The 72,089-nt window shown below is 32.4% G+C and overlaps 6 protein-coding genes and 2 non-coding genes across 9 annotated transcripts; 4 read left to right on the top strand and 4 right to left on the bottom strand.

Moving 5' to 3' along the window:
• The first annotated feature begins 7,916 nt into the window (after positions 1-7,916).
• Positions 7,917-10,796, top strand: LOC106795911 (uncharacterized). Its single transcript, XM_041009063.1, has 2 exons — positions 7,917-10,272; positions 10,516-10,796. Exons 1-2 carry the CDS (start codon positions 7,917-7,919, stop codon positions 10,794-10,796), a joined length of 2,637 nt encoding a protein of 878 aa, XP_040864997.1.
• Positions 10,797-27,537: 16,741 nt separating this feature from the next.
• Positions 27,538-33,731, bottom strand: LOC100795727 (O-fucosyltransferase 7). 2 transcript variants are annotated; one of them, XM_006596289.4, is made up of 13 exons: positions 33,568-33,731; positions 33,259-33,444; positions 32,806-32,880; positions 32,222-32,321; positions 32,071-32,138; positions 31,778-31,866; positions 31,498-31,678; positions 31,262-31,390; positions 31,009-31,142; positions 30,703-30,916; positions 29,724-29,908; positions 29,520-29,615; positions 27,538-28,175 (listed from the first exon to the last, which is right to left on the bottom strand). In XM_006596289.4, exons 2-13 carry the CDS (start codon positions 33,406-33,408, stop codon positions 28,019-28,021), a joined length of 1,578 nt encoding a protein of 525 aa, XP_006596352.1. In that variant the 5' UTR covers positions 33,409-33,444; positions 33,568-33,731; the 3' UTR covers positions 27,538-28,018. The 2 variants fall into 2 exon arrangements, with proteins under 2 accessions (XP_006596352.1, XP_006596351.1); XM_006596288.4 differs by having other exon boundaries at positions 33,536-33,715.
• A 962-nt stretch (positions 33,732-34,693) lies between these two features.
• Positions 34,694-35,090, bottom strand: MIR1517 (microRNA MIR1517). The gene has a single exon (NR_048626.1). It is a non-coding gene; the product is annotated as a microRNA MIR1517 (primary transcript).
• A 2,504-nt stretch (positions 35,091-37,594) lies between these two features.
• LOC100795192 (peroxidase-like protein) lies at positions 37,595-44,478 on the top strand. Its single transcript, NM_001255163.2, has 11 exons — positions 37,595-37,851; positions 38,122-38,226; positions 41,108-41,192; positions 41,291-41,325; positions 41,464-41,529; positions 41,620-41,660; positions 42,459-42,589; positions 42,770-42,876; positions 43,013-43,150; positions 43,882-44,016; positions 44,132-44,478. Exons 1-11 carry the CDS (start codon positions 37,762-37,764, stop codon positions 44,240-44,242), a joined length of 1,044 nt encoding a protein of 347 aa, NP_001242092.2. The 5' UTR covers positions 37,595-37,761; the 3' UTR covers positions 44,243-44,478.
• Positions 44,479-46,233: 1,755 nt separating this feature from the next.
• On the bottom strand, positions 46,234-50,562 carry LOC100794661 (cytochrome c oxidase subunit 6b-1). Its single transcript, XM_003544761.5, has 5 exons — positions 50,219-50,562; positions 48,777-49,043; positions 48,583-48,665; positions 48,404-48,485; positions 46,234-46,423 (listed from the first exon to the last, which is right to left on the bottom strand). Exons 1-5 carry the CDS (start codon positions 50,258-50,260, stop codon positions 46,370-46,372), a joined length of 528 nt encoding a protein of 175 aa, XP_003544809.1. The 5' UTR covers positions 50,261-50,562; the 3' UTR covers positions 46,234-46,369.
• Positions 50,563-54,494: 3,932 nt separating this feature from the next.
• LOC112999442 (small nucleolar RNA Z247) lies at positions 54,495-54,631 on the top strand. The gene has a single exon (XR_003264629.1). It is a non-coding gene; the product is annotated as a small nucleolar RNA Z247 (small nucleolar RNA).
• Positions 54,632-62,356: 7,725 nt separating this feature from the next.
• LOC102660139 (VQ motif-containing protein 9) lies at positions 62,357-62,974 on the top strand. Its single transcript, XM_006596823.4, has one exon. It carries the CDS (start codon positions 62,357-62,359, stop codon positions 62,972-62,974), a length of 618 nt encoding a protein of 205 aa, XP_006596886.2.
• Positions 62,975-69,240: 6,266 nt separating this feature from the next.
• SGF14K (14-3-3 protein SGF14k) lies at positions 69,241-71,702 on the bottom strand. The gene is made up of 4 exons (NM_001354043.1): positions 71,046-71,702; positions 70,208-70,330; positions 69,761-69,877; positions 69,241-69,649 (listed from the first exon to the last, which is right to left on the bottom strand). The coding sequence occupies exons 1-4, from the start codon at positions 71,529-71,531 to the stop codon at positions 69,590-69,592; spliced, it is 786 nt and encodes a 261-aa protein (NP_001340972.1). The 5' UTR covers positions 71,532-71,702; the 3' UTR covers positions 69,241-69,589.
• Between the last annotated feature and the right edge of the window lie 387 nt (positions 71,703-72,089).

Here is a 72,089-nt window from a genome sequence, read left to right as displayed (position 1 = left end):
TAAGATTTGTTAGGCCGAATTGATAATGAACAATATATACATATGGAATTAAAGAAAAAAAAATGTTATTGTATAGTTTGTAATAACTACTGATGCTGACTCTAGAAAACACATATACAGCTAACTTTGCCAATTATTTGTTTATTTTGAAATAGTAGCTCAAGCCTCAAAGCGTATTGGTAAGTCAAGAAGTGAAGAACCCCTGAAGCTATTTTTTTTAAATAAAAATTTCCTTGCTTATTTGTGCTCTAACCAGATCACTGAAAGTAAAAATTATTTTCAGCATTGATTCAGCAAATGATTTGCAGTTAAAAGTTAAACATACATGTTATAGAATAAAAAATAGTTTCACCCTTAATAATAACTATTTAACTAAAAAAAATATGGCGAATCTTAGTAAGTTTCTTTTTGTTGATTATCTAGAAACCACATTCCTAACAACGTAGGGTAGACAACTCTGACTCCACCTTCTCCCGTTGAGAAAGGTTAGCGATGTGAGGCAGTTAGCTTCTTTTATTGAAACAAATATCAAATTTTCAAATAATATAATACTACTTGAAAATTTAATGTGAACAATATAAATACATGTACATTTTTCTTTAACTGGAACTGGTTTCACACAACCCTTGATAAGTCCAGAACTGGTTTCTTATGTATTTTAACAACTCTTATCTGTGTCATGCACTCAGATTTTGACACCCCAAATTCCACCCTTTTTTTCTTACGTAATGTAATTAAAAAAATAATCATACATTTTTTTATGATTAAAAATAATTGTAGGTGAATCATTTTTCATTTTAAATACATCATCAATATTTTTTTGCTATCACATTATAAATTTTATTATATTTATATTTTTTATTTCTTTTTTATTTTCTCTCTAAGTGTAGGATAATATATGGAGTATTTATGAAACATTTTGTTAAAAAAAAAAGTTTTCACTACGAGTTTTTTATTCTTCCGACCCAATTTTTTCAACACTTGCCTTGCCATCTTCATATATATGGACCCCATAACTCCTCTCTCACACACTCTTTAGGCTCCTTTATAGCTGTTTTGTTCCCTCTGCAAGAGAAAAAAGCAAAAAATTAAACATAAAAAATAAAAATATTCCTCTGGTCAGTTTAAAGAAAGAAAAACATCTCTTCTTGGGTCACTCAAATTTTTCTCTCTTCTCTGTGCATCATCACTTTGGAATTGCTTGGTTTCCACTTCTTTTTGTTCCTTCTGCTTCTGCAGGGGATTGACACACACTCACACACATATATATATTCTCTCTTCCTCTATTATATGAAAGCCCAACATCATCCAGTTTTATGCAATTTTTCTGCTTTTGTATCTCTTTGCTCCATTCAAGGTCATGGACATTCTCTTCTGTTTTCACATGCATACACCTGTAATACATGTAATGTAACACACATAAGCATGATGAAATTTGCATGACCAAGTCTAAAGCAAGTTCTAGTCAATGCACTAGTGTTATCAAATTGTCATCCTCATTAGCATCTTCTCTGCCCAAAAGGCCAATTTCTACTTATATTTCAAATTATTTGTACCCCTAAAAGAGAAGGTCTTTAGTTTCTTCTACATTCTTTGTGAAAGGAAAAATCTAATTATGTCATATTTCTCCATTCCTGTTCAGCGAGTCTATGCTAATTGCTAAACATATATATTTCCAATGAGTGTTTTTTTTGTTGTCAAGCCAATAAGTACTTGGTTTGTATTCCATGGACCGTCCTTACCTATGGCCTAAATAAAGCTATTTTTACAAATTGTGTTGCTTTGCTGCTGCTTGAAGATAACCTTGAGGTCTTTCCACCAAGGAGAGTCTAAACTGCAGTTCCTATGAGAAATCAAATCCCTCCAACCACCATATCTACACAATAGAATTGTGGCCCACAACTGATTCTGATTATTTGCCAACTCCCACCCCCATTTAGCAAGCAAAGCCTCGTTGAATTTAATCAAATCTTTGATCCCTAACCCACCTTTACTCTTAGGTAGGCAGACTATGTCCCACCTCACCCAAGGAATCTTAATGGAGTCTTGGAGGCTGCCCCATCAAAAATTCCTTTGTATAGATGTAATCTTTTGCACCACAAGCTTAGGATTCTTGAAGAAGGATAGCAAATAAATGGGTAAGGCTGTTAAGACTGAATTAATGAGGGTTATTCTACCCCCCATTGATAGATTTCTTTGCTTCCATTTTGTAAGTTTAGCCTCGCATTTGCTAATAATGGGCTGCCACACAGACCTATTTTTAGAGCTGACCCCTACAAGAATTCCAAGGTAAGAGAATGGAATATCCATTTGACTACAATTGAGAGAAGATGCTGCCTCCCTACACCAGTCCTCGGATTTGCCCAAACACCCAAATTTTCTCTTATTGTAGTTTATCTTAAGACCAGAGACCAATTCAAAGCTTTTCAGGATACACTTTAGAATTTTCCCCGTATCTTCTCCATATGCAATGGCCACCTTCACGATTTGAAATCAAATAAAGATTGGTTGGTGGTGCTTTCTCTTGTGTCCAGCAAATTCTTTGGAAGAACATGAAAATTTTAGATTTTAAAATATATAATATTTAAGTGATTTTTTTTTGCTTTTTTATATTTACAAAAAAATTATTTATTGATTGAAATTCAAAGTGAGGTCTATTTAATAACCTTCTCATGTGTAGAGATATTCATTTTAGTAGACATGTTTGTCACATGTGTTTCTACTTGATTAATTTATAATATGTAATTTCTATTTTTTAATGTGTTGATTAATAACAATGAAATTTTTTTTTTATAGTTTTTAATTTAATATACTTACAACAAGCAATATTAATATCATTAGAAACCCTCAATGAAAGACTGATTGAATTTTTTCGAAAAATATCATTTTTGTAGATATTTATTACAATTAATATATTTTTTCTATGATCAATTAATGTTGTATGATTATGTTAAGAAAAAAAAATACTTATGTTACAAAATATAACAATTAGTATGTTTTTCTCTCGCAAGTACAAGATACTGCTAATAAACACCTTAAGCAACTCTTGTAACAAAATTACTAATGAAATATGAATTGTCTATTAAAGAATAAAAGATTAATTATTTTATTTTAAATAATATTTAATTTTAATAGTTTTCATATAATTAATTGTTATTTATATTTACATATTATTCAAAATATTATTATAAATTTTAAATATCATAAATTAATTAAATCATACAAGTGAAGGAAATTTACTATTTTGGCTTTTGATTTGTAATAAATATTTCATTTTTCTCTTCGGTCTCTAATGAATTTTTGGTTTACGCTGAGTCGTTACTAAAATAACAAATTTATATTTTATTTTTGATATTTTGTTTTAGTCTCTCATAAATTAGTTAATTTGTATTTACTCCATAATAAAATAATAAATTTTTTTTAGTGTCGACTAATAACAAATAATTTTTTTATTAAGGAGTAAATACAAAATTTACTAATTTATTAGGAATTAAGAATAAGTGTTAAGGTCAAAATAAAATTATTTTTTTTTTCATTAAGAACTCAACGCAAAATACAAATTTATTAAAGAGTAAACACAAAATCAGATATTTATCAGGAATCAAAAATATATTTAAGCCTACTATTTTTACTCACAATCATTTAAAAATAGCTCTCCCACTAGATATATTCCTTACAACATTTTTAATATTATTTAAAATTATTTATTTCCCAATTATTAATAATTTAAATAATTGAAACAAAATATAGAATTTCAATTTGAAAATTTTTAGTTATTGAGGGGCATAAACAACGTAATCCTTAATGATTTTCTTTATTATTGTTATTTATATATAAAAATTTATTTTGGTGAATAGCTCTACTTTAGTATTTTCCTTTTCTTTAAATATTTAACGAGAAATTTATATAAACAGGAAATAATGTAAACAGTGACTATGGTCTATTCTTGTCTGCTTACATGAGTTGAAATCTCACTATATTCTTAGTTGTCATGGACTCATCGCGAAGATGGGATAATGCAGTGTGTTTTAGCATAAATGATAGGAGGTTTGCACTGCAAACTTTTAGTTTCTAGTTAATTATTTTCTTGGTGCAAATTATGTCTTTGTAGCATACTAGTCCACTAGAAATCATTAGAGGACGAGTCTTGAGAAAGCCACATGCTGAGATGGTTACCTTGTATTGAATTTGGAGTTTCTTTCTTACCTTATTCCTCCAACTTGCTGCAGCAATCACTCCTAAGCACTTCTTTTTCTTCATTCCATTCTTTACATTTTCAAGTATGAATCTCTCAGCTTTACATCCAGTGAGGATCACTGCACCATTGCCTACAGAATCAACCAACCAAGTGGAGTCAGTTCCCTTCTTATCTCCTGTTCTGCAACCATAACAGCATGAACCACAATAGTCATCTGCTGAGGAATTTATAGCCACAGACTCTACTTTGAAGCCCATTTTCTCACATCCTTGTATGAGAATTTGGTTCAGAAAGCTTTCATTGTTGCACTTTTCTGTTACACCAATCCTTCTTTGTATGATGCAATCAAATTTTATAATCTCTACAGGCTGATATTACTAATCAAGGAAAAATAGACATTCCTTGGTTTCTAATTTCATTCATTTGTTAGAGTTTTTTCCCAATATCTAAGGGGGTGTTTGTTCCAAGGTTTCTAATTACATTCCTTGGATTCTTATTTTTGGTGGCATTACTATGAGCAAGAACTCCATTCTCTGGTATTTTAGGGAAAAAAAACCATTTGCTTAGTGTACCGTCCAGATATGTCTTGACTAAGCATGATGTGGCCCTTTATGAAGCTCCATCTGTGTTCAGAGCTTCAAGGACTGTGTACCATGGCACTCGGATATAACTCAGTCAATCCTGATGTGCCCCCCTATCAGGCTCCATTGCCTCTGTTGAGTGAACAGCTTGGGCCTTTGCATCATCTGGATATAGAATCCAACATGTTGTACTCAACCTCAACCCATCCCGTTGCACATTCACTTCTCTACCCCTCCAGCCTGATAAATGTTTCTGCCCTATTAAAAAAACAAATTGACCTCTAATTCCATATGAACAATAGGTTGATTTTCAACAATATCCCTAAGTCAATCAAACCAATACCTCCCACCAATTGATATCAGGACTGGTCACAATTTAAGATCCCATTAAATTTTCCATCAATATACCACCAGTTTAACCCCATCACATGGAACCTTCACCCTTTAGACTCAGGCTAGGCTAGTCCAAGCTCCCTTTCTGGGCTAATATGGTCAATGAGAGTTGTATGAATCATTATCAATTCCTGAATACAGATGCAGAGCATTTCACCCCAAAACTGGTATAGTAGGATAGTAGATAGTGGAATAACCACTATTATGAAATTTATACATATAAATTAAGTAATTTATATTACATTATATGCTTAATCATATTAAAAATTTACACAAATAGTTTCTTTTAATTTTTTTTTTTGTCAGCAAACATAGATATGATATATTAATAATGAGTACCAGTGGTACTGAAGTTACAAATTTTAGGGGCCAGCTGGTTCCTATGATTATTAGTAGGAACAAAGCCAGCACCATAGCACCCTGCTACCTAACCCATGCTACAAAAGTCCAGCCCCCACACTCCCAAGCTAAGTACAGAAACGTAGTGTTACATTGGAAGAACATTGATTAAAGTGAAGTGTAAAATCTTTCTCGTTGGACTTGAGCCATGACCAAAGTAAAAGCATAGCATCATCCAAATGCTAGCTGTAATTTGTAGATGCCAAGATATGATGTTGTGATATCAGATTCAATAAAGGAAAGCAAAATCTAAGTACATGTCAAATGAAACAGGGCAAGGGCATAGAGATTCCATCCAAATGCTAGGACACTAATTTCTACAATACAAATCAGATCATATTGGAACATTTCCATTTCAAAATTTACACTAATTTTTTTTTGGAGCCATTTCTTAATTATATATTCCTGTCTTGCAATGATGATTTCAGCTTTATATAGCTAGAAAGAATATGATGTAGTGAAGACCTTCTTCCATGATTTGAGCTTTATATATGACTGTTGGAACTCTATCTTCACTGCTTTCTTTAGTAAATGCCTTGCAATTTAATTCTGTATCATATCAAGTTGATTGCCACAAATTATTTTCTACATATTACACAAATGTTTGTCATAGAAGCGGTTGATTGACCAAAGTGTTATTATTTTTCAGGCTGAATCAGGCACCAAAGAATCACCAAAGAACTCCTTTCATTATTTGCAGGTGTGTTTATTGTTTCTAGTAATAGTTTAAAATATGTTTTTGAAATTCCACAAATCACAAACATGTATGATGCCTGAAAACATGTATTCGTTTAATGCCTTCATATTCATGCCGTGTAATTGTTCTTTTGAGCTGTCTGGTATGATGTTTATTATGTCTTTTTGTGCCAATATCATACAATTACGAGAGTACCATAGGTACTATAGGAACAAGTATAAATTAACCCCAATTGTGGTTGAATTTGAGGATGGTATTGTGGACCAGCTACACCCCATAACTTAAGTACATGTATGCTGCACCTCTTGGAAGAGGTGTCAACATTTACCCTTCCTTTGTTGTTTTTTTGCAAGGCAAAAATCAAATATATTATGTATAAAATTCAGTACTAGGTGTACTGAAATATTCTACAATAAATCTCTTCATCTCCGCCTTTTTATGTCCTTACCCGACCACCCCCAGAACATGTATTGCAAGGTGTTCAAATTTCTCGAGTCCCGTTGCATGCACACCATGTCATTGACCGCTGGAAGATGGCTAATGGAGTTGTCGTTCATGAGACAACCTGGTGTTGACCTCCACATGCAACTGCTACATATGGATGGTGTAGTCCCTGGTGTAGTCCTTCTCTGCACATTTTAACGAAGACCAAGTGTGGAACAAGGTATCATCGATAACCTTTTCAGGATCAAACGGCTGGTTCTTGAAAATCATAGCATTTCTATGATGCCAGACGAAGAAGGATAGAGATAACCACAGAAATTTCCATCTGTTGTTTATACTAGCTTTGTTGTTCCATTGAGTGAATTGCAAAAAGTGGTTCTTTGGGTCTGTGCAAAAAGGACCCACTCTATTAACCCATCTCAAAGGCTCCCACCAAAGTCTCCTTGTCATTGTACAGTTGCAAATAAGATGTATGTGACCAGAATGAATCTCCTCTACAAAGTCAGTTGCCATTTGTATTTCATAGTCAAAAAATTCCCTTCTCCAAGATAACTTCCATTCCCATCTGCCGTCCACAAATTCTCCCATAGAATTAATTAGAGAATTCTGCTGTTTACTTATTACATATAATTGGGGATACTTTCGTTGGATATTACAGTTGTCCTGCAGCCATAAATCGTTCCGCAAACTAATATTGGACCCCGTACCCACCCTCCACTTTAAATTATCATTAAAGCAGTTATTGTGTTGCTGCTGAAAGATACTCTTTAAATCCTGCCACCATTAGGAAGTGAAATTTCTTCTACCACCAGAAATTAGCTACTTTGACATAGATTATTTTTCCCAAATTCACTTGATTTGATTTTATAAATGTTTAAAAAATGATGTTGAATTTCAATTGCACCACTTTCGTCATTAAATTTCGATGTTGTCGTTTGTGCAGTTTTTCTTGATTTTTTCTTATAAGCATTGGTAATAGAGGCCAACAAACTGAAAAATGCCGAATCCCTTGAAACAGCCATGCACCATTTTTCTTGTTAGCATTGCTGGTCCAACTAACTGCAATTGCTAATGTGTTTTCCACTGCAGCGTTTTGTACAAAAGGTGCAGTTCTGGTGTGTTTTCTACTGCAATTGGTGCTCTATGCTTGTGATGCATGTCAAGTAACCCCTAAGCCACTAACGTTTGACATAGAAGGTGTAACATGGATCGAAGTTGGATGAACGCATCACGTATAACTGAAGAGTACGAGAATGGTGTTGAAGAGTTTTTGCTGTTTGCTCAAAGTAAAGCGCAACCTATGTGGGGAAAATTTTTTTGTCCATGTGTGAAGTGTGGAAATGGGAGGCACCAAACAATTGATGACATAAGAACTCATCTTATTTGTGAGGGAATAATTCGTAGCTACACAAAGTGGATATGGCATGGGGAATCCCTCGATACAGCTGACATGTCACAGGCTGACGATGTTACTACAGACAACGGAAATCCTATAGAAGAAATGATTCGCGATCTTGGGCAAGAGGGGTTTGAAGAGGCACATGCAGCGTTGTATGACAACATAGAAGTTGATTCAAAAATGCCTTTGTATTCCGGCTGCATATCTTTCACAAAATTGTCAGCTGTGTTAGCTCTGGTTAACTTGAAGGCTCGATTTGGGTGGAGTGACAAGAGTTTTAGTGAGTTGCTGATGTTGTTGACAAACATCCTTCCTGCTGATAACGTCTTGCCAAAGAATCACTACCAAGCAAAGAAGATTTTATGTCCAGTTGGGATGCAGTACGAAAAAATTCATGCATGTTGTAATGACTGCATTTTGTACAGAGATGATTTTGCTGAACTAGATTACTGCCCTGTGTATGGGGTTTCTCGGTACAGACCGACCAACGGAGATTCTACTGTACTAGTCTCAGACGCCGACCACCGTCCAGCAAAGGTGTGTTGGTATCTCCCAATAATACCAAGGTTTAAGCGGTTGTTTGCTAATGGGGAAGATGCAAAGAACCTTATATGGCATGCAAATACCAGAAAATCAGATGGATTGATGCGACATCCTGCAGATAGCCCGCAATGGAAGGCAATTGATCGTCTGTATCCTGAATTTGGGGCCGAGCCTAGAAATTTAAGGCTTGGTCTTGCAACGGACGGAATGAACCCATTTGGAACCTTAACTACTAACCATAGCTCGTGGCCCGTTTTGCTGTTCATTTATAATCTCCCTCCGTGGTTGTGCATGAAGCGAAAGTATGTTATGCTGAGTATGATGATAGCTGGTCCAAGACAACCAGGTAATGATATTGACGTATATCTAAGACCGTTAATTGACGATTTGCGGAAATTGTGGGATGAAGGGGTTGATGTATGGGACGCAAATTTGCAGCATGCTTTCAAGTTGCGTGCAATGGTTTTTTGTACCATCAATGACTTTCCAGCCTACGGAAATTTAAGTGGATATAGTGTCAAAGGACATCACGCATGTCCTATATGTGAGCAGAATACTAGTTTCCGCCAACTTAAACATGGAAATAAGACTGTGTATACTAGGCATCGAAGATTTCTCAAACAGTATCATCCGTATCGACGCTTGAAGAAGGCATTCGATGGAAGTCAAGAACATGAAACCGTGCCAAATCCATTAACTGGCGATGAAGTATATCAGCGGGTCAAGGATGTCGTAAATATGTTCGGCAAGTCCCAAAAAAAACCATCATCCACTTCAAACATGTGGAAAAAGAAGTCTATTTTCTTTGATCTTCCGTACTGGTCCGATCATCATGTTAGGCATTGTATAGACGTCATGCATGTCGAGAAAAATGTTTGTGATTCTTTAATTGGGACCCTCCTAAACATTAAAGGCAAGACAAAGGATGGTTTCAAGTGTCGTCAAGACTTGGTTGACATGGGTATACGTCAAGTGTTGCATCCTATCTCAAAAGGTAACAGGACATATCTGCCCCCAGCCTGTTACACAATGTCAACAGCTGAAAAGAGAAGTTTTTGTGAATGCTTGCGTAATATCAAAGTCCCACAAGGCTACTCTTCAAACATCAAGAGTCTTGTGTCTGTGAATGAGCTTAAGTTGGTTGGCTTGAAATCACATGATTGTCATGTGTTAATGCAACAACTTTTGCCTGTTGCAATCCGCGGAACATTGCCTGAGAAGGTCCGTGTTGCAATCAGTCGCTTGTGTTTTAATGCTATATGTGCCAAGGTCATTGACCCTAAACAGTTGGATGCTTTGGAAGATGAGGTTGTCGTTGTCCTTTTTCAAATGGAGATGTTTTTCCCTCCTTCATTTTTTGACATTATGGTACACTTAGTTGTTCATCTGGTAAGGGAAATAAGGTGTTGTGGTCCTACGTATTTTAGATGGATGTATCCAGTTGAGCGGTACATGAAGGTCTTAAAGGGTTATACGAAGAATCGACATCGACCAGAGGCCTCAATAGTGGAAAGATACGTTGCTGAAGAATGCATTGAGTTTGCCTCACAGTACATTGACTCATTGAAACCTGTCGGTGTTCCTGCATCCCGGCATGACCAGCCAATAGCCGGCAAGGGTACTCGTGGATACAATGTTGTGACAATGACTAGACATGACGTGTCACAAGCACATTTGTATATATTAAACAACACAACAGAGGTGTTTCCGTACATAGAGGCTCACAAAAAACATGTTAGAGATAGTCACCCCAAAATGAACATGATGAGGGTATTGCAAGAGCACAACAAAACTTTCATAAATTGGTTTAGACAAACAATACTTGCTGATAAAAGTGTTTCCAGATGACTGACATTGTTAGCCATTGGCCCAAATTTGAATATCCCTACATGGAAGGGGTATGACATTAACAATTATTCATTCTACACAAAGTCCCGAGATGATAAAAGTTCGATACAAAACAGTGGGGTCTGTGTTGATGCTGATTCGGAGCACTTTTCCAGTACATCGGATAACAACCCCATTCGAGCATCCATGTCTTACTTTGGTGTCATTCAAGAAATATCCATGTCTTACTTTGGTGTCATTCAAGAAATTTGGGAGGTTGATTATACATCATTTAGAGTGCCTGTTTTTAAGTGAGATCCATTGGGATTTACTTTGGTAGACCTTAGTAAGGTGGCATATATAGACGAACCTTTCATTATGGCAGCACAAGCCAGACAAGTTTTCTATGTACAAGATCCATGTAATTCAAGTTTGTCTGTGGCTCTACAAGGAAGACCAAGTGGAATGAATTACCATAATGATGAGTCAACCCTTGACATTGGTCAAATGTCTGGTTTTTCAAAACAATTGCCTTCAATGAATGAAGCTGATGAAGCGGATGATGGACATGCAAATCGTGTAGATCATGATGAAGGTCTATGGGAAAACATCCCTACAGGCTGAGTGCGAAAGTAATGCTTTGTTTAATGTGTAAATATAATGATTATGTTAGTATTACGCCTTTGCTTTTGTTAATGTCTAAATGTAATCGTTAATATTAATTGTGTATTTTATTTACAGGATCATGGCCACAGATCCGACGTCTCCTCCACAGTCCGACGGTCAATCAGAGGCGACTTCCAAGAGGAGTAGAACAACGACACGGCTGAGAACATTGACATTAAGAACCGTGGATCAGCCCAGACCGGCTGTTTATGTGGATCCCGCTACCGGGAGAGCATCCGGACCGATGCGTGAAAAGTTCCACAGCTACCTAGGCGTAGTGGCGCGAGAAAAGGTTCCCATTATCCACAATAATTGGAAAGACGTACCTGAAACGCTAAAGGAGATTGTGTGGAATGACATTCTAGTAAGTCCTTCATACCAATTACAATATTTGAATTAAGAATCAATTTTTCTGTTAAAAACATAATTGACTATAACAAATAGTTGTCCTTTATAATCTCTACATGTGTTTGATGCCCTTTATTTTAAATGACTTGTCCTTTATTTGAATAGTTAATCACTATCCTAGACTCCTATATTTGTAAAGAACAGCACAAGGGCAGTTTTTATTTTAAACATGAATATTAGTTAGTTAGATGAGGTTGAGAACAAATATTGTCAGATCAAAGTTAGAGACCAGAACAAATCATGTGTATAATAAGTTCACAAATTTAAATTGATAACTTAAACAAATGAAAATTGGCATGGGTTTTGTGTTAGGGAGCAGGGGTAGTATTTTATCCTTAAATACTTAATAGGGTAATGCATATTATTTTTTATGCTAATGTAACCATAAGTTTGATTTTTATGTTATACTATTTTTGTATGGAATAAATTGATTTGTATCACTGTAAACATCCCAAATTTCATGGTCAAAGAAGTTTCTCCTCCATTGCATCCTCCATTCCCATTTATTATCAACAAGAATTCCCATTAGGCTGATAGAAGAATCCTGCTGGTAGCTCACTTGATACAAAGTAGGGTATTTTTCTTGAAGAGTTAAATCAGAATTATACAAACTCAGTTAATACTTAATAGCATTTTTATCACACAGTTTTTTTTTGGAAGGCTGAAAATATATATATTATTAATAAGAGAACAAAACCTGAAAAAGAGATTATCATACAGTTAATACTTAATCTTGTGTAAGTATAATGTTTTTATATTAACAAACTATTTTGTGTTTGAAAAATTTACAATAAAATCAAATGTTTTAAAACACGCTTTAAATAATAATATTTTTAATATGTTTTCAAAAGAAAGTCCAAATTAAGGCTAATAACGTTAAGCACATCTGAGAACAAAACCTGAAGCTATGCAAAGAAAATTACTCTAGTATTCATCCTTATCATATATGAAGGTACTGAAAATGAGTTATTAAATAATTTATTATTATGCATTTTTGTATCAATATTTATTATCATCCTTATCATTATATGAAGCTCGTATTAAAATCTTTGTCTTTCAACTTCCAGATTTTCTTATATATGTTCCCATATCAGTTTGCTGTACTGGGAATAGTGCAAAAATTGTTTTTTTTTGCACAGCAAAAATAATGTAGTATTATATGGTTACAAAGGCATAGAATTGCCAAACCCCACTACAGTAGAACAAAGCACCCAACAGCTAAAAATAAAGAACAGAGAAAACCCCCCTAGGACAGTTCCTCTTGCAAGCTGCTAGACCATTGGTTAAAATGAATATGAAAGTCTTTGTCTATTCCTTTTAACCATGACCAAGTATGGAATAGAGCTTCGTCCATCACTTTTTCAGGATTGAAAGTCTGGTTTTTTAAAACCAAGACATTTCTATGCTTCCAAATAGTCATAGAGAGGGCTATCCAAAACACCTCCCATCTATTGTCTATAAAGCTTTTGCGATTCCAATGAGAGAATTGCATAAAATGATTTTTAGGTTCAATGGGGAAAGGGCCCACTCTATTGACCCATCTCAAAGCCTCCCACCATAAATTCCTAGTGATTCTGCATGAGAACATGATGTGGCCAATATCTTCCTCTTCACTATCACATAACGGGCACCTATACGAAGGCAAAGTGATGTGTCTCTTCCTCAAGTTAGCCTTAGTAGGCAATCTGTTTCTGAAAATTCTCCAACAGAAGGAAATTGCTCTTGGGGGGATTTTCAGATTCCAAATAATCTTAAAAGCTCTGTCGTCATTAACAGATCTGCCATCATTCTTGAGGATATTGTAGGCTGACTTTGTGGAATAGGCTCCACTAGGATCAGCCTTCCAAATAAGGGAGTCCATACTGGTTGGGTAAATCTGGACAGCATCAATCTCATCCATAAAGGCTTCTACCATATCGATTTCATGGTCAAAGAAGTTTCTCCTCCATTGCATCCTCCATTCCCATTTATTATTAACAAGAATTCCCATTAGGCTGATAGAAGAATCCTGCTGGTAGCTCACTTGATACAAACTAGGGTATTTTTCTTGAAGAGTTAAATCATCCTCCCTCCATTTATCCTTCCAGAACCTGATTTTAGCCCCATTACCCAACTTTCAACACAAATTATTGGACAGCCTATTAGTGTGCTGCTGCTGGAAAATAGATTTTAAGTCCTTCCACCAGTTAGAGAAAGCTGTGGAGTTTCTGCCATGAATCAGAGCATTCCAGCCACCATACTTGGACATTACAATTCTGGCCCAAAAGTGATTCTGATTAGTCGCCAATTCCCAGACCCATTTGCCCAGCAAGGCCTCATTAAATTTCTTCAAATCTTTAATACCTGTATTATGGTACTATCATGCAAGTACCCTTTGCTTAATTAGAAATACTGTTGATTGTTAGATAATGCACTATTAAAATCTTACTTTCAAACCTCTTAGCCTCTTTTGTTTCAAAAATTAACTTTGTTTCTGCTCCCACATAATTTAATTTTAAGCTTGGCAAAAGTTACTTGTATCTTGAATTGATTAGTCTGCTTCAAGTAAATTATGCCAATCTGCTTCAGTAATTTAAGGATATGTTTTTGTTATCTGAGTCAAGGAAGCTAAAGTTTGCAAAACAAAAGTTTACTTCAGATCTTCTCTGGCTTCAAATGGTATAAGAGAACTTAGAGAACAAACATGAAATTAATCAAATAACAATTATTGAAAGGGCCTTCCTAAAATATTTCCCAAACAAGACTTCTTTGGCCTCTTCGAAGACATTATTTGGGTCAGCAAAGAAACAAATCCTTGTTTTATTATTTCTACTTTCTATACAATATTTCTAAGGTCATTGATATTGTCTGAGAACACAAACTTCAAATTTTCAGGTGTCTCTACCTGAAATAGAAACATACAACATATTCATGTATACAACTCTAGTGTCTTATCTAAGCTCGAGTCCACACCACATCATGGAGTTGCTTGCTGATTGATTTAACAGTTACTTGGTCATCCTCACCATATAGAATCCAGAAAGATTAGTCAAACCTAACTTCTGGTATATGAAATTTAGTATTGAACAGAATGTTAGAAACTAAAATCTTCATAGGGTGCACAAGTTTATCAGTCTTATTTACAGTTTTCAGCCCTGTATTTACTGTTCCAATAGAACTTAAATCTTGCAGTTGCTGGGGTGGGGTAGGACAATTTTTAGCATGCTAAAAATTCATGTCTAGCAGTTTGTGCTGGGGACATCACAAATTCGTCTGCAGAATCCTTGGAAGCAGCATCTTTGTACGAGCAGGCAGCAGTTATTTCCTTGTTTATTGTGCCATGCACAATGTCAACAACTTTAACATAAAAGAGATGAAGAGGTAAGTTACAATTGCAAGTCTTAAGTTATTTCCTTGTTTAAATCACACCAAGCTTAATATTGTTAGGCTTCTTCCTTGTGTCAACTTGTCAAAAGGTGCCCTCTTAGGAACAAAGAGGATAGGCTTACAAGCATAAGTGTCCCTCACCTGAGAAGTGCTTCACAGGCAAATGCTCTTCCAGTCATTGGTGAGACTCTTGTAGAAAGCATAATACTCCTCCTTTGTGATCTCCTCAGGCTCTGTCATCCAAATGGCCTTATGCTTGTTCACCAACGAGCATTCATGTGACACTTCCTTGCTGAGGAAAAAAAAAATGTGACACTTCCTTAATCTTCTTTAAATTACTTTCTTCCTTCTCCTTCTCTTCGTCAACATCCTCCACCTAAGTACATTAAAAAATTAGATATTGAAGTCAAATTGTAATTCAAAAAATACCAAAAAAAATAAATAAACGTTTTGAAGTACTTCTTTAGATGGTATTCCTTATGGTTCAAGTAGCAATAACGATGACAATTGTATGCATGTTTTGTTTGATATTGATTTCATTTTTTGCATAAAACAAAGAGGGGAACGACCAACAATTTGAAAGTTGTACATTCAAGAACTAAAGAATTCAAAATAGCTAGTAATAAGAGGGATTTGTTTTTGGGATTTTCTGAGCACCAAGAGCGGCTACGCAAGAAGCTTGCACTTGAGGAGGGAAGGATGTTTGCAGATAATGAACAACTTTCTTAACTACTTGTCCTTCAGACTTTCCTGGTTCTTCTTGTTAATATGTACATCACAATAGTATAAGCTATGGCGTAAAAACATGGTCTATATTGACTTCTAAGATTGTTAGGGGTCAAAAAGACCATGTCCATAAGCCATAGCCTTATACTATTTATATTTACATATTACCAAAAGAAACAGTCAAATCTGAACGGCAAATAGTTAAGAAAGTTGTTCATTAGCTGCCAATATGCTTCCCTCCTCAAGTGCAAGCTTCTAGCGTACCCGTTATTGGTGCTCAGAAAATCCCAAAAACAAATCCCTCTTATTAATCTGAATGTACAACCTTCAAATTGTTGCTCGTTCCCGTATTTGTTTTTTGCAAAAAAGAAAATTAATCTGAAACAATTCAGGCTGAATTGTTATCGTTATTATTACTCGAACCATAAGGAATAACAACTAAACAAGTAATTTAAAATGTAACTTTTAAATTATGTGGTATTTTTTTAATTACAATTTTACTTCAATATCTAATTTTGTTAATCTACTTAGGTCGTTTTTTAAATATAAATATGAATTTAAAGGTGATCTACTGATAATATAAAGTACTTGCTAATCACAAATTATGATACGTATCATTTTAAATTTTAACTTAATTTTATAAATATTAATAAATTTATAATAACACAATTTTTAACATGTGCTGCAGTGATTCCTTTGACTTCACTATAATCTCCCTGACATAATTAAGAATTAGAATTAGACCTGGGCTGCAGTGATTCATTTGACTTCACTATAATCTCCCTTCTCAAGCCTTTGATTGTCTATGTTAACTTCTTTGCCTCTGATACTGTATAACTCTTCAACATGCCATTGCAACAATTATTTTACCAGGCACATACATTTTTAATTACAATTCCTTTAATTTGTATAAGGATACAAAAATAAAACACGTGTAGCTGAATGGAAAATAAAAAATGAAGGAAGCATGAGACTGTCAAAATATTATGTTTATACATAATATGTTTATATATGATAGCATGAGACTGTCAAAATAAGTAAAGGAAGCATGTACTTTAATGTATTATTTTTTTAAATCATTAGGCCTTAGTCTTAGCTTGTTTTCATTTGGCTTTATGGCTACTGCATAAGGAATGAGCCACAGTCATATGAGTTCTTTCTCTGATTTGACAGTAGAGGATATGAACATATATATGGGTGCTTTATTGTGATATTATTCAATATATCAGTTTTTTTAATGTTCTGCCACTGCTATATCTAGTAGTATCTATTTTCATATCTAGGATGCCTTGAGGGTGTATTCTGATTTGGGGTTCAGCCGCAACTTGATGGACTTCATGGTTACCACTAAGGAGCCTGAATTTCTTAGAGATGTTGATGGGACGGGACATAGTTCTAATTCAGCTGAACAAGTATCTGGTAGCTCCAACAGGTTTGGGAGTGGAAGATATTCCACATTTTAGGTCAGAGTGAGACTACTTCGAAACAGGATGGGGTTTCTGCTTCGAATTCGAAAAATTTTAATTCTGTTGCTACTGAGCTTATCTAGTTTGAAGTTAATTGCTGAGACATTTGATTGGAGTCATGATGCTTAGGCTTGTGAACTTTCCTTGCTTGCAAAATGTGTAGATTTGTTGTTAGTGCATTATTTGTGGATTTCAGATTCATTTTTAGTAAGTTTTTGGATTGAAGGGCACATTGCTTCTTGGTTGAACAACCTGTTTGTACATAGCTGAAATAAAATTTTCAATACTAGCACTACTGGTCCTTTTTTTTTGCAATTCTATTACCAGCTTTTGGTTTTTTGATGTGTCAATTTCTTGGCTTATTTTACGTAAGATTTTGAATTAATTTAAGACATGTTTCTTCGGAGATAATTAGGCACCAAACGTAAATACCTTTACAGCATACATTCAGACCTTTTTTGTCGCCTTGTGAGAGATAAATACCTCTTCATATTTTTTTAAATTTGTAATAAAAGGTAGGTATTCTTCTATTTTAAACACTTTGACTATATTTTGTTTCTTCTTCTATCACATCATATAGTTTATTATATTTATATTTTTTAACCATGTATCTCAATATTTAATTAGATGTTAGGTGTTAAATAGGTGGTATGATGTCCACAAATTAATTATAATGCATAGTTGGTAATTTGTGATAACAACATCAGCATAAAGGTAATTTGTGATTGAACCATGAAATTCTAGCACCCAAATTTTGGAAAACAGCAAATAGTATCTGCATAGTTGGAAGATGAATTCACTAATCACCTGCACCGACTTTTCTTTTGTTTTACTAGTGAATAATCTGCGTATGCCATAAGTTTTGATTATTACTCTGTTGTTTTTACTACTGTGCAGAAAACATGAGAAATCAATGTTTTAGTAATGATTTCAAATTACTTAAGAATTATCAATGTACATGGATTATCAATAACATCATTAATAAAAACTCAAATTGTGCGAAGGCTGAAGCATGTTCTTAACAAACCATGAAAACAAGTTTTTCTAGGAATTCATACTTTAAGGCAATAACTGTTATTAGAGAGTGTCACAATATTTTTTTTCATTTATTATTTGTTCAATTTGGATACTAAATTTGATGGCTGTGACTGCATGGTAAACTTACATTATATGCTGATTGGATGCTTTTGCTTTACTTGGGGTATTATGGCAGAACATTGTCATTAAATTGTTGATTGCTAGTATTGTATAATAATATACATTTGGCTGCCTTTTTCCACAAATTTTGACACCTGGTTATGTAGGCAAAGTTTGATATCGCAGAAGCTACGAAGGTGAAGACGAAGGTTATGTCAACAGTAGCGACGAGATGGCGGCAATTTAAGTCCACATTGACTAGCAAATTTGTGTTTGCTAAGACTAAAGGTCAACAAACACAGGATGTTGTGACAAAATATGGACTAGATCCTGAAGCGTGGAAACAATTTGAAGAAACCCGCCTGACACCTAACTGGGAGGTTAGTTGAATCTGTTTATGGTAACTTCAAATGAATATTTTTTTGCCAATTTGATTATTTTAATTTCAGAAAAATCTCCGCAATTATGTATGTCACATTACAGGGTATTAGGAAACGAGCACAATCAATTCAAAAACACAACGATTGCCCTCACGTACTTTCACGTGGGGGATATGATTTGCTTGAGAAGAAATTGTTAGACCAGAAATGAAAAAGGATACAAGAGGAAGCATTGTTGAGTGAAAATCCAGCAAGTGTTGATGAACCCCCATCCCCAATAAAAAGGCATGTTAAGTGGAAGGTTGCTCGGACCAGGGCTGTTGGCAATATGACATCTGACTCTGCACAGGAAATTGCAGATAAAATAGTAAGTTCACCAATATGTTGCAATGTTCATATGTTTAAGTATTTTGTAATGAAAATGATTGCACGTTGTGTATTTTTGTGTCACTTGTTTTGTGTAGGACTCCTTAGAAGAGCAGGTAACGCAGGGTTCATTTGTACCCCATGGTCGGCAAGACATACTGAACACTGCCATTGGCCGACCTGACCATGGGGGTCGCGTTCGAGCAGCAGGCTCAGGTGTCACTATTACTCAGTACTACGGAAGGGCATCAAGGACATGCAGCAGCTCGTCCACGTCCATCAGCCAACAACAACTAGATGAAGTTGTTGCAAGGCTTAGGGAAGACATGACTGGCCAGATTAGGGAAGAATTGAGGACTCAAATTAAGGAAGAATTGAGGACTCAGCTAGAAGAGGAAAATAGAAGGAGCTTGGAAATAATGACCAATGCATTGAAAGAGGCTATTAAAAAAGAGTTGTCAAATAAAGGATCCCAAGAGGCACTCCAAATTCAGCCGGACATACAACAACTAGGTGCGCGTGTCAGCACACAGGGAAGTAATGCTGTTACCAATGCGCAGGCTTCACAAGAACATGATGCTGATGCCATACCATTGATGGGACTGTTTGTGCAGCGTAACGATGGTACACAAAGGTTTGTAGAAATATTACCTTACTTACAATTGAATCGGAGTTTTGTTTTTTCTTGCAGCTGTAATTGTTGGGTTTGGTTTGTGTTTTGTTCATGGTTTAGTTTTTGTTTTATATGCATTAAAACAAGCTTTGTTTATGGTTCATTTAAGGTTGGTGGCCATGGGGAAAATAATGGAGGGGGATTCAATCATACACACAGTGGCATATGCAGATGATGTTGTCAGGGTAAGTGTAGAAACAGTTATTGATCCTGAGGCTGAGGTCCCCTATGCCACCTCAGAAATACAATATGTGAAGCAGGCCGTCAATACATTTGTAGCTTGGCCCACACACCTTGTGAAAGCTGTATTAGATGAGGTAACATGTTTGATTTGACATACGTAAAGTAAAACATTCATAGATTACAGTACAAATACTCACCCACTTTCATTAACCATGTAGCATCCACAACGTATTCCACACAACGAGGATGCACATGTGCCGAAGCCGGCTAATGTGAACGCAGATGATCCGTTGCGTGAATTGATGAAGTACAGTTTCGATCTTTACGACAAGCCACTTCAAATCAGCTTTGATGGGAGCTTTCTTGGAATTGTAGATGCATCTACATCGATATTCATCACATATTCAGATGTTACTGAAATAATAGCAGGAGACAAAAGTCTGAACATATCTGTCATACAATTATGGTTAATGTAAGTGAAATCCTTCATATAACTCATTCCTCATTCATTCAATATCATGATCCACTATAATACTTTCAAATCATGTGAATAGGTATATGCATGAGTGGAGTCAGATATTCAGTCAAGGTTTCATGTATGCATTCCTTGAGCCACAGTCGTTGGTTTGTTCAAAGGATAGACGCAGCGAATGCGAACAATATCTTGAAAGATGGCTTAAGGAATCTGACCGAGAGGTGTACATTGGACCTTACTTCCATCAGTAAGTGCTATTTAACAAACATACTTCAAATGATGTTTGGGTGTATACGTATCTAATGTGAATGACATGTAGGGAACATTGGCAACTCGTAATTTTGTGTCCTAGGCAACATGTTGTTGTTTGGTTCTGTTCTTTGCGTAGGAAACCTGATATGCATATCAAAGCTACAATTAATAGGTTATCTCATACCATATAACTTTTTGCAAGCCTTCTTTAATGGTCATTATTGATTGACATTTTGTTGTATATGCGTTGATGTGGTTTTTTAAAAGCAGTGTAATGACAAAATTGAAGAAGACCTTGTCTCCTGAAACTAAGGCAGTTGCACCAAAGTGGATTGAAGTAAAGGTAAGTCAGCTATGTACCATGCGTTAGTGTTGTCTAGTTAAGTCATGAACTTATGTAATGTATACGATGTTCAAATGTTTTCCATATGTAGAGTCACGTTCAAACCGGCTGTTATTAATGTGGATATTACATAATGCATTGGATCTGGAACATCATAGCCAGCGACATAAAGAGTGATTGGTCCATGGTATGCATAAACTCCAGTACAATTGGAACTGAATTTTTATATTTGCAGTACTAACTTACAATTATGAATACTTGCAGTGGTTTGCTAATGACACACCGTTGGACATCGGCATCATCACCACAATTCGAAAGAAATGGGCAACATTTTTTTTAAAGACAGCAATAAGTCAAAACGGCTAATGATGGCGTTGGAGTATTTTTTTTTCCCTGTATTTGAGACAATTGTTATGTTATTTGACACAACGGCTATTTTATTTTCGGTCATGCTACTAATATTCTATTCTTAGTATTACCTACTCAATTTCATATAATTGTAGTAATATATTGTCTTTACCCCCTTCTACTGCATTACATCTGCATTTGATTACCACAGCAACAATTTAGTGCAGCTATAGTACCACCAAGCTTGCCACTGCAGCAGTTAAGTGAACAAATGAAGTGTCCATAGTCATTGGATGGTTGCTTGGTAGAGGTACATGCTAATAACTAATAAGATTTCCTGTGCAGGGTATCATTGTTTTTGCATGACTGATGGCTACCTTGGGGCTGGAGATTTTGGTTGAATCTGCCTCAAGTGTTATTTTGAAGGTAATTGAGATAATCTTTTGTTGTTGTTTGTTTTTTATATACCTAAATTTGGGTTCAAGACTAGTTATTCAACATGTGGATTATCTACCATAAGATTGTTCTAATAAGTGATTTTATCATTTGAGCAGATGATATTATCATTTGACCTTGCTTTTGCTTTGATTCCGCTCCTAAAGTTCAGTAGCAGCAAAGTGACTAGCAGCACAAGCATTGAAGAGGTGTGTTTCCTCCTTGTTTGTGGATTCATGAACTATAAGTTGATGAACTTTGAACCACCTATAACATTCTCACTGTGAGTGTCACCGTCGATATCCCTTTTCTTTTGGTTGATGCATGATTGTGTTATTTATCCTTTAAATGTATTTATATATGTTTGCTGTATATAAATGTAGCTTTGTTTTTGAAATTTGAATGGTATAACCCAAATTTTGTGAGCAGGCAAAATACTTCAACGACGGTCCTTATCAAAACCCGTCTTTATAGCCTTATTTACCAACTCACATGCTCAGGTAATTAGTGCTAAAGCAGTTGGGTGAAATTCTCATATTTTGAATGCTGCATGCAATTAATATCGTCATTTGATGAAATGCAGAATCTTCCTGACTGGTTTAGTGCATGTTTCATTGATTGCATAAGATGTAAAATATTATTAATCAAGAGGAGTCTTGCTTAATTGACTTCAGTGTTGAGCGTGTTGCATTTGTCTTATGTACTAGTTCATTCATTTATTTAATTTTAGTTGACAACTTCTGGAATGGTGATATCAAAATATAACCTATGAAAGAGGATAATCTTCTCAGCTAATTGTTGAGTGGTTTATTTTTTTGTTTTGTCTTTTATGTTGCATTTGATGACTTTGTTTCTTTTCTTGTAGGGAAGTGGAAGATTTTGCACGAAGGTTAAATTCTGCTTGGCCTGAAAGGATGCAAATTTGATCTTTGGCCCAACATAGAAGACTAGTAACAATTTCTATGAATAGCAATGGTTCAACGCAGTTGTATATAGGTATGTTCTATCTATCTTCTCAATATTCGCGGTGAACCCTACTTGCTGCCTTGTTTTCTATCAGAAGCATCATTAAATTTTGTTGACATGCACATGACTGGAATCAACTAGTTATAAGTTACTTCATCACTCTCATGCATTTCATTCATCACATACAACACTTAAATGCTTTAATATGGGCAATTAATATGGGTGCCGGTCTAATTAAGACTGAGGGGTGAGAAAGAGACAATTAATATGGGTGCCGGTCTACTTGCAATTGGTTCTTGTGCAATTGGTCTATGCAGTGATGAACATTACTTAAATGCTTGCAATAGAATCTGGAATGAGCCCTCTTGTCGTTGTTGCTTATCGACAACTCTTTGCTATTGTGTCCATTGCTCCCTTTGCTTATAGGCTCGAGTGGTAATTATATATATATATACCCTATCTGGTTTTGTTTTATTTTCATATATATAAACAATGCATGCATGAAAGGCTTTGATGAACTTTGAACCACCTATAACATTCTCACTGTGAGTGTCACCGTCGATATCCCTTTTCTTTTGGTTGATGCATGATTGTGTTATTTATCCTTTAAATGTATTTATATATGTTTGCTGTATATAAATGTAGCTTTTTTTTTGAAATTTGAATGGTATAACCCAAATTTTGTGAGCAGGCAAAATACTTCAACGACGGTCCTTATCAAAACCCGTCTTTATAGCCTTATTTACCAACAACGACGGGTGCTCGAGCCACCGTCGTTGAAACCTCAAAGAACAATGACGGTGTCCTCACCACCGACGTTGACATACTGCCAAACAACGTCGGTGGTGAGCCCGCCACCGATGTTGACAGGAAACAAAACAAATACGGGTGTTATGCGTACCCGACGTTGATATGGACAACAACAACGACGAGTCTTGCTAACCCGACGTTGAAATGGACCAAAACAACGACGGGTTGTATAAAATGTGCGTCGTTGAATCCTTTTTTATAACGTCTATTCTTTTATAGCCACTGACGTTGTATTCTTGCATTACAAAGACGGGTCCTAGGATGACTGATGTTGTTGTTGTCGACATACAACGACATCTGGAACAAAGACGGTGTGGGGCCCGTCGTAGATACCGGTTTTCAACCGATGTAGAAGCTTCTTTTTGTAGTTGTGAAATCACCACAATTTGTATCACCATTAGCTTGATATTTACGAGTTTAATGACATAGATTAGTTGGTTGTGAACAATTTTACAATGAAGGATAAAAAATCTTTAAGAAGCAAAAAAAAAATTACTAGTTTTATTTAAAAAGTACTTTTTTTAAATAAAATAAACTTAAACAAATAGGCCATATAGAGGGACTAAAAGATTTCTAACCCTAAAAATTATGTGTTATGAATTATTATAAAATTGATATTTTAATATAATTATACTTCAAATATGTATTTACAATTAAATAAAATAAAATTAGACATTATCTATAGCCAACGGATATGAAAGTCTCCAATTGAAATCAAGTGGTTTTAAGCAATAGCATCCTCATGCATAGGGAGGGAACCGCGTCTAAATCCAAATCATATACCAAGAATGGTAATGTTAGCTTCTCATTATTCATATTCTGCATGTAGAATAGATTAAACAGGTTGAAGGAGGAAAATGATGTTTAGTTTTGGGGTAGTTTTGCTTGAGATAATTACAAGTAAAACCTGCTATGACTAAAACTGAAGAGAAAAGTCAGATAATTGAATGGGTTGATTTTGTACTGTTTGAAAGGGAGATCGGTGATGTTGTGGATTCAATATCATAAGAATTTGATATTGATTCTGTAATGAAGGTTGTCGACACTGCAATGGCTTTTGTAGCAACCACTTCGTTTAATAATGCTTGAATTATGCAAATACATGTTTTGTTATGCTTGAATGATGCTACGTCATATTTTTGTAATAGAAATTGTATTAGGTGTTTCACAATTTTTTTTCGAGAAGTTTTATGGCACTGTTATTATAATTTAATGGATGCGTATTCAATTTTGTTTATCACATTTAAATATTTGTTCAGAAACAAATAAGTTCAATGCATACTTTTTAGTTTATTTTGGGAATTCTTTATTGTGTAGCCACTTTCTTCCTCTTCCATGGATTTTCAATATGACACTAATAAAGTGCTCAAGATTGTTGATGGAGAAGTGAAGTTTTGTTAGGTAAACTTCTGGCAGCACGTAGGTAATTTCATTTCGGATGTATAAATTTATAATATAAATGAAAGTAAGTAGCAACTTTGTAAAATTCATTAAAATGAATTCATATCAAGTAATACAGCTATAATTAAGTCATCTATCTTAAATATTTACTTTATCTTATTTGTATACTCACATTATTTGTTTATCTAATATATTACTCAAGGAGAGAAAATTAATCTTTGAAGGTGTGAATAGTATTTTAAATAATATAATATAAATAAATTTTTATTTTAAAATGGTGATTAAAATTATAATGAACACGTGTGTATAAAATAAATTATAAAACTATTTAAATTTAAGTCTTTACTTTTTAAACTTCACAATTATTGTATAAAATGAAAAATTAAAAATCGAAATGAAATTTATTAGAAACATTTTCACTTCCAAAAATGAATTGTTTTTTATTTTGAGATATCCAAAAATGAATTTGAGATATAAAATATTTATATTCCTCCAAAAAATATATAAAATATTTATACACAAAAAGATTTTAAAAATATATAACTTTGTGGCAGTAGTTAAGTTTAATTATGATAGAGAAGATATTGAAATCTCGATATTGTTCCTTTTATAGATATGATGTCAATGTTGCTGGATTTTAAATTTATTCTAAAAAATTTAGATTAATGTATAAATTTTTTGTTTTGTAATCGTTCTAATTGACTATTTATAAATATATTTTTAAACAGACTTTTGAAATTTATTTTTATATTTTTATTGGCTATAATATTCCATATATGTTAAAAATCTTTAAAAGGATAATAATTTATATGTTTTTAATATTTTGAACTTTTAATTATCTTATTTACAAATTTGTGCACCCCACAGGTTTAGATCTAGTTTCAATTAAAGTAATTAAGTGATATTTTGTGACACAAACTCACACCACTTCCTCTCAAAAAAAGGACCCACACCACTTCAAGAATAATGTAATTTATTCTTAATGGACTAATTCATTCAACTAATATATCTAACTAGTATTTTTTTTAGTATTTTAGAACATGTATTGCATGGATCAAATTCAATATTTAAATTTTGTTATTATAATTATTTTTTCAAAATGTGAAAAAATATTCTTCATATAATTAAAATAAATATTTATAAAATGACCTTAAATTGAAAATGAAATGAGTTGCTAGTTGGTGAGTCAACGTGCTAAAAATAAAATTTATATATTTTTTAATTAATTTTATCTGTAACAAATATTAAATAATAAAATATTTTAAAAACTTAAATAAATTACATTATTTTGAATATTAATTTATTTAGATAAAAAAATCCCTAAAAATTTTAACATCCAGTGCATAAAATAAATTAAACAAAATTCATATTTGAGACTTCTAAAATTGTAAATCTTATCACAATATTAAAAATAAATATTAATAATTAAAAAACAAGTTGGTGGATTGATCCTCCCATCAATCCTTTACCCATGTTTTTACCAGGTCAAGCAATATGGGTCTAAAGTGAATTAATGGGTTGAACCTCATTCTGGCTTGCTAAAGAAACGAACAAAACATATGGGGTCGATGAGTCTAATCAACTTTGTCACTCCTATTTATACACTAACTAGCAAGCACGAGAAATTTAGAGTGTTATATATTGTCATCTTTGTTACGTGAAATTTGATTAAGTTATGAAGATAAAATTTCGATATACTTGATTCGAGACGAGTAAAAAAATCCCTTCAAAAGTGATTGGAATATGGGTAAAAATTCGAGAAACGAGGGTATTTGATGAAAGGGAGTGATTTCCATTAAGATTGTTGATTTTTGATTATTTCATCTATGCACTTGAGATTGGAAAGGGCTGGAGAGTAAAATATTTTTTGATAAATTGAATTCAATTCTCTACTTTTATAAATCCATTTACTGCACAATTTTAAACCATAGACTTTTTTCAATCTTCATTTCTTCTCACAACTTTACTTGTCCAATCCCAATTTCTTATTATTATCGAAATTACTTACAAACTAATTACTAAATCGAAAATACTTTTATCAAAAGCCATTATATTATCTTATGAATTAAAACTTATTATAACTAAAATGGATATGTTTATCAAAATTATTATCATAATTTGCATTACATTTTAAACAAATCTTAATTAAGTTAAAAATTATAAACTTATTTGTTTGACTAAAAAGAACTCTCAATAAAAAATAGATTCTATGACTCACTTTTAAACATTTATTTATTAATAGAATCATTCAGTGAAATTATTTTTACTATCATAAAAATATTTTCCCTTTTGAGAAATAGATACAATTTTCACAATTAATAATCAAATAGATGCTTGAAGAGGGGTAATTAAGCAGAACAATCTATGCAAGATTCCTTGTACATACAAAGATACAACTATAATTGCTAAAAAACCTTTTTAGAGTTGATATTGAATTTTCTTTTTTTAAAAAAAAAAAAAAAAAACTGATTCTGAAACCATTTCCTATTCTAGTTTTCCCTTCAGGCTGTCATGACTCCTAGGAAGTCTGGCTCTTCAACAAAATTAAGCCGAATTTTTTAATTTTCTGTTTGCAAATATCTGCATGTTTCCAAACGACAGACGAAGTTCTGCCACACTTTCTCCCTATCCCCAATAAATAAATAAACGTACGCATTTTGGAACAATAAAAGATTTTTGCATTTTGTTGTCTTCAACAAGAACAAACTACAAAATGTGGAACTATATTGCTCAAGAAGAAATACAAATAACAGGTGATTGAGATCCCTGGCCATATCCGAAAACTCTACACTCTACCACTTTATAAATAGCTAAGGCTTGTCCACACAACTAAGGCTCTACACTCCATCCTACCCTACTAGACCCAGGAACTAATCATCCCAATCTCTAATTTTTTTTATATCAAAACCCGAATCTGGGTTTTCTTTTCCTTTCCTTTCATTTCCTTTATTTCCCCACCCCAAACTAAAGGGTACGTGTAACTGCGATACCGGTATATACACTCTGCCACCACAGTACCACCTTCCAGCTGCACATCAGATCTTATGCTCAAACTTTGTGTATATGATTACACATGTGCCATCTTTTCTCCAAGGAGTATTATTTCCAAGGAAAAAGTTCAGTAGTATCTGATCTATCAAACAATCTGAGAGACATTCAGAGGCGGTGGTTCTGTTTCTGTCCGGCATAAACAATCAGGCAAGGGATTAGCATAAAAGGCTTCTTCTGACCGAAACCTGTCCATGTGCTTTGTTCCAGAAATTGGCCCTTTTCTCTTCCTGGGAGAACCAAGTCTGTGCAACACATGTAACAAATGAAAAATCAAATAGAGGTTCCACCTTGTGATCAGTATATTATAAAAACAAGTAATATAGAAACAGATTCTTCAGTAGGTTAAATGAGGAAGATTATACAAAATCTTCATGCCATGTACTTGACAAACATGCTAATTCCCCAGAGAAAAAAACATTATTGCCAACCTGCTGTCAGTGTTTGGCTAATACTTACCTATGAAGCTTGATATCTAGTTTTACTAATGGTCTATGGAGAGGACGTGCCGAGAATAACTAATAATCATGGAAAGTAGATTCATCATTTATGATTATTATATGACACAATAAAAAAGGGGAGTTGTAGAACAATAATTGTCAAAGTGGAAGAACCATAAACACAAATATATAGTATATACTACGAGTGAGCAAAAATCACTGACCTGACTGAAAACCGAGTAACCCAGCTTAAAAACAATGTTTTCGAATGGTCGGGTTTGGGCTTTGGGTTCGATTTAATAAAAAAATTGATTAAATTCAGATAATTCGGACGGATGTGGGTTAGAAAAGAGAAATCCATTAATATCCGCACCCGACCGAAGCATCACGTATAAGGACAATGAGCTTAATTTTTGAACATGCCACCCATGACTTCACTCTGTACTAAGAGGCAATAGCAGGTCCTAGACTTGACAGTTGACAAAGCTTATTTTTTTCCTTTCACGTCACCAAAGACTACCTTCTCCAATTTCGGCTTCCATCTTTTTGTGAGTTCTATCTCTCACTCTCCCATTTTCTAACCCAACGAAGCCTACCTCTGAACCAACATGTTAAGTTCACCACTGTCCACCAACACCAGTCTCAGTCTTCCTTGTCAACACTGTCTTCTCCGACACCAACTGCTACAACACCAACCAGTTCACCGTCAACGTCCTCGTCAGCAACCGCGTGAAGCCGTATGACTGCCTCACCGATGACCCCTCCATCACAGCTGCATTCTTCGTTCCCTTCTATGTCAGCTTCAATATAGCTCGCTACCTCTGCTACTGTAAAACATGGCACCGTTTTCTCCAACTACTCAAGACCTCTAACAACTAACCCGATGCAGGTTCAGATCAATGTTGTAGGCACTGTATCTAAATCTGTCTGAAACCGCCCGGCTCAACTGCCACCGGACAAGTCCGTAACTGACTAACCCGAGGATGCTTCACAGTTGGATACAGTCCTGAAATGGCAATGTTCTGTTTTGGTCGGATTGAGCATTCTTGGCCCGAATCCGACTGATGCTCACCCCTAGTATATACATACATATTTGAACATCCATAAATTTAATTAAAACATGAACTAAAGGCTTTTCCAATCACATACCGTCTTCTGTGGAGATCAATAATCCTATTTGATAGTTTCTTCCCCTCAGTTATTATTCCCTGCTCCAGTTTATCGAACAGATGAACAAGGGCTTTCCTAATTAAAATGGGAGGAAAGACAGAACAGCTTTGTAATGGATGATTTCAAAGAGTTTATCAGACAATTTTAAAGGATCAATAAACATAAAGAAAATGACAGCCTTACTTGTCTGGAGATATTGTTCTTCCACGTCCAAGAAAACGGCGATGACCCTCAACAGCCTTTGCCATATTTCCAGAATAAGAAGGTATAAATACATCACTTTCAATAGATACAATATAGTCAAGAGCAGCCATTTGGGATGCATGATTAGAAAAAGGTTCAAGCTCTTCTATGGATGCCAACTTTTCCTGAAAGTAATCACAGGTAGGTTAGGTTAATCAACATGATACAAATGTTTCTCAGCAGGCTGCTATTGCCCAGAAAAGCAGGACTCAGTTTTTTTATTAGGTTAGTTGAACACAACAATATATACTATCTTCCTCTCTATTTGACTGTTAATGCAAGTGAGTGGGTAAAAGAAGCTATTAGACACCCAAGGAGGAAAAAAAAAAAAAGGCTTTTTAATCATCAATAATGGAGCAATCATTTGTCAGTAGTTTCTGCAACAATGGAAAAGTTATGATAATTAGTCCTTTATATTCCAGCTCAGCCCTGGTGCTTTTTAGCATTGTATTAGTAGAATACTCTAGAAATTGTTTGCTCATAATGCATTAACCATGACAGCATCTATGTAATTAAATAGAGACATGAGCAGATGAGCTTAACCAAACGCTATATGTTACTAACCATACAGTGTCCTACTTATGATGTAACACTCCGAAGTCCCCATACATTTAAACAATATAGGAAGGGGCAATCGTCTCCTTATTTTAGGTTTCCATGCCAAAACATCTTAACCTTTTGACACTGCTTTCTATTCAACTAAATAAGAGTATTAGGGAACATGACATTATATAAACCTCCGCAAAAAAACTCATTACATTATCAACCTAAGTTACAAGTTGATCTTGATTAAATAGTAGACAAGTAGATAAAGTAAATACTAATGCTTGACCAAACTTCATTTACCACAAATGATTGAAAAAAGTAGGCTATATCAAGCATCAACAATATATTGAAACACAGAATCACAATTCCTTACCTTGCTCATCAACAATGGATAACGGAAACGCAGTTCAGCCATGTGAGACTCCCCCCCATATATCTCTCCGGCAGCAATATATATTGGAGTTGTTGATGGGTATCCAAGAGCAGTAAGAAAAATCCCAACTTCCTTTGGAGTTAAGGGGCAAAGCCCTTTGGACCTCTGCTCTATTGGATCAATCTCCTTTATTTTCCAATAGGAAATGTTCTCTCTACATGATTTGCACGCAATCATTTTCAAACATCATATATGAGAAAAGACATGAGATTCAATTACGCAATTTGAAGTATCATAGTTCCATACCTGATCGATCGTAGCTCTTCAGCTTCAACAGGAGATAAATCATGAGTGCACCCACTAAATGCGAGCATATCCTTCTCGTAACGCAAATGCAATGCAATATAAGGACCAAATGACCTCATCCTCTCCACCAATAACTACAAAGACCCAAAAAATATTAAAGAATGAAAAAAAAAATCCTACAGTACTACTGTACTAGCTCAAGTAGGAGATTAAAAACAAAGAAACCAATAAGAGTTGAGATCTCTTTAAATACTTTTCCCATTTGTTCAATGCGAGGAGAGAAGCGAAGTGCTTCATAACAAGCCCGGCAGCGGAGCTTCTGAATGTCTGGAGGCAGATTGTTGTTTGCTAATCGTGAATCAGATTTGGAAGCTCGAATAACCTTAAGGTGTTATAATTAATTAGATGATTGCACAATATGTTAGAAATAAGGAAAATAAACAGAAACACAAAACGGCACTATAAAACAATAACTTCCAGCATACATACTTGGTAATCTTCCCACAAGCTAGCAATCTCATTCTCATAGTAATCCATGCCAGACCAGCTTATGAATTGCTTGACGACTCTGGTTGCATTAACCAATTCTTTGGGAAGTTTCTTAATGATTTTTACATCATTAGCAAGAGAATTCATAAAATACTCTTCATCAAAAATATCAGAGAAATTGCTGAAAAGAAAATTATAAAATTCAATTAAGTGATATCCAATACAGAGAGAGAAGACAAAAGAAAAAAAAATAATAGTAAAAGGCAGAATTGAAAAATACCTAGTATCTTGCCAAAAAGACCTTTTATCAAGTTCTGGAATTACAAGAGTGGCATTTATGATTCGAGCTACTGCTACCATATCACATATCTGCAGCAAAGGACACAAATCTTCAGCTAACAATGGAATGGGACATCCAAAATTGACAAATTCAATATTCCATGGTCCTTATTCAATATATCGCCATCCATCAGCATAACAATCAAATAAGCAAGGCAAGATTTCAACATCAAATAACTATGCATTAATACTAATAATATGAATGAGTAATTTAGAGTGAGAGAGTGGTCAGACCCCAGAACGCATTTGGTTGAGCCCGCCATTTGTATGAACTAAAAGATATCCTTGTGACTCGGCAGGAGCTGAACAAACACTTACAACTTTAAGCACCAAAACAATTCATGTTTGCAAGTTGCAACCTACAAGGAAAGTCTAACTTCCTTACTGTTGTAATTAGGTGTAGGGTTTGTACAGGGCAGAAACCCACGATTTGATGGAGGCTTCCACAGCTTCTGGTAATCTAAATTCCCTTTTGAACCACTCAACTGTCAAATCACAAGAAGCAAAAACATGAATGGCACATAACTGTTTTCCATAATTTATATATATCTTCCTACATACATGATACACCAACTGTCTCTAGACATGTGCTAAAACTAAATCAAGTTTAAAGTCACATAATTACACATCAGATGAGATTCATAAACATTAACAATGAGCACAACCAAATTATCATCAATTTCTTTTTCCACCCATCTTTTCCTTTCTCTATCTTCATTTTCCATCACTTTCTCCCTTCTTTTACTTGTTTCTTTCTATCTCTCTTTTTCTTCTATCCCATACACCCAATTTTGGGGTGCACTTTATCATATCTCATAAATAAATGAATAAAAATGCATATATGATATGAAGCAAATTTTTTCTTAAAATGTACTACATGATTCTGTTTCCTTATCACATTTTCTCAGCTTCCAAACCTATGAGACCACCAAATCAGTTACTTGACAGTGTTGGCATGAACCACAAGACCTTGGGAGTAGGAAGTGGAGCTTTGGATAAATGAGGTGGGGCGAGCTCCCGCATCCAGCTTTGCGGATCCTGAGTCTGTCAAAAATTTGAAAAACAAATGAAAACCTTAAAAATCAGTAACATTAGTCAGGTAACAATCGACATCACCAAAAACAAAATTTCCTAATACAAAATCCAATACACAAAAAATATTACAGAAAATCATAAACCAAAGTACTGAAAATAACAGTGTCAACAGAAAAACCCTAACATAAGCCCAAATTATACCCATACATTAATGATAATTTGTTCTGAAAAATAACAATAATAATAATAAACTGTTGGAAAGCATCAAGGAACTCCCTAAACAAAATCAAAGAACTTGGTATAGGAACATGACCCTAAACACTTTTCTTTAATTTAATGAGGGAAATGAATAACAGAAAGATAAAAAGAAAGAAAGAGGGAACAAACCGTGGAGATCTTGTCGTTGAACCTGTGATCTTTAGAAGAAGGGACAATGTGTACGCGCGCAGAGAAGAGAGCAACAAACGCTATGGAACATATGGCCGCAATGAGCAACTTTCTCAGCACCACCAACGGAATCCACTTGCGTTTCTTCATTCCACTCTCTCTCTCTCTCGCACACTTTTTGGGTCACTGATTTAGCCCAAAGTGAAAAAAAATAAAAGACTCAATTAGGGGAAGAGAAGAAGAAGAAGAAGAAGAAGAAGAAGAAGAAGAAGAAAACATGAAATTGATGTGTTGATGTGTGCGCAGCACCAGTGTTAATCTCTGCGGATGAACACTTGTTGGGGTTGTGAGAGACCGTGATGAGTGTGTTTTGCTGAATTGAAATCGAAGGGCATGAAATGACAGCAAAAGCGGATTATGCTGTGTTTGGTATGGTTTTTGGCTTTTCTCCGTGTTTTGTACAGTGACATTCTGCCACTATTCGGTGGTCTTTTTCCTTCGGATTATGTTTTGTTAACAAGTATTATTATATTAAGGACGGAATTTAGTGGCGGTATTCTTGTTTGGTTTGGTATTAAAAAAAATTAATTGAAATTAAATTTTTATTAATATAGTCCTGTAATTAAATCCAGTAACAATTATTTATGTTTGCCAATGTACCAAAAAAAATCCATTAATGTCACCAAAATAAAATTCATTAACAATTACTGTGTTAAATGTCAACTTTAATTAATGACTTCAAAGTTTAATTTGATTAATGATTATGTACTACTACTAGAGATATCTAAAGACATTGTACCTAAATTTTGTTATTATTGTTATTTTAATGTTTTGTTTTGTTTCAAAATAAAATTCTTAATTATTTTCTCAGCTAAGAGCATTTACCTTGTGTTTGGATCAGAAATTCTAAAATTTTAAAGAATTTAAAATGCCTAAAATTTGAATTGCTTTGATTTTAATTTCTTTTATTTTTCAAATGCTTTGTTTGGATAAATTAATTCAAATTTTTTTTCATTTTAAATTCTTTGTTTAGATAGGGCAATTCAATTTCCTCCATATGCAAAATTTCAATTTTACATTTTAAATAGATTAAATTTTAATGTTAAGCTTTATAGAAAATAAACACAATCTAATTTTAAAATATTAATTAAAAAATATTTTCAATTTTTAATAATTTATAAATACAAAATATTGATAATTTTAACTAGGGTTATTTTGTCTGATCACAATCAGTTATGTTTTTAAACCGACATCAACCAAAGCTATTTTTCGGTTGACATCAAATAGAGTTTTTTTTTCAAAGTATGTCGAGAATATTTGTCACCCAACGTTAGTTGGGGCTATTTTTTGGCTAACGTTGGTTGAGTCTATTTTCCAGCCGATGTTGGCTAGATTTTTTTACCAATGTCGGCTATGGTTTGTTTGGCCGACACCGACTAGGGTTTTTTCGAACGACATTGACCAAGACTATTTTTAGCCAACGTCAACCTAAAAAATCCTAGCAGGCGTTGACAAAAAAATCTATCTAGTATCGACTAAAAAATAGCTTGGTCGATGCCGACCAATAGAACCTACCCGATGTCGACTGAAAAACATCATTAGTCAATGTTGGCTGAAAAATCTCTAGTCGAAGTTGGCTAAAAAATAGCCCTGACTGATGTCGAATAAAAAACCCTACCCAACATCGGCTATAAAATAGCCTTGATTGATGTTGGCTAAAAAATTGCTTTGACCGATGTCGATCGAAAAAACTCTAGTGGATGTCGACTGTAAAAACTTAGTCAATGTCGACTAAAAATAGTCATGTCTAATGTCGGTCAAAAATACCTAGCTGGTGTTAGCAAAAAAAACCCTAGCCACCATCAACCAAAATACCTAACTAATGTGGTTAAGAAATAGCTCTGGCTTATGTCAGCTAGAAAACCCTAGTCGATGTCAGCAAAAAAATCCTAACCGACATCGGTTAAGAAAATCTAGTTGACATCAGCCAAAACACCCTAGCTAACATCGGCTAAAAATATAACCCTAGCCAATATTAACTAAAAAATAGCTTTGGCTGATGTTGGGTTAGCAAAAATTTTCCATGACTGACGACAGTGAGAAAATAACCCTAACCAACATCATCTAAAAAAAATCTTAGCGGTTATCGATAAAAAATAACTTTGATTGACATCATACAAAAAAATTCTGACCGAAAAATCTCGGTCAACGTCAGTGAAAAACAACTTATGTCGATATCGGTCGTAAAAACTTTGGTCACCTGTAGTTGTGAGTGTTGAGTGTGAAATAGTCGCGAGCAAGAATGTGAGTTAGAGTGAACATCTCCAAAAAAAGAATTTCAAATTCTATATTTTTAAGAGAATTTGAAATCCCACTATTTTAGTCAATCAAAATGATTCATAAAAATACCAAAAATTAAATCTCATTTCAAATACTTTATCCAAGCAAGCTATTTTATCATGAATCATTTAAAATTCCTTAAAAAAAATGAATTTCCCTGTTAGATTGCTCCATCCAAACACACTATAATGTTTGCTTAATGGGCTGCTTAACAAAAAAAATTGTTTTAATATGTTACATGTGATTTTGAGTTGCTTAAAAATAAAGAAAGTTGTTTATATAAATAATTATTCCTCATTTCTTAGCTTTGTTTTAAATATAGGAGAAATAAATAGAATATTTGTGAAATAAGCAACTTGTTAATAAAAATATCAATTGGAGAAAAAATTAATTGAGTTATTTAAGATTAAGGTGGCATAAATTAAGTGGCTTAGATCAACTCTATTGGAGATGCTCTAATAAAATGATTTATAATTAATATTTTATTTTTGAATCATGTTTAAGAGATTTCGAAGTTCAAATAGAAGAAAGTAATATTACTCAATCTTTATCAAACTAACTACTATGTGAAGATCTCATCAAAGTATCTTTTACTTCTAAGTAGATCATACTTATTTTGAATGAGTCCATAAGATGTTATCTCATTTTTTCATCGGGTGGAGATCAAAGTTCTTGAGTGACCAAGATCGAAGTACCATTTGTATAAATGAGAATCCTCTAATCATATGATTTTTTCTTCATATAGATAGATATAGGATCTATAAAGTAACTATTTAGAAGTACATTTTGTGAAACAAACTTTTCCCACATGATAGAAAATGATTTGATTATCTTGAATTGATCTTACTTAAAATTGAAAATACTAAGTTTGTCAATGAAAAATAAATCTAATTATATTAGTGACTATGATGGAATTTTTTTGATATAATACTAATTAAGATGATCTCATTAGTAATTAAGTGCTACAAGATTTCATATACTTAGACATGTGGTTGTGGACTCGAATCATTAGTAGGAAACATTTTTTCGAGTGAAATTTCCTTAATGTATGAAAGAGTGAAAAAGTGTTTTGTTGTTATGAAATAAGAAGCCTTAGTATTTTAATGCATGTATTTAATTTATTTAAACTTTAAATTTTTGGAAGATTTTGTCATTAAATTAGTTGATAAAAAATTAAAATGTAACCAAATTAGTTTTTTAAAATATATTTATCCTTACTTTATAAGATAAATATAAAAACATTTTAGATTTTTCAGAAACAAACGTAGTGATAAATTAAATTTGTAACTAATTTGATACCAAAATCTTTGAAAACTGATATGACAGCAATTTAAGTATTTTATAAACTAATTTTATGGCTAAAATGTTTGATAAACTATATGTGCATCCTTAGTTGTTTCTCTACCGGTATAAATTCATTGTTTGACTTCTTCAATATTTAATTAAGATCCCATTAAAAGAGATTCTGGGAACTTCTATACCAGTGTAAGTCCTTTCTTGCTTAGAAATGATGTCTGGACAAATCAGTTTCATTAATTTTTTTATTTCTATAAAAGCTCTTAGAAGAGCTTCAAGTAAAAATCATACCATCAGCTTAGCTTAGTTTCATATTTTGGGAAACTTTTTTTATTGTCCTGAGTCAATTTTTGAGAAAGTTTACATTAAAAATTTATTTGGATAAAAAAATCCTAAATAAGTTATAAATTTATCGACTTTTATTATAATTATTTTAACAACTATATTAACACTGATTGATTTATATTATAAAAAAATTATATGATGATGCATAAAAATCAAAATTTTATTTTATATATTTTTAAACATAAAATAAAAACATATATTTCAACGCACACTAATTATTTATAATTTTCTAGAAATAAAATATTAAAAATGAATGAAATATGTTAATATGATGTGTGTAGTCTTATTGGTACTATTATACTACATATAGTTTAGTTTAGTGACATAGTTGGGTCAAATATATGTGAGGATTGGGTCAGATATGAGACAATCCAATAGTTACAGATTTCTCTGGATAACGCATATCATGTTCATGTGACCTTGTACACTCCACCACATAACTTGAATAACTTCCATTTAATTTTCTGCTTTTGCATTCTCTCTCTCGACACCAAACAAAGGTAGTTGTGATTGCAGCAAACAATGGGTGTCTCCTTCCTCTCGACTTGCCCTTCCCTGCTTCCACTCGTTGCTTATGATACACCACCCTCCACCAGATACCAACCTCGTTCAGTAAGTTTCCACTTTGATCTACTAGTGTCTGTCAACATACAATGTAGTTCCAGTTCACGGATGCTGTTATGTCGCTTTGTGAATTAATAACGAGAATTTGAGAAATGGGTTTGGAATTTTGCATTGATATGGCAAAGAAATACTCGATCATTTTAACTTCAACTTTTTCTTCCTTCTTTTTTTTGTCATCCATTTTAACTTCAACTGTTTCTTACTTATTGTTAAGTCGGTTATAACCGTTGTTTGTTCAATACTTCAATGTGTTCTTAGGTGTCCATTTGTTGTAATAAAACCATAAGCAATGTTAGTGATGAAGAGCCGTTCCATTGGAGAAGGAGAGAAATTCTTAAATGCGCTGGGGCAACCGTTGGCTTGGTAAGAGCCATTCTACTACAAATTTTTGGAAAATCCAAAGTTTTCCCTATATTTTTTCTCTTTTTATTTTCTTATTTACCTTTTCCAATATGCTTTACTAATACAAATAGAATCATTATTTGTACAACTGTTTTTTTTTGGTACAACTATTAAGTTCACGTTTTTACAATTTCATGTTTTTTTACATGAATTCACTAGGATGTTTGTTCTCACTTAACAGTGGTTATGGTGGGAATGTTTTGCTTGCAAATGTTAATTCTGGTCTTGAAACAATGTTATCTGTATTTTGTTCTCTTTTTCTTTTCCTTTCCATAATTGAAGCTCTGTCAAATTTTCTTTGGTTGGTGATGATGGGCTTTAAGAGTTACTGCAACAATATTGCCTAAAATGACTCGGGATAGGCGAATAGTCTTCTCTATTTCATTTTCCCCCAACACCTATGACTTTTTAATGGCTTAATGATATATAAACATCATTTTACCCATACAAACAATTCATACCCATTGTATTGGTGGAAGAAGATCTGAGGAGGGAGCGGGGGGAAAAACTAATTATAAGTGTAATACTGGTAACTATAATATAACTTTAGCTTATGTAGAGAATGAGTCACTTAATAGAAAAATAATTAATAAGATTCAGATGTCAGTTAGGTAGCTCATATACCTATAAGATGTTTAACACAGCAAAACACCACTGATAAAAGTAAGACAGATGGCTGGCAAGTAGCTTCTTATCTGTGCAATGAGATGGCAGATGTCAGAAAACAAAAATGAAAATTTCAACAAACAAGAGCAACCAATAAAACCAAAAATGAGAGAGAAATGGAAGAAAGTGCTTGCACAAGGATTTTTATGCAGGTTTGATGTCATGATGAAGCAACCCAGCACAGAAGAATGGCTAGCAGACAAGAAGGAGACGAGCACTAAAAGGAAATCGAGCAGGCCACACCACTTGGATGATTTCGTGACTCATCCTGCACCTAAAAGCTGAGCTGGCAGTATGTCATTGGAAGGAGAAGATGCCTTGTCTGCTAGAATATCCATTCTGTTATTCATTCTGTTATTTGCTCCCTAGGACCTGAGGGTTATGGACCCACTACTGCTGAGGAAAGAATAAATTAGCTGTGCATTAGATGCTTATATATATGAACCGAGAATGTAATTGGAAGGAAGCAATACGATAAGAATTTTCCTCTCCTTAATCTCTCTTTCTGGAGGTACCTAGACCTCGAACGCTAGGATCCATTGAGCAGAATTTCTGCTCATAACATTTGATCTCTAACATGGAAGCTACATCTAGTCCCCACCCAATGTGAGGTTTTTCCACTATCTGATAACTTAGTAGTCTTTGAACCGTCTAGCCTTAACAATTAGTTGCACCATAACTCTTCACCGTTAGCCCCATGGTCTCTCTCAAACCAATATCCCTAGCTCTGACTGATATGGAATAGAATGGAAAACAAATCCAAGAGTGCTTCTCTTGGCAGGGTGCTCCCTGCTAAACCTAGAGTACTCTAGGGCTGAGTGCTTCTCCAACCCAATTTCAGATTCTCTCTAAATAATGGAAACATCAATATTATTCAATAACCTAAGCTGGTTAAGGTTTATGATACATAGACCAACAAATCAAATAATATCTAAACAAATAAAATCTAAACTAGTCAAATCAAAAGACGAGGCAAAATTCTTACATCTAAACTTAACCAAAATCCCTAAATAATAGTTAACTAGATAATGACCCAATCTACATCATACATCCTTGATTAAACACCCACACTCAAATTTACAAGAGATTAAGAAAGATTGAACACTCTTGTTTAGTGTAAATGCATTCAACTAACTAACTGAATGAGTACAAGAAGATTGAGTCTTCAAAGAAGCTTTATTGTGGAAAGAAAACTTGTCTAGTTAGTTTTTATCCTGTCCAAGGAGCTGACCATTTATAGAAATTGCATAGTCATTGCAGCATTCTTTTTTATCTGCACAAGGACAAAATTCAAATGAAAGCCCGTCCTTTAATGACTAATGAGATATTTTCCAAAAGATAGCTTATTGATCTGGATGCCTCACTTTTTATTACAATATTTGAACATTACAAGATCTTTTGGAAGTGTGTGAGACATTCCAATAGGCTCTAGACTCATTTGGATTAAGACTTTTTGCATCAAAAAAATGCTCACCAGATAGGTCATAGCCTTTTCAGTTTTCAAGTGTCTCATCTAAGTGGTTTTAGACCAACAAATTGCAGCAACTCATATCAGGACAAAGTCATGGACTCTTTAGTAGATTTACTTCTTAGCCATTTTTCTTTGCAATTTTGTTGTGTAATATAATCTTCTACAGATAGGTCCAGCAATTGTCTTTGAAAAGATCCCTGTTTCATTTTTTATAAAACAAAACTGGTACAGCTTCAATTCTCTTTAAGGATTTGCACGTCAAGAATCTCAAGATTGCACTAGCTCATCCTTGAAAAAAAGAACATCTCTTCTTCCCATAGCTTCCAGCATTTCATCTTCTATTTTTTAGAGATAATTTTGCAAAATCTTGCACAACTAAGTCTCAGGACAAAGTCCAAGTGAAATCAAAAAAGTCATCAAGTTTTATGTGTGTGTTATTTTCTTCTTTTGTTCCAAGTTTTATGTTATCATCACAGAGTAATTCAATTAGGAAGGCTAACATGTTGCACCATTAGATTTGCCTCGTGCCTCGTGATTAATCCAAATTTTCTACAGTCAACATGGAATCCAGTGGTTCTTCATATTTGTTACCTTCTTTTGTTTCTGTTTTCATATAGCATTGTTCTTTTGAGTATCTAATGCAATATATACTTGTGAATAAGATTAATGTGATGATGAGTTTCGGTCAGTTGTATCTGTTTTTAGGAATTGATTGGAAGCTCCGGATCGCTTGTTGGAATGGCTAATGCTGCTGACTTGATACAGCGCAGACAGCGTTCTGAATTTCAATGTAAGATTCTTTAGGTCTACATGTTCATGTGACTATTAGTCATGTCAAATTCAACTGATCTCTCATCTTAGCTGAGTTAGTTCTTTCTATTCTTACAGCTAAGGTTAAGGAAACACTTTTTACAGCCATAAAGGTATAATATTTGACTTGCATTTAACTGTAAAAATTGACTATACATTTATGCAATTCCTAAGGTGCATTTATTTATTCATCCAGAAAATAGAACTCCTATTGTGGATATAATCTAATTTGACATAGGACTGTTTTTCAGGGAAATCCTGATCTTATCCCATCCTTACTGACACTGGCTCTAAATGATGCTTTGACTTATGATAAGGTGAGAAAAACACACAAGTGTGTACATCTGCACCATAGTTGTTTTCCATCATTTAAAATGAATACTGATTGCGGATGCTTAAGTTTGTAGGCAACAAAATCGGGTGGTCCAAATGGCTCTATACGGTTCAGGTACTTCTTTCCGGGTTTGATATTCATGAGATTGTACCCTATAACTAATAGAACCTAAGTGGGCATTTGGTTTGAGAAAATGTTTTCTGTTTTCATTTTCTATTTTTACTTTGTTTCCTATTTTCTGAAGTTTACATAGGAAAAAGTGAAAACAGGAAATGAAAATTAAAAGGAAAATGCTAAGTGGTATGAAAGTATTTATGTAAAAGATATACGAAACAAGCTTATTGGTTGTTTTTTCAAATTTTGGTGTGTCTTGAATTCTGTCAAGTGTAACTGTGGATATGTTATTGGTTCAAAATTAGACATGTACTGTTTCATGCAATTGGTTCTACAAAAGAATCGTACGAAATAGCAGTGCTCAAATTAAAAACAATAAAAAAGCTGTTTTCATTGTTTTCTATACAAACTTCTGAAAAAAGGAAATAAAGTGCAAACAAAAAATGTTTTCTCAAATGAAACAACCCCTTAATTTACATTCAATGATGTTAACAAAAATAACCGTAGGTGGATTTTGTAATTCTCTTTATAGAACAGTTTGTCTACTAGTTAAGGTACACTGAGATTGTTGTTATTGCTGCATCCATTACTCCTGCTTTTTTAGGTTTTCCCTCTCTTCTTAGAAGGTGATTTTTTTTTTCATTGGAAGCTGTGCTTTCTTATTTATAAGATAATTAATAAGAAAGCACAGCTAAATTTGAAAAAAAAATTCACTTTCAAGCAAGAGAAATTTTGGCTTCATTACTTGCTAATAATCATAATCTTTTCTCCTTTTTATTTTTCTTATTCTGCCTGAAGCTCAGAAATAGGTAGACCAGAAAATACAGGGCTTTCTGCTGCCATGAATTTATTAGAGGAAGCAAAAAAGGAAATAGACTCATATTCCAAAGGTGGACCCATTTCCTATGCAGATCTGATCCACTTTGCAGGTTATACTTTTTATCATCACCTAGTTAATGGTTAATAGATATTAACAATACTTGTTTCACATGTATATTCTATGTCTGTTAAATATGATCTCTTATTTAAAAATTATTTGTGATTATGGTGGGTAGAAGTTGTGGAGATATGTTCTAATTCCCCTGACTTTATTGACTTAATTTTTGTAGCGCAAAGTGCTGCCAAGGCTACATTTTTAGCTGCTGCCATTCGAAAATGTGGTGGAAATGAGGAGAAAGGGAAAACACTGTACAATGCATACGGATCGAATGGGCAGGTTTGCATATTCTTTACTTATAATCTGCTTACTAACATCTCTATGGTGGCAATCCTCAAATGTAGGTTTGTTTGATAATATGCTTAATAATATCTTTACTTATTCGCAAACTCATACAATTTTTATTGTGGAACAGTGGGGTTTGTTCGATAGGCAATTTGGTAGGGCTGATACTCAAGACCCAGATCCAGAGGGAAGAGTTCCAATATGGGAGAAGGCAAGTGTACAGGAAATGAAAGACAAGTTTGTTGCTGTAGGCTTTGGTCCTCGCCAGGTACTTCACATATTTCATCGCTGTTTTTGCTAACTGAAATGTAGTAAGTCATACATACAATCAAAGATCTATGTGCACAGCTCAGAGTAGAAATTGTGATCATGGTTTAGATGCTGCAAGTTCAAAGTTCAACCTAGCCTATCAGTATTTTTCCCTCTTCAGTGTGGCTTTAGAAAAGATGAAAGCAGTTTCACATCTAAAATAAAATAAACAAGGTGAAATCACAAAAGCAAGTCTTGACATTTTCAGTCTAGCGAATTCTCTATTAAATAAACCATTATTTGTCCAGATCATAGAAGTCTGTCGAAACTATAATGCTATATGATGAATTGATGATTATGCTTTAAAAAGCAACATCAAGGCTTTGCATATTTTAACTCGAATCGTGTGGAAGTGAGAAGATATGGATACCCCTTGTTCCATGACTCATTGGTTTTACCATTCAATGGCCATACAAATGTTCACTTATACTAACAAATTTGTTAGTTTCCTCCATCTTGGACTAGTTGTTAGCCTTGCAAGTTACAACTTCTTGCTCAAGTTGTTCCTTCCCACCTTTTGTTGAACACTTCATAGATCCATTGTGTTTTTACTTTACTTATTATGTTTTTTCATACACACTGCTGCAGACTTTTGGAATGTCAAAATGGAGACTAGAGGATAAAAATAAATTGGAAAAAAAAGCATAATCATTTATATTACTAATTCATTTCCTTTTTGTGTTTGGTCAGCTGGCTGTTTTATCTGCATTCTTAGGTCCTGATCAGACTGCAACAGAGACCTTATTGGCCACTGATCCTGATGTTGCTCCATGGGTTCAGAAATACCAACGGAGCCGTGAAACAGTCTCTCAGACAGATTATGAGGTAAGTTTCTCTATGTATATAGCTCCATCCAGAACAGCAATGAAGTTCCTGAAGCTTTTGTTTGGTTTGAAAATTCACTTTGTGTTTTCTTTGGCTGCTTTACTTTTTTTTATAGGTTGATCTGATAACCACTTTCACAAAACTGAGTACCTTGGGCCAACAAATCAACTATGAGGCATATACATATCCTCCACCAAAGATCGACATTACCAAACTCAAATTGTAAAAGTAAAGCATATGGTAGTACCATATTATTTTCCTCCTCCTCAAGACAGACCTTGAATTTCAAGTTTTGACTTATTTTAAAATTTTCTCTTTTTTTTTTTAACTGGAAACCTTGAGCTTCTATGTAATTATTCATGCACATGTAGTGAGATAATTAAGAGTGTTCAAGAAACGATCTAAATTTGTTACAAACCACTAAACTGATTAATAGCGTGTTTGGAGATGCTTTTGGAGGCAGTTTTGACGTAGATTTTCAGAGCTACTAGTTTCAACTTTTGCATCTTGATAAATCACGTTGTTAACTTATTTCCATATATGCGGCTAAAGGACCAAAAATTAAATAAACTATTAACTAAAAAAATTTAAAAGTTTGTATTTTTTTTTTTTTTGATTTGGTTTAGTTTTTTGAAAATTGAATTAATGCAAATATACTAATATTAGTTATCAAATTTTATCCCTAGATAAATGTTACCCTTATCATGAACATATATATTTTGTATTTTTATAACCTAGACTCCAATTTCTTTTAAAAAAAAAAATAGGAACTACATAGTTGTCTTATAGTCTAAGTCTAATCTCAGATGAAACTATAAGTATAAATACTCATTACTCAGTGTTGAATTTGTTTTTATTTATAATTAGAAAAATACATTTTTTTTGTGTTTTTAAAGTTCTGTAAAGAAACGCATAAAAATCCATCGGAAGTATAGAGTAAGTAATTTTCTAGGGGGGCAAAATGCATCCATCAAGTGGGGTTAACAAAATTCTTTAACGGGGCAGTTTCAATGGTCCCAATCCCAAAATTTAGTTCCATTGATAATCTGTTGTTTTCAAAGTGAACGATTCTGACCCATGGTCCATTTGTTTTTAAAAATTGCGAGAATCCTTAATGGTCCCCGACTTTAGGGACCATAAATATTCCATTGTTTATCAGAGTCTTTTATTTTACTAGTACATTATAATTTTTTATTTTATTTTACTGGATCTAGTACATTGTAAAATATTTATTGTATTAAAATACGCATTTCTAAAAAATATATATATGAAATAAGCAGCTTAACTACTCTCTTTTTTTCCCTTTATCTTAAAAAGAAAACTACTCTTTTTCACCATAGAACATTAATCAATAATCATTGGTAATTGAAGTACCGTTAAAGATTCACTATACATTTAAATATTTTAAATCCTTACTTTAAACCTGCTTTCATCTTTCACTTTATACTATTTTATGCAATGTTTTTAAAATTAAAATGGTTATTCAACTAGTCAACACACTGATCTATTGTTTAAGATTCAATGTTTAATCATAGACGAATTAATATTGGGTAAAAAAATAATGTACTCTTTAATTCTACCCATCTATTTCTCTTTTATTCAGTGCAAAACTTTGTTTTTCTTATTTTATTGGGTAAAAAATACAATATATCACTAATTTATTTTCTTCCTTTCCACTAAACAATTCAATCAAATAAAGAAAAACTCTCGCGTTTTCTCCTTTTCCCTACTTTTTCTCTCAATCCAAACTTGAAAATTTGTCCAATTTTTACTGATTTTCTCTATGCTTCTTTTCTACCCTACTTTCTTCCTTCCGTCTAGTTCTTTTCCACATAGAAAGCATACTGTTCGAATATTCTTTTCGAAGGGGAGAGAACAACATATTATTTCTCAAAATATTCATTTTTTTTATAAAACGAATAATAAAATGTTTTCCAAAGTCAAACAAAAGCTACAGTAAATCTGTTTTCATGTTCAAAGAATATTATTTTCTCAGACTATTACTTAATTGCAAAAACTTGGTAAAATAAATGACAAAAATAAACGTTTTTCTTTTCTTTCTGAAGTAACATGGATTTCATCTTGAATTCCGGAGGGGATGGGGATGGGGTTTATAGAATACCAAAGAACCCTCAGCTTAAAGAATCCAGTTAAATTATAGCATATATCTCTGGACATTTCACCAGGTGCGTTTCCTGAAAATTGTATAACTCAAGCTTAGTTCAAACATATATCCAAAATTTCTTATTAGGCCAATGCGTACATTCCCCAAATGTATGGGAGTTTATCTCTAGCAATTTGAAATATAATACTGAAAAACGAATTGTGCAGCCATTTCAGTTATGCACACCACCTACAGCGGGCCTGGGAATGTTCCATTCTCCCTTTGCTCGTTCCATCTGTCAATCTGATGCATAGGCAAAGTAATCAAAACAGGATGTTAGCACATATTCACAATTTCAAGATTGATAGTAGCAGGAAAAAAGAAACAATTTTTTTGAAATGTCTACATAAGCCATTAAGAAAAAGAAGAAATGAAAAAGAAATCAAAATCATGTTTATTTGACCTGATGGCAACTGCTACTGAAAATGTATTCATCAAGCATCTATTTAAAATACCAAGTTACTGTAAATACTAAATATTACCCATGATAATTTTGAACTCTAAAGCCAAGTAAGTAGTAACTCACTTTTTGGTTCTAAATGTGAAACTTGAGGTTAGCCCTCACACATGTGGGAAGTGACAATCAATTTAAGCAATATATAAGCCAGCTCGGATCACTACGCACTATTTGTGTGAATTATATCAGACATTAATCTTCTCCAAAAGTGTTTAGAACATTAACAACAACAAAAACCAGGCATTTTCCTACCAAGTGGGGTCAACTACATGGATCAAATGATGACATGATGTTTCTCCCCTCTACCTTTAGCTATATAGGGTTATCTTCCATGATCCACTCTCCTTAAATAGAACTTCTATAGGTCTTCACAAATGCCCAAACCACCTAAGACAAGATTTACCATATGTTCTACAATAGATACTATCATTCCTGATGAGTTTATATATGAAAAATTAGATGAAATAGTAATGATAATAACAGAATGATGAAAAGTGCTTGTAATTGTATATAAATGGTGGAAACAATTACAAGAATATTGGCAAGGAATACCGATAACAAACTGATAGTGGAAGACTATCAATTCCCAAGCACACAGTGCTCCCCAAGTCACTCACAATGACCCCACAATTCTAACAGGATTCTTCTCTCTCTATTCTCTCTCACCATAACAGCTTATATAGCCACACGCCCATGCACATCACGCATCCATCAGCCACGTCACCATTATCATTCTATATTCCCTTTCCTTTCTTTCTTTTGTAAACCCTCCATATCTTTGGTTTGGGCCCAATATCAAGGCCCACCTCTGGATCTATGTTTCTATCAATTCCCAAGTCCCAACTTACTCTCTAGCTATAGAGTTCTCTTCCGTATGATCTACTCTCCTTACTAGAGCTTCTATAGGTCTTCACATATGCCAAAAACCACCTAAGACAAGACTCTACCATATTTTCTACAATAGGTACTATTCCAACTTACTCTTTAACACACTCATTCTTGATCCTATCTTGTCAAGGATTTCCACACATACAACATAACACTCATCTCTATTACATTGGGTTTATTCTCTTGTTAATGCTTTACAAGTCAATCAAGTGGGGCTTTTCCGTTCAAGGAGGCTTTAATTATTGTAAACAACAAAAAAATGGTTCTAATCATTTAAAGAAAATGAAGATCTTCATATGAAGTACTTTATCATGTAACTGAAGCATGGTTTATCTGAGAAGGAATAATAACATGTTAAAGATGATAAAGAGATAGATTAGCTGATAGCCTGATAGAAATTAAACATCTAGAAATTAAAACTGAGTGTCCATAGTATCATGCATCTACTAATATATAGGAACATTAACCACAACTTAAGACCTCCCTCTAATCTCTATACATGAAAACAAGGAAATCTTCCTCTCCATAAAGCAGCCTTACATATTTAATAACTAAGGTTGTTATTCTAGTGTCATTTTTCATCGATATCAATGTCTATCTTTCAATATTTTTCTATTTAGCATGAAGTCAAATATCATGAGAAGTGGATAAAAAAACAAAAGAAATGCTAAAATTGTAGCATATCATAAAATCTTTTACAAGAATTTATATTACTAGTAAAGATGTAACTCCATTTCCATAAAATAGAATACAATAAGACCATAAACGGATGGAAATTTTATGTTAGCAAAAAGAAATGTCAGTAAATAAATCTCATTAGACAAGAAGACCCTAGCACTTAGCAGATAATCAACAATGTCCAATGCTAAAATACATACCCATTCACCAGGGCAAAGAGAACGATAATATTTGGCAAACTTGTCACATTCTGGTGCACCTTCTCCCTTGGCAGCTACGCATCTGCACAAGAGTTTCGAATATTAAAATAAATGAATAGTGTGTGTGAAGTGTGAACAATGAGCTCAGTGGAAATAAAAGGCAACCAAGTATGACTCACCGATGATATTCAACGTATCGGGTAAAGCAATGCCTGGTTTGATTTGTAGTTGGAAAACGGAAATCTGCTGGAGCAGTTTCAAGCTGGAAAAAAATAGCATAAATATGAACAAATTGAAGGAAGGAATATTGGCCTTGCTTATCATGCACTCAAGTACCAATTCTAGAAAAGTGATTCAATTAAATAAATGTTACCTTAATTTCAGGGGTCTCTTCAGCTGCATCTTCATTGCCAGAGTTTTCTTCAACATTTCCACTACTTTGCTCTTCAGTGCTTTCTTCAGCAGGAGGAGGGGTGACTTCACTGCTTTCCTGAGCAACTGCAGGGGCAACAGGAGTTGTTTCTTCCACAGTTTTCTCAGCAACGGGTTCCTCAGAAGCAGCCTCCTCTGGGTTTTCAACTTCTTTGACCTCAACAGGTTTTTCAACTACAGCTGTTTGCTTATCCTTCACATAATATTCCTGCAAGTCAAGAAAACAATTGTCACTCACTATCTTCATCTTACCCTCTATATGAAAACAGAAGACCGACCATCATAATGATAGAGAACACAAAGTCAAGGCGTAAAACATTATACATTGAACTGAGGAAATTCAGGGAAAAGGCCATCACTACCTATCTGGAAAGATAGAAGCTAGCAACGCCACCATGCTTCAGCAATTCTATCTATGAAGATTCCAATGTCCATGACATGGAGTTCAAATAAATGATTTATCATCCACAGTGAATAAAGCTGGCAACTCCATTATTTAGCCATATACTAAAGGACTACGCATACATACATACAGACATATATATATAACTTGCAAAATCCCCAATGTTGTATTGTCTACCTAGTATCAATTATTTTTGTCATTCTCATACTATAAGCAATATAAAATAAACAGCAGGTTTAAATACAACAATTGAATGAAAGATTAATGTCAGATTGGTTGATTCAAAACCCCAATTGCAGCAGATAAAATTCATTCCAATAGTATTTCCTCATGTTTGAGCTTTTTTTAAACAAAATCATTCTGCAATGAGTAGAATTGATTTTGACTTTTTGAGAGAATTGGAAATCTTCTGCTTTTCCGTTGACAAAACTGATTCAATGTGTACATACCCACAAAAACAAATCAATAATTACAGTTCAAAAGTGATTTTACATTATCATCAAAACAAAAATAAACCCTTCTATTCTCTCATTTCTAAACTAGTCTCAAACCTCAATTATTTTAATTTAACATCAATTCTACCAAAACCTAAAACAATACACCCTAGAATAACGTTATTTGGCCAATATAGAGACTTAACTTGGCGCCCATGATATAGATCAGGCTTAGAATTTTCGGTAGATGTAACAGATCAGAAAATGTCATGGATTGATTACATTAAGCTCAAATTTCAATTTTTAATGACATACACTAGAAGCACTTTAAAAACAATATCCTACCAAAGAAAAAAAAATGTACAGTTGAAACCTAATCAAGATTTAGTTCAAAGTACTCCAGATTGTGGATTAACTAAATCAGGGTCTGATTTGTAATTTCCAATTGATTGATAAGATAAAAGGAACTCGAATGAAAACGAAGATTCTGGAAGCGGAATTGAAAGGAGAAAAGAGATTCAAGAGAGATGAAGGAAGAAAGAGTACCTCAGCGAGAGATTGGGATTTGTCGACAGCAGTTTCCGCCATTGATGGTCACGGGGCGGCTACAACACACAAGAGGGGATTCGAGAGTGTTGTAGGTCAAAACTCGGAGAAGCTTAAACGGTTTGAGTTCGTGTCCCTCTGATGTATGTGTGTAAGGTTTTGGGTTAAAATACTCAAGAGTCAAGAAGATATTATAAATTTTTATTTAAGTTCATGTAAGGAAAAAAAATTATATTTATTTTCAATCATCACAAATCTTACCCGCGTTGATCCTTATGATAATTAAGGTAAGAAAATTTTGTAAGAAACTGGATTTGAATCCTAAGGATATAATCCTCCAAAATCATCACAAATTCTCCTACTCGATATTAATAGTTAAAACTAAAATAATTTTACATGGGTTGATCTATGTGTATAGTGGTAGAAAAAAACTATTTTTAAATTTTTATATTAAAATATTCATGGATTGATTTCTACCGTTTGATAAACTATACCACTATTAGATTTGGTTGTTATATTTAATAGTATTATTTTTCGTTCTAAATAAATTATAGCTTGTACAATACAAACTTTACTATGGATATTCATAATTTGATTTTTTTAATCTTAATTACGTGGTTCATTTAAAGAATGAGACTTTAACTAATTCAAAATTTGACTAAAAGATAAATAAAGTATGATAAAGAAATCATTTTGGTGAAGGATCCATAACAATTCAATTTTGAGACAAAATGTAATTTAAAGCAAATATAACAACTTACTCAGGATGTAATATCAATTCCAAACCAATGGAGAAAATGATTTTTATTATACAAGTATTATTTTTTATTCGTAGGAATCAAATACAGATATTAAAAAAATTGTAACAACCTATTTGTATTATTTAACCAATCGAAATATACTCCTTAATTTTTATGATACAATTTGATTAATTTATTAGTTTTTGTTTTTAATATATTTATTCAACTTTCAAATGTATTTTTTAAATAAAGAAAAATCAAATAGTCAACCTGAAAATGACACATAATGATAAACAATAGATAAAGACTAGGTTTAGCAAAATTTGTAACAACCTACTTGCATTATTTAACCAATTGAACTACACTCCTTAATTTTTATGATACAATTTGATTAATTTATTAGTTTTTATTTTTTAATATATTTATTCAACTTTCAAATGTATTTTTAAAATAAAGAAAAATCTAACAGTCAACCCGAAAATGACACGTAATGAAAAACGATAGATAAAGACTAGGTTTAGCAAAATTATTGAAAGGTTAGTTAAGCTAATTTATTTTAGACAAGTGTTAACTAGTGTCCTTAAGGACTTGATTAAGGGATTAAAAGGAGAAAAACTATTTAGATGTATGAAATTACTATGTTCATGATTTTTTTTAATGTTTTCCTATAATTTTTATAATAAATATTTTATCATTTTAGTTCTTTAGCCAATGTCTTAAGGACACTGATCATCAATATCCTTTATTTTATAAGTGATGAGTAAAATTATCTATTAAATAGTTGATAAATATAAAATGATATAGATAGAAATGTTTATGCTTTTTATATAAATTCTAATTTTATTTTATTTTATTGATAAAAATATATTTATGTAGAATTTTATTTTAGTTTTATACTAAAATCCTAACTTATGTAGAAAATAGTAAAAAGGAAAGTTAATAAATATTTTAAGGATGCACTATAACTTGTATGAGGTTACAAGTATTTTATCCCAAGTCACTTTGGGCTTAAATCCAAGTAGTTTTACAATTGTCCCTTCAAACAAACTCATAAGTATTCTTTGAATTAAAACCTCTTCAGACTTCAACCAATCACAAAGTTTAGTTAAGGAAAAAGACTTATTGATTGTATCATCTTACAAACAGGTATACAAAGTTTCAATTCAAGTCTAAACTCTTATGATATATAAATGAGTTGAGAGTTATGTATCTTACTTATATTTGAAACAAAATTCAAGGTTAGATAAACACTTAAAAACAATAAGACATTAAGATACAAGAGGATTTTAAATTGATTTGTCTCCACCATTGAGACTACATTTAATCCACCAAATCCACCAAATCATAGAGATTTGGTTAAGGGAAAAAGACTTAGTGATTGTATCATCTTGCGGATGAGTATACGAGTTCAGCTCAAACTCTTCGGATATACAAATGAGGAGAGTTATGTATATAACTGAGAGAATTAAATGGGAAAATTTGAATGCAAAGGCATCTTGTTCACGTGTGTAGTTTCTCATGTGAAAACTTCAAATATTCAGGTATATATTGGTAGCTTTCGAGAGGTAATTATTGTTGAGACTTGTTAAGTTATCTTCTTTGTTTGTTGATGTAAGTGTTCGTTGGGACATTTAATATTGCATTTAATGCAAATCATCAACTTGTACCTTTGATGTGATAAAGTAACTTGTTTATCTTGCTATTTTCACATTTCATATCTTGTGTCAAAGAACATATATGCTTTTGCGCAATAAAACTAACTCTTGGCACACCTTTTGATAAAGTAGGTAGCATTTTTTATTGACTCGTTTCTCTTTCATGTTTTTTTAATGATCCTATAAAGAATATTCATTTATTCTATGAAAGATAAAACAAACATAATAAATAAAACATTAAATATTCATATGTATGCAAACCCAATGTTGAGAGGTATTGTTTGTTAAGACAAACTAAATCAATTAGATATGTTTACATTTTTTGATATGTTTCATCATTTCACTTTGATCAACAATCATGTGTCAATTGATCACATGGATCCTATGTCAACCCTCCCACTTACACCTCTTTCATCCTTAAAATTTTTCACTCTTTACACTCCAAATATGATCAAAAGAATGAAAAATGACACATGCTTCACGTGCCACCAGAGGATTATGTCCTCTAATATCCAATCCTTGAACAATGATGTGAAAAAAAAAATGAAAAGACTAAAAAAACAGGGGTGAAATGTATTACACTTGCCCCATTGAAAGGGTATGGAAGGAAATTGTTCTAATGCTTCTACTTTTCTCCCTTTTGTGATTCTCAAGTTTTTTTAATTGTCTTTTCGTGATTAATGTTATTCTATAAAATAGATTAATGAATTAATTAACTTAACATTGTACACATATTAATAGTATATAAGATAATAACTTGATTTGGGTAGAAGATTTGGTTTGGAACTTTATAAAATTTTGTTAACAAAATATTGGATTTAGTCGCTAACTACTACTATGTAATCATTCATACATTAGGTTCATGTTTTAGTATAATCTAAATGGCAGAATTAGTAAGAGGAAGGTGAAAAATATGAGGGATAAAGAATAGAGGTGAGGGAATATGATGATATTTATGCTAGTAATTTGTATGCAACATGGGAGTAGATTAAAATTTGAAAAAGACTTAATGATTGTATCATCTTGCGCATTCAAGGATATTTTTGCACATTCAAGGATTAAGGATTGAAATTTGAATATATTGAAATTTTAAAAAGAATAATTGAAATTTGTATGATATTTTTGAACATTCAAGGATTAAATTTAAAATTTTCATCTTTCAAGGACTAATATGTTATTAGTGCATAACAATAATTTGAATTTATTTGAATTAAAGATAACAAAAGTTGAATTAAAGTTCAAATGTATTCTAGATGATTAGAAATAATGATTATCTAAAGTTTAAATGTATTTTAGATAATTAGAAACAATGATTATCTAATTATCCTATATAAAATAGATTGCATGTTGTTAATAGTTTCACTTTCTTTCACATGTATATATATGGTCATTAGCACCATGATTAATATTGAATTAAAACCCTACTTTCTCTAAACCTTTATATGGTACCGACAGCTTTGCTTAGCAGCACTGATCCAACAGCCGCAAACATGATTTTCACAGCTAATAACATTGCCATACCCCTGAAGCTGCTCAATAATAATTGTCCTCAATACTCAATCTGTTATCAAGTTGATTGGATCAAACTACCTAGCCTGGAGAGTCCAAATAAATGCTCTCCTTGTAGGCTACAACTGGATGGGATTTGTTGATGGATTCGACAGGATCAACTAATCCTACATGCCATCACCACCTTCATGAATTCGACTGTCATTACTATGCTTGGTAATGTCAAGAATTCCAAGGAAGTGTGGGATATCATTACTATGCATCATGCATTTCAAAGAACATTTTTCTCGCTATACAAAAGGGACCAAATTTGTCATTGAAGTCCTTCAAGGTATTAAATCCATTGCACATGAACTTCCCATTGTCACCACTCCCATGGATGATGATGATGTCATCATCCACACCCTTAATGGTCTTGAAAAGGAATGTAAAGAAGTCACTACTGCCATTCACTCATGAAAATCCGATTGGTTTTGAGGAGTTACATGATCTCTTTATTATTTTCCAAAAATGCAAACATCTTGTTGAAGAGTATTTTAATTTACCTCTTATAGCATTATATTTTGACAACGACGGTGGGTTTCTTCAATTGAAAACATACTTATCCACTCATGACATTTCTCACTATACAACACCACCCTATACACTAGAACTAAATGGCACTACAGAGAGATGCCACTGCCATATTGTAGAAACTAGTCATGCTCTTCTCCATTATTCTAAATTACCACCAAATTTTTGGATCGTTGCCTTCGAAACTACTACTTACCTCATCAACAGTCTGCCTACCCCAGACTTAAACATATAGTCTTTATTCCAAACACTTCACAAAACTGAACCCAACCCTAAACACTTACACTCCTTTGGATGTCTATGCTTCTCATGGTTACAACCCTACACAAATCACAAACTACAAACAAGATCCACTTTATGCATTTTCCTTGGTTACTCACCCACCCAAAATTCCTACCAATGTCTTGACCCAACTGCAAATAAAATATAAACCTCCCATGTATCATTTCATAAAACAATTTTCTCATACCAATCATTACTTCTAACCATCCAAACCCAAACAACTCCACACACCATTCCAAATCAACTCTTATTCCTCACACTTCCAATAGTTAACCTAGTAACTCCCACCATGCCTTCCCCATAATGGTCCCCATCTCAACAATCACGCCTGCAAAACCCTTGTTACCATTGTCCTCACCAGGTAATGATTCTCCTCCTTTATCACTTATTCAAGAAAATCTTGTTTCCACTAACCCTATCAATGCAACCATTGTTCCAAATCATACATATTCCATGATAAAAAGGTCCCAAAAAAACATTTTTAAACTAAAGAGAGCATACACTACCTCCAAACATCCTCTCTTAGAGAACACAAAACCATCCAATGTGTGATAGGCCATGCAACATCATCATTGGTGTCAAGCTATATCAAATGAATTTGATGCCCTCATTAGGAATGGTACGTAGTTTCTTGTCCCTCCGCCCAAAGGTCAAAACATTGTTGCTTGCAAATGTCTTTTCGAGTCATAAGGAACCTAGAAGATTTAGTTGCCTGCTATAAGGTGTGTCTGGTAGCTAAAAGCTTCACGCAATACCTCATAATTGACTTCAAAGAAACATTTGTGTCATTGTTTCACCCATAGACAATCAAGATCATCCTCACCATAGCCCTTGGCAATAGCTGGCATATGCATCAACTTGATGTCAACAATATGTTCCTTCAAGGATCCCTCCATGAAGAAGTAGTATGCATGACCTAACCTCCTGGCCTCAAAGACTCTCAACACCATGATCATGCTTTCAAACTTCATAAGCAATCTATGGTCTAAGACAAGCACCGAGAGCTTTTCACAATGCTTTAAAATCGGTCATTATATCATATGGGTTCAACACAAGTAGATGTGACACATCTCTCTTTATATACACCAACAACCATGTGATAGCCTACTTCTTGGTCTATGTGAATGATCTTTTACTTATAGGTAGTGACACAAGATTCATGGTTGCCTTCAAAGCCTCATTGTCACCTTATTTTTCTCTAAAAAATATGGGCACACCACATTATTTCTTGGGTGTTGAATTAGTTCCCGTTACCTTTGGCATTCAACTCTCCCAACATAAGTTCATAAGAGACATCCTTGAACATTTTGGCATGACAGAATCCAAACCATCTCCCACTCCCCTATCTATAACAGCAACTCTCAAGTTACATGATGGAACACACCAACCATTGGTGCCACCCAATATTGTCAAATCATTAGAGCCTTGCAATACCTAAACCTTACCCAACCTGACCTCTCATTTGCCATCAATAAACTTGCCTAGTTCATGCATAAACCAACCAATATCCACCTCTAACACCTTAAAAGGCTTCTTCGATACATCAAATCCACCATCAACCTTGACATCATCATTAAGAAACCAACCCCACTAGACTTGATTACTTATAGTGATGCAGATTGGGGGCATAATGCTGACGATAAAACCTCGACCTTAGCTCACACTGTTTTCTTTAGAAGCAACTCTATCTCTTGGCTCTCTAGGAAACAACACACCGTTGCTCAATCAACAACATAAGTTGAATATAGAGTTGTTACAATTGCAAGCATAGAGGTTATGTGGCTTCACAACATACTTTCAGAGCTCCAAGTACCACTTAGCTTGTCTCTCATTATTTTATGTGACAATGTTGGTGCACATACTTGAGCTCAAACTCGATGTTGCACTCACGAATGAAACATTAATCCTTGGACTATCACTTTGTCCGTGAACAGGTCCAAGCTGGAAAAATCAAAGTCTCATATGTCTCCACCAAGGATTAGATCACTGACATCCTGACCAAACCACTAGCAACTGTTAGATTCAAGGACTTAAAAACCAAGATGCACATTGTCGAGTGAAACTACATCTTGTGGGGGAATATTAGTGCGTAACAACAATTTGAATTAAAGATAACAACAATGGAGTTAAAGTTCAAATGTATTCTAGATAATTTGAAATAATGATGATCTAAAGTTCAAATGTATTCTAGGTAATTAGAAACAATGATTATCTAAATATCCTAGATAAAATAGATTGCATGTTGTTAGTAGTTTTAGTTTCACTCACGTGTGTGTGTGTGTGTGTGTGTGTGTGTGTATATATATATGGTCATTAGCACAATGAATAATATTGAATTGAAACCACACTTTCTCTAAACCTTTATATCTATCAGCGCCTCATACTTTCAGGGATCACAATGGGTATTTATTCATTTTTTAGTTAATGGCTATAAGTGCATTTTATTTTTTTAAGTGCATTGCTTCACTTAAAAAAATCAAACTTTAAATTTAATTTTAACATGACCAAAAAAATATTTTCTAATTTTAACTTATTTTTCTTTTAATCATAACTCCTAGAAATGAGTAAAATATGTTTGGTTAGTGATAACAATTGCTGAGGTGCTATAAAAAATACTAGATTCCCCAATTGAATTTGCAATACCTAGCCAACCCAGGTCATCACTCAAGGACACAGTGAACATGCATTGTGAGTTTGATTCAAACACAGGAAATTTTTGGATTGCAAATTAAAAAGTATAACAGTAGAATTTAAACAAAAAAAACTTATTTCAATCAAGAAAATCACCCATTCATGGATCCTATTCTTGTGGTAGAATTATCATAGTTCCAAAACACAAATACATGAACATGCATGGGGAGATAACTCATAATGACTTAAGAAACTCATTTTTTCTTTCATTTAATTTTCCTGGTTAGGATATAATTTTATTCATAGAGTTCAAACTCATTACCAAGAGTTGATGGATTCCTTCTTGATTAATAATTAATTTTACAAGTATTTAATCATATCTAATATTCATTCAACAAGTGCTCTAAAGCATTAGCTGTCTGAAATCAAAATATAACAAATAACCTGTTAATTAATATGACAATCTCATGTCAAAGAAAACTATTATACCTCTTCTTGAGAATTTTCTATTGACAATTTAGGATAAATTTTAACCATTAAAAAATTTCAATTGAGTCAGTTCAATGATCACATCAACATGTGACTCATCTATATATGCAAATTAATAAATGAGATCTATTAATATTTATCCAATAAATATTATCACATATATATTAATCTATTCGAATTATTGATATCTTATTTACAATAATCCTATGATCAAGAACGATTTATATTAAAATTAGAACAAACTTGTTTCTCATTATCATAATCTCTATTATAATAACAAGTCTTTAATTTTAATCAAGAATGTTATCAAATGGACCATTTAATCAAATAGTGAAATATGACAATAAAAATAAAATACTATTTTATTATTAAAATTAGAATTGATTACATGATGAGTTGGATTGGATCGTAGGCATATAAATTTATTCCCAACATATTCTTTCACGAAAATTGGGTTGTAGTTCGAAAGAAAATTCTGTAACGTACATCCTCTCTTCCTCCATTTTTTATTACATAGTAAAATTCCTTTTTGTATTATGATGATGATGGGTGCTGATGCTAAAATTATATACTTTTAATTCCTTTTTACATAGTAAATTTTTAATAATACTAAGTATATTCGCTGGTTTCTTTATCAATGAGAAATCCTTTTAACATCTTTTAAGTTATTTAAAATAATATACATTAAAGAAAAATTAATATTCAAATTAAAAACATTTAATGTTTTAAGAACACGAATATTTTAACATTTTCTTTAGAAAATTAAAAACAATAAAAAAAATGTTGAGCAGAAAAGAATAAAACTAGTTTTCCTATCTTTTTTTTTGTATGTGGCTATCCTATTCACTCTATCATTGACCATGGGCATAGATGGATGACTTAATTGAATTTAAATATTGTTATTCATTATGTGCGGTGGCTAGATCGGTTCATAAGCATAACAACCAAGGCAAGCTTCAAACGTTATTACCATGTGTACTGCAGCAAGTTTGACTATACAGAGGGTGTTGTCGGTGACTGAAACTGACACTCACCCCGTGAATCACTGGCTCCAAGTTATAAAAATGGATTTTAACTCCCTTCACGTAATTCAGAAGGTCAAATATGTTTATAATGGTTAATTTTAACAGTTAACAATCATGCTACCATTGTAATGTAAAAAAAACTATATATATATAAAGTTTTTTTTACCATGACATTGTATAAAGTTATTTTTTTTCGAAAACAATAATAAATCTTTATTGCAGGCAGTACACACAAATTGAATATTTTTTATATGATTTATTTCGTACTTAATAATTAATTATAATTTAAATTTTGAATCATTAAAAGATATAAATTCATATATATATATATATATATATAATAAGTTATTTATTTATTTATTATGGAATATGGTAAGTTTTAAAAGTATAGGACATAGTTAGTAAATAATATTGTTTTTTATTGAGTGTTTAGATTTAAGTTTTTTGAAAGCGCATATTTTCCTAATTTTTACGTTAAATTCATATAAAAATATAAAATCAATCAATACAATACTTGCTTCAAATTGAACGTAAATCCTTGGTTGGAAATACTAAACCAAACATGCACTTAAGCATGTGAGAAAAAATTGATTTACAAATATACATATAAATATTTGTTAAAAAACGTTAACTCATCCTCCTTGCATAGATATTAATACCCCAAGATAATAATTTTTAGGTTTAAATATGCTTTTTATTTTTTTAAGTTAACATTTTTTTATTTTTAATTCTTATAAGTTTATTTTTTTTAATTTTAATTCTTGTAAAATTATGTCTTTTTAATTTTAATCTTTGTAAAATATTTTATTCATTTTTAGTTCTTATAAATTTGTATTTTTTTAACTTTGATCTTTCTAAACATATAAACTTATGAGAATTATAAATGACAAAAAATTATAATCTTACAATAACAAAATTAAAAAATATAAATTTACATTAACTAAAATGAAGAAAATATCTTACCGAAATTAAAATTAGAAAAAAATCAATTTACAAGAACTAAAATTAAAAAAAAATATTAACTTACGAAGACCAAAATATGTTTAAACCTAATTTTAACTCTTTTGGAAACTATCATAACTTCATCAAGAAAAAATGTTTCAAAATTTTAGTTTTAATTTTAATTTTTTTATGTGTTTGATAATTATTGGTGTGTTTTATCTTTTAAAATTAATAATTTTGTTTCTAAAGGTGTCAAATAAAAAAATAAGAGAGATAAAATTGGTTTGTTAATAAAGAGAAAAGAGAGAAAGAAATAAGTTTTGGGTTAGAATTCTTAACAAACTAATAATTAATATTATTTAATGTATATAAAATAAATAAATAAATATACAAATCAAGAACAGGGAACCTATTACAGACCCGAAAAATGCACGTAAAAATATACACAATGAAAAAGAAAAGGTTGACTAACTCTTCAAAGATTTTATCAGATAAGATTAACAGTTAGCTAGGGCTTAGGATATTCCTGCACGTTAGAATTGAGACCTCCATTACGTTCCTTTTAATCACTAAAAGGTAAGAACCAAGGAGCAATTGAATTCCAATTCTATCAGTAAGCAATTGAAGATTTAACTCAGGACAAATCAATGGGGAGTTGGGAACAAAGTTGTCCATATATATAAAAGAAGCTCCATCCTTTGCAAGTAAATATGCACATTAGTGTGCTTCTCTTAGATCATGGGAGATAGAAACAGACCAGTTCCGTCCTTTTTAATAAAAGTTTTTATGACGTGAAGAATATTAGCTATTTCTTAGTTTCTTTTTCTGATCAGAACTTTTGGTGTTTTCTTTTTCTACTTTTGAATGACATAATGCAAGAAAAGAAAAGAAAAATGCTGTCTAAATACTTTCTCCACAGACTCTGCAAAAACACTAGCTATTTTAAGAAATCAAACACACTTCCCTCGTATTGAAAAATTATTACATATATGATCCAAGATTATTGTTGCTTTAATTAATCTCTGCATGTTGATTATATGTCCCATGAATATTAGTTAAAACTATAAACATATATATAGTGGTCTCTAACCATGCACCAATAATTTGTCGTATTTAAGAGGCTTGCATGAATATATATATATATATATATAAATATATATATACCAGTTAAATTTTACCTAATGAAAGTTGATTCTTTCAAGCAATTGGGTTGTAGTTCGAAAGAAAATCTGTCAAAATATTTTTTTAAAATATCACTTTCTGTAACGTACCTCCTCTCTTCCTTCATTTTTTTTTACATAGTAAAATTCCTTTTTGTATTATGATGATGATGCGTGCTGATGCTAAAATTATATACTTTTAAACTAAATAGAGCTGTTAGTACTATGTAGGTAGAAAGAAGGGAAGGAGAAAAAAAAAAGAGAAAATAAAACAAGTGATAAATGATGTAGTACATATCTAGATATTCCAAAATACAATTACATCACTCGATTATTGATGCCACAAATTAAGCTAAAATTACTTCATGGCCGGCTGGATGGATATATAATTATAATTGTTGTTCTAAATATTGAAATTAAATGAAATTTATTAGAAGTATACATATATATATATATATATATATATATATATATATATATATATATACAACACTTTTTATATTCAAATTTGTTGTATAACGTACAGTCAAAGTTTGATTTATTAACCGACCCTCTTATGAGGTCGACCCCTCATCTACATTATACATCCATTAAAAAGAAAAACAAACGGCCATATATGTCTCCTTTTTCTTTTCTCCCCATCTATTAATTTCATCACTCACTCTTTTACTCATTAATTATTCTTATAGTGACTGGCAACAAACACTTTGATGAATAACTTGACCTCATCTTTTAAGCCCCCAAAAAAATTAATCTTCCCCCCACGTCTCCTCCTTTATACATATTTTTTTTTTAAATTAATAGCTATAAGCGACTTAGATTTTGAGTACTTACTAATATTATTCAATAAACACTTACAAAAAGTAAATCATAATAACTTACTTATGAGATAGAAATTTATTTGTTCTCGACTGAATTAACTTTGTTAGTTCTATACCCATATATATACACATTACTCTTCAAGTCTCTCTGACAAGGTTTAATGAGTGATAATATTATCTATTAAAAAGATTTCGGGTCTAGTAGTGAATGCATAGCTGGTAAAGGAGGTTATCATTTAACCCCTTTTTTCTTGCCAAGTCTCTCTAGTCTCTACTAACCCAGCTAGAGTGAGAGATCAGAAAGAAGAGTAATGGATCACAAACACTATCAATCTCCTTTAGACCCATCATCATCTTTTCCGACCACTACGACTAACAGAGACCACTATCTGAAACAACTAAACAAGTTTTCACATAACATCTCCAAACCCAACAACATTAAGAAACCCACGTTTGTTGTCTCTTCTTCTCAAAGCCTCACTCACAACAACACCTTCAACAAGCAACACGCTCTCCCCGCCGAGTCTCAGCCACAAGTGTACAACATCAGCAAGGACGATTTCAGGGACATGGTCCAAAAGCTGACCGGCTCACCCGGTCATTCCCCGCAGCCCAAACCGGTTTCAACCTCTCGCCTCCACCGTTTGCGCCCGCCACCGCTGCCGCAAGTTTTTAGCAACCGCCCTCCGCCGCCGAACTCCGGAAACGTAGTCGTCGCGCCTCCGTCGCCTCTGCCGCCGTTTCCCACCGTCCACGCGGAGTCTCCCGTCTCAGCGTACATGCGCAGCTTTCAGCGGAACTCGGTGGCGTCTTCTTCGGAGTCGGAGTTTCAGATACCATTTTCACCGGTCACTTTTGGATGCATCAATTCGTTGGTGCCCCTTTCACCGACTGTGCCGGTTTCGAGCCCTGGATGGAGAGATCTTTGAACTTGTTTTGTTGGGGTATGTTTTGTACGTTGCGTGAGTCATGATGTTATATGTAGTTTAATATAATTTGTAATTTGATTTGATTATATTTCTAAAGTAAGAATAGTTGGACGTAAAAGTGTTGGCTTTTTAGAAATGGTGTAAAATCCACGACGGATGATATTAGAGTAAATGACTCATGACTTTGCTAATTATATATGTTTCTTTTTCTTTTAAAAATTATTTTTTTTCTTGAAGTTTTAAGAAAATTATGTTTCTTAATATTTAAAGAAATTATACATGTTTTTACCTTATTTTTTAAAACCTACACAAACTTTCTAAATGTCATCTAAGTAATTGACACAATAACAACTCATGCGCATTAACAGTTTTAATTAAAAAAGACTAAAAAAGTTAAAAAAACATATCACTTTTTATAATAATATACATATAGATTGAGATTTACTTAAATCTAACTTGGGGAAAAAAGTAACATATTTAAATTTTACAAGTATAAAAATAGATAAAAAAAAGTTTAGGATTCTAAACATTTTTATATTTATGAGGATGAAAAATATATTTTTAGCTTTTTTTAATCAAAGTTGTCAGCTTACATTAGTATCAAATGTTTAGACAATATTTAAGGAGTTTGTGTAGATTTTAAAAATAAAAAAAAATGTATAATTTTCTTAAATCTCAGGAAAGACATGTGTAAGTTTTATAAAAGAAGATATTGTAATTTACTCAATGTTGATATAAGTATTCTTAACCTTAAATTTATGTTTTTTTAAGGTATTCTCACTAATTATTATTTTTAGGGGGGACCCATCATCCACTTATTCTATAGTTTGAATAAGTTAATAAGTTATTTCTCGAATATATTTTAAGAAATTTAAAAAATAAGTGAGTGTAAATTTTATTTTTTTATCCTAAATCAGAAATTTTAGGTATCTTTCAACTCATTAAATCAAAGATTAATCTCACTCGTAATGTGTATTGTTGATCTAAAAAATTTTATACCATGTGAATCAAACATAAATTATTCTCTCATTCCCTACGTGGAGGCTTTGCACTAATGTACCAACCCCTTAAATGTACCAACCCCTTAAATTTAAGTGAGTATAAATTAGTAAATCTTTTATATGATAATAATACATACATACGAAAATGCTTTTCCATAGGAATGTTTACATGTGTCGTTGTCAAGAATTCTAAGCAATAAATTCATTTGATTTTTTTAAAAAGAGAATTCATTTAAATTATATGATAATTGTAATGTAATTATAATAATTGATTGCAATCTATTGTTTATATTATTATAATAATAAAAATGACTATAAATTATTTGATAATTATACATATTATACCTTTTTACTGCATATATTTATTATTATTATTATTATTATTATTATTATTATTATTATTATTATTATTATACAAGTAATAACAGATGCTTTAATTGTCAATAATAAATATGAAATTGAATAAATATTTTTGTCATTTATGAATAATAACCTTGTTTGGTGCCATCCACTATTTTTTGTTTATGTGTTAGTCTTACACTTATTTGCACACATAATAATTTATGCACAATTATTTACATACAAAATAGTTTTAAGATAGTTATGACATTCAAAAATAAAAATTAATTTTTATAGTATCTTCTAATTTAACATAATTTCACAATCACTATAGGTAATCATGAAAATTATTAATATCTAATATTTTTATTTTTAATTCAAACAAATTAAAAAAAATAAGATGTGGTCAATGAAACAAAAAATGACAAATGAATGTATGTTCAAAGATAATTCAATCTGGAGTAACTATACATATCAATAATTACATATGTTTATATGTAAATCAAGTAAAAAAATTGATGTCAATAGAAGATTTTAAAATTTAGAAACAAATAGGAATATCTTTTATTTGCATAAGAAATCAAATACATAATTCTATCAAGTATGATACAACATCATTATATATTTTTTATTCTTGAGTCAAAGACTACATGAGTATCCTTAACTCAATGCAATTCAATAAGTAAAAAAATATTTTAAACATAAAATAAAAATATTCAACATGAAATACTCAATCATTTATTTTTAAAATATTTAATTTAAATTAATTATGAGTAATATATATTTTAATTAGGATTAATTAATAACACTAATATATTTTTATTCAAAATTACAACATATTCAAATTAATATAAAATATAAAAAAAATTATTGAGTGAACATAAATATAATTCTTATTTTTAATATTTCCATATTTTTATTATACAATAATAATTAATAACTTAAAAACATTATATTTATGATACATTATTGATATCTAAAACAATAATATTAATTGTAGTTTATAATTCTTAATTCAAAATTTTAAAAAATTCTTATATGTTATAGTTTTAAAATGTTTTATATCATTTTTTTAGAAATCAACATATATGTTAAGAGTAACACACGCCACATAAATTTAAGTTTTAATTTAAAAATATATAACATGTAATTTTATAAATATTTTATTTTGATTTTTTTATTATAGTCTACAACTCTAAGTTTAAATTATTTGTAATATTGTTTTTCAACAATTATATAAATCACTAACCTACTAAACATATAATTAATTATTATTTCTGACATTGTATTTTTTTAAAATTCTATTTTATATATATATAACAACCATTAATAATAGAAAATAATAACTAATAACTAAATGGTTAAAATAAACAAATTGAAATTATAAATAACTCTTACTAGAAAAATTTAAAATATATATTTTATAAAAATATTTACCTGTACATGACACGGATCATAACACTCTAGTGTATATATATATATATCTGAATTATATGACTTAATGTTTGTGGTTTAAAAGGAAAGTGAATACTCATTTTATTTTTTATTTAATGTATTTCGATCAAATCTAAATCAAATCATTTAAACTTCTTGATTATTGAATTGAGTTTATGAGCTTGTTGACTCAGTTCGGATTTGTTCATTTTTTTATTTAATATTAAATTATTATTGTTATTATTATTATTATGGGAAGGCCTCTCTAAATTTTGTAAATAATAAATAAAAACATAAAACAAAATTTAAATATAGTAAAAAAAAATTAACAGTATAAAAAACTAATAATATAGAAGTAGTGAGAAGTTATAGTAGATTAGAAGAAAAAATTTAAAGTTTATGAATTGATTTAAGGGTAAAAATAGACACCAAATGAGAATATTTTTTTTATTATTAGTATAGATTATTATAATATTATTATTATTTATGTATTTTTTTTGTTTTATTTCTTTTATATTAGCTTATACATTAGGGTATAGGATGCATCATGTTGTATGATATTAATTTTGTGTTAAGTTTAGGTGCATTTTAATAAAATTTTAACTTCTAAAATATTAAATTTTTAAAAACAATAAACAAATTTAATATCATGACTTATTAATTAAACTCAAACCAACTTGGTAGTGAATTAATTGGATTTCACAATTTTTTATAATAAAAAAATACCCATTCCACCCAAAATTTGATTGGATTAAATCATGAATTTGATCAAACTCGTTGCTTGAATATCACAATGATTAACACTTTTGCAAGAAAAAAGAACAAACTTTATTCAAACTTAGAAACCAGAGTAAAATAATTTATCTTCTTCATTTTAAAATTATTTCAACGTAAGCAAAACTGACAGATTGGGTATGACCATGTTAAGTGTATAATGCCAAAACACTCTTTCAGGCAATTAGGCAATAAAAAAGATTTTAAAGATGACGAAGAATGATAAACTTCTAAAGAAATTAGTTCTGATCAAATTACCATGATAAAAAATACCACGGTAACTAAACCTATATAGTCAGTCAAACTCGGTAAACAATATAGAAAGTGTCAATGGACAAAGTGTTGTTCATGGTATAAACGTTTCTAGTATCTTATGGATTACCTTCTAATTTGATCCCTGCTGAGTAAAACAAAAAGAAAAAAAAACCCTTCTAATTTGATCCCCACTAATGGTTTCTCTATCGATAAGTAGAATACAAAATGTTTATTTAAGCTGTTCCGCAAATATGATTACATTTTATTGAGGGTACCTTCAAACCCTTGGTACAGTTCTCTTGAAGGAACAAGTTATACACCACTAAATACTTAAATATTTAATTTGCTGCTATTGTTGCAAACTTTAATAAGGATTCATTACACTTATGACTCAACAACATTAACTAACTTTACTTTAAGAACCATTTAAAAACGAATGAATAAAAATCACGAAATGATATACACGTTGATTCATATAACAATAAAAAAAAACAAAAAACAAATAATAATAATAATTTAGTCAGGTAAATGGATCGAATAGCTTATGTTTTTGGTGCACCGCTTGATTTGACCAATAATTAGGGTCTAAATGATATATATATATATATATATATATATATATATATATATATATATATATATATATATATATATATATATATACAAGTGAATCGTCAAAACCTATCCTTTTGACAACCTATTTTTTTTTTTTTAATGAATCAAGGTATCCTTCCATCAAAGTCAATAATTAATCTCAAGGTACTCAGAACTATTCAAGGCATTAACATTTTCAAGTAGATATTTTTTTTTGCGCACAAGGATTAAATTTATGATCATATATATATATATTTAAAGGATAAAATTATCCATGTCACACCATGTTAGTAGATAACCTATTCAACAACAAAGGAATATTATTCCTAATGAATTTTTTGATAATTAAATAAGATAAAATAATAATGATGGGACATCTACCTTAATAAATTATATTTATAATATACTTTATATTTATATTATCTACTTTATATGCTAACTTATATTTATTTATTTAATTTAATAAACATAATACTTAATAATATTTTTGAAGTTAATTATATACTATTATTTAGTATCTATAATAATCAATAGTATTTAAGAAAAAAGTTATTTATCAATATACTTAATTAAATATTATTTTTCTTTCACAAAACTTGAATCCAAAATTTCACTAAGGGGGTCTTAATAGAAGACACAACATGAAAAAAATGAATAATAGAATACACAAGAAATTAAGATGATTGAAAGTAAAAAAAATGTAATAAAATAATTGATCAATAAATAAAAATTACTAGAGTTTAAAATTAAATAACAACTAAAATTATAAATATCTCAAAATATATTTTTAATAATAAAATATGATTAAAATTATATGAAAATATCATTTAAACATGTATATTTATTTCATTTTACATTTATCAAGTATTTGACAAATAATTTATTCAACACTTATAGTAATTTAATTCAATAATCTGCAGTTACTAATTTTCAACTTTTAGTTATTAAATAGTTCTTCAGCTTCCAAGGTAATTTTTTAAACTAACCGAACATATGACTTTGTGTTCAGTGTGATGCCAATTCTACTTCTTTTGGTTTTTCTTGCAACTTGCTTGTAATGTAATTGTTTCATGCTCCAATCTAAGTTGTGCGGAATGCGGACGTATCTGCCGAGGAATCAAATTATAATTGAGCTATTACACTTTTTTTTTCTATTTTATTTCTTTATCATATTTTTCGTCTTATATTTTGTTCCTTATTTTTATCTTATCTATATATGTTTATTGTATCAATATAACATCTCATTATTTTTATTTTATTTTATCTCGTAATTGTTCACTGTTTTAAGGGACATGCCGATTTCTGACGTTGGCATTGGTAAGGATTATAGTCAAAAGGTGTATGGAACCAGGAGCATCATTGATTCGTGCAACCTAACACTTTTCACATGTCAAGTTGTTCATATTGACCAGCTTTGCTTTTTATATTCAAGGTGCTTTTTATATTCAAGGATTATAATCAAGGTGCTTTTTATATTCTTTGCTTATTGTGCCTTGTTATTAGGCTTGTTAAGGGAGCGATTATTTTTATTACCCATGATTAATTCTGTGCCTATTCTGATACTACGCATGCTTATTGTGCCTTGTTCTTTCACGCTCCGCCTTGGTTCCACCGAAAGCCTTGACAGCATCGTGAGTCATCTATGCAAACTCCAAAGTCACTGTAGTTAACGTTTCCTCACTACTTCCATTCCGGCCACTTAAATTATCAAACGAAGAGAAACATTTGAAAATTAGAAATCATACTTTTTATATCAAACACTTCTCCATGACCCCATGTGCATTGCACTAAAATAGCGATCAAGAACAACAAAACCCTACCTAAACATAGTGAAGTTGAAAACCCTCACAACAAAAAACACGTTAAAATCGATCAGAGTTATGATTCCGAGGCTTTAGAATAAAAACAAATGAAAGGTGTCACACCTTCGCATCCTAAAATAATGAGCAATACGAAGTTTGCTAAAGAGAACAACATCTTGGTAATATTCTAAACAGCATCATAATGGAAATTTCAGTGTCATTAAGAAAATAGGCAGTTCAGAAACGCGTATAAATGGAAGGACAAACTAAAATAGCCCAGTACATCCACAATTCATAACGAAGAACACGAATGCCCAAAATCTCAGTAACATTGAGATTAGCATTCAACACCTTCTCCCTTTGAAAACATTACAGAAGGGAAGTTCAATGACTAATAAGCAGAGAGTATGGTATGTTTAATTTTGTTCCCCGTCACCTTTGGGTGCGGCTTCTTTAATTTCATCTGCACCATCGTCCTGAAACCACAACAAAATAACAACCGTAATCAATAAATAGATTCACTAAGGAGTAAAAGACAATAAAGGAATAAGATGCAAAAGATATGGTGAACATCTGAAGAGCCATACCTGCATGTCAGAGGTCCAGAGGGTGAGGTTATCACGTAGCAGTTGCATGATCAAAGTGCTATCCTTGTATGACTCCTCTCCCAATGTATCCAATTCAGCAATAGCCTCATCAAAAGCCTGTGAAAATATCAAAATTAACAGAAATGTTCACACGATTAAATACCAATTTAGAACAAGCGAACCAAATTTATCAAGTAACAATCATTTATCATTAAACAATCCCCTATTTAGTCACCACAACAAAACAACGTTACTTCAACATAACTAAAATTATAGTATACAGTTTTTACAATGAAATGAATATTTTTCCAATTCATGGACAACACAAACTTCGAACATTTCACTACATCCTACCATAATCATGTTTTTACCACAGAAAAAATTGTAAGTAATCAAACTGGAGATTATTGAAAGTAAAATAAAATATCAGTTTCTCTAAACACTAACCTGTTTTGCAAGGCTGCAAGCCCGATCAGGAGAGTTAAGAATCTCATAGTAAAACACGGAGAAGTTCAGAGCAAGACCCAGCCTGATAGGGTGAGTTGGAGGCAACTCGGTATTAGCAATGTCCTGCAGTGCACGCAACACCGTCAAACAAAAAAAAAATCAGAACAAAAAAAAAGCGGAATCCAAACTTCAAAATCAAAGCAAATCATTCAAAAAAAAGAAAATTCACAGATCAATTTCAAACCACAAAATGGAAGTAACCGCAGATCAAACACACGCAAAAACGATTCAATAATTTCATATTTTCAATTTTAAACAAGCAATTTCAAAATTTCAACTTCCTTCGGTTCAAAAAGCCGCTATTTCCAACCTAAATTTTGCAACGCAGAATCACATGTTTAAACCATAGATCAAACACGCACACAAAAACGACTCAACAATCTAATATTTTCAATTTTAAACAAGTAATTTCAAAATTTTAACTTCGCTTCAAAAATACTGTTATCGTAAAGATTCCACTATTTCTAACCTAAAGTTTGCAGAATCACATGTATTGAACCATAGATCAAACACGCACGCGAAAACAATTCGATAGTTCAATATTTTCAATTTTAAACAAGTAATTTCAAAAATCAACTTCCTTCGCTTTAAAAAAAATCACCGTTACCGTAAAGATTCCACTATTCTCGCCTAAAATCCACCAAATCGCGCGCGCGTGAGATTCCCTCCCGCGCGTGCGAACAATATACACAAAATCAGTCAAATGGCAAACAGATCTACATCTCAAAAAAATAAAAATAAAAAATCATAAAATCGAAAGAAAAAAGAAAAAGTAAACCTGAGCGGCTTTGTAGGCGGAGAGCGTGCTCTCGGCGGCCTCCTTGCGGTCAGCGCCGGTCTTGAACTCGGCGAGGTACCTGTGGTAGTCTCCCTTCATCTTGAGGTAGAAGACCTTGGAGTCGCCGGAGGCGGCGGAGGGGACGAGGCGCGTGTCGAGGAGTTTGAGGATTCCGTCGCAGATGTTGGAGAGCTCGGCCTCGATCTTGGAGCGGTAGTCGCGGATGACGGCGACGTGGTCCTCGTTGCCGCGGCTCTCCTCCTTCTGCTCGATTGAGGAGATGATGCGCCAGGAGGCGCGGCGAGCGCCGATCACGTTCTTGTAGGCGACGGAGAGGAGGTTACGCTCCTCCACGGTCAGCTCCTCGCTCTCGGCGGAGGCGGAGACCTTCTCCATGAACTCCACCATCTCCTCGTAGCGCTCGGCCTGCTCCGCCAGCTTCGCCATGTACACGAACTCTTCGCGTGGAGTGGGAGCGCTCGCCATTGCTACAAGATCTGGGTGAGAGAGAGAGAGAGAGAAAGTGTGTGTGAGAGATAGAGAGAGGGATTCGCTCGCAGCAAGCAACTAATAGTGGGTTGTGGTAACTATTTTATTTGTGGGGGAACTGAAAGGTTGGGATTGGTTCGTGGTGATGTGCTTCTGTTTCTGCCACCCATGATTGCGTTTTCGAGGGGGGTTATTTTTATTTTTTGACGCGCGCAATCCCCACCTTTGGATCAGGACAAAAATAGCTTCTTTTTTTTCTCTTTAAAATGTGTTTTTAGACTTTATAATTGTACTTTATTAGAATATGAGCATTAAATTTAGTTTTCAACATCTATATATTACGTAGATTTAATTACTATTATAAGATAATTTATTATATTTAAAAAAAATTAAGAGAAAATAAATTCACATGTATTTTAAAATTTAAAGAATAGATTTATCAATCAATATAAATATATAAAAAATATCGATTGATTATATTTGATTGAAAGTTGTATCTCACTCGTTAGATGTCGACCTATTAAGACTTCAACCATCTTCATACTCATGCATCTC

The sequence above is a fragment of the Glycine max genome, chromosome 14 (assembly GCF_000004515.6).
Source record: "Glycine max cultivar Williams 82 chromosome 14, Glycine_max_v4.0, whole genome shotgun sequence".
NCBI classification, from domain to species: Eukaryota; Viridiplantae; Streptophyta; class Magnoliopsida; order Fabales; family Fabaceae; genus Glycine; species Glycine max.
This window is presented reverse-complemented; position numbering and strand designations above follow the sequence as displayed.

Excerpts from the sequence above, each read along its gene's own strand:
- LOC106795911 (XM_041009063.1), top strand. The coding sequence starts at position 7,917 with ATGGATCGAAGTTGGATGAACGCATCACGTATAACTGAAGAGTACGAG. Across the intron at positions 10,273-10,515 it reads CCAGCCAATAGCCGGCAAGG|CCATTGGCCCAAATTTGAAT; the intron begins GTACTCGTGGAT and ends TGACATTGTTAG.
- LOC100795727 (XM_006596289.4), bottom strand. The coding sequence starts at position 33,408 with ATGAAGAAACGCAAGTGGATTCCGTTGGTGGTGCTGAGAAAGTTGCTC. Across the intron at positions 31,679-31,777 it reads TCTTTTTGGCAAGATACTAG|CAATTTCTCTGATATTTTTG; the intron begins GTATTTTTCAAT and ends TTTTCTTTTCAG. Across the intron at positions 28,176-29,519 it reads ATTGATCTCCACAGAAGACG|ACTTGGTTCTCCCAGGAAGA; the intron begins GTATGTGATTGG and ends TGTGTTGCACAG.
- LOC100795192 (NM_001255163.2), top strand. The coding sequence starts at position 37,762 with ATGGGTGTCTCCTTCCTCTCGACTTGCCCTTCCCTGCTTCCACTCGTT. Across the intron at positions 38,227-41,107 it reads CTGGGGCAACCGTTGGCTTG|GAATTGATTGGAAGCTCCGG; the intron begins GTAAGAGCCATT and ends ATCTGTTTTTAG. Across the intron at positions 42,877-43,012 it reads CATACGGATCGAATGGGCAG|TGGGGTTTGTTCGATAGGCA; the intron begins GTTTGCATATTC and ends ATTGTGGAACAG.
- LOC100794661 (XM_003544761.5), bottom strand. The coding sequence starts at position 50,260 with ATGGCGGAAACTGCTGTCGACAAATCCCAATCTCTCGCTGAG. Across the intron at positions 48,666-48,776 it reads AAGAGACCCCTGAAATTAAG|CTTGAAACTGCTCCAGCAGA; the intron begins GTAACATTTATT and ends ATTTTTTTCCAG. Across the intron at positions 46,424-48,403 it reads CTCTTTGCCCTGGTGAATGG|ATTGACAGATGGAACGAGCA; the intron begins GTATGTATTTTA and ends CCTATGCATCAG.
- LOC102660139 (XM_006596823.4), top strand. The coding sequence starts at position 62,357 with ATGGATCACAAACACTATCAATCTCCTTTAGACCCATCATCATCTTTT.
- SGF14K (NM_001354043.1), bottom strand. The coding sequence starts at position 71,531 with ATGGCGAGCGCTCCCACTCCACGCGAAGAGTTCGTGTACATGGCGAAG. Across the intron at positions 69,878-70,207 it reads CTTGCAGCCTTGCAAAACAG|GCTTTTGATGAGGCTATTGC; the intron begins GTTAGTGTTTAG and ends ATATTTTCACAG. Across the intron at positions 69,650-69,760 it reads TCTGGACCTCTGACATGCAG|GACGATGGTGCAGATGAAAT; the intron begins GTATGGCTCTTC and ends TTGTGGTTTCAG.